At 39.4% G+C, this 72,089-nt stretch overlaps 4 protein-coding genes and 1 non-coding gene across 5 annotated transcripts; all 5 read left to right on the top strand.

The window, feature by feature from the left end:
- Window positions 1-12,423: 12,423 nt before the first annotated feature.
- On the top strand, window positions 12,424-12,588 carry LOC137772776 (U1 spliceosomal RNA). The gene has a single exon (XR_011075578.1). It is a non-coding gene; the product is annotated as a U1 spliceosomal RNA (small nuclear RNA).
- Window positions 12,589-29,343: 16,755 nt separating this feature from the next.
- Window positions 29,344-30,769, top strand: LOC137771451 (hemoglobin subunit epsilon-1). Its single transcript, XM_068554816.1, has 3 exons — window positions 29,344-29,444; window positions 29,561-29,783; window positions 30,641-30,769. The coding sequence occupies exons 1-3, from the start codon at window positions 29,353-29,355 to the stop codon at window positions 30,767-30,769; spliced, it is 444 nt and encodes a 147-aa protein (XP_068410917.1). The 5' UTR covers window positions 29,344-29,352.
- A 6,471-nt stretch (window positions 30,770-37,240) lies between these two features.
- On the top strand, window positions 37,241-38,644 carry LOC137772215 (hemoglobin subunit epsilon-2-like). Its single transcript, XM_068556091.1, is given in 4 exon segments — window positions 37,241-37,332; window positions 37,457-37,673; window positions 38,517-38,544; window positions 38,547-38,644. Coding segments are annotated over 4 exon segments (435 nt in total).
- Window positions 38,645-42,659: 4,015 nt separating this feature from the next.
- On the top strand, window positions 42,660-44,080 carry LOC137771324 (hemoglobin subunit beta-like). Its single transcript, XM_068554560.1, has 3 exons — window positions 42,660-42,862; window positions 42,992-43,214; window positions 43,825-44,080. The coding sequence occupies exons 1-3, from the start codon at window positions 42,771-42,773 to the stop codon at window positions 43,951-43,953; spliced, it is 444 nt and encodes a 147-aa protein (XP_068410661.1). The 5' UTR covers window positions 42,660-42,770; the 3' UTR covers window positions 43,954-44,080.
- A 6,557-nt stretch (window positions 44,081-50,637) lies between these two features.
- Window positions 50,638-52,009, top strand: LOC137771291 (hemoglobin subunit beta). Its single transcript, XM_068554522.1, has 3 exons — window positions 50,638-50,791; window positions 50,921-51,143; window positions 51,754-52,009. The coding sequence occupies exons 1-3, from the start codon at window positions 50,700-50,702 to the stop codon at window positions 51,880-51,882; spliced, it is 444 nt and encodes a 147-aa protein (XP_068410623.1). The 5' UTR covers window positions 50,638-50,699; the 3' UTR covers window positions 51,883-52,009.
- Window positions 52,010-72,089: the final 20,080 nt, after the last annotated feature.

Here is a 72,089-nt window from a genome sequence, read left to right as displayed (position 1 = left end):
AATTCGGTTGAGATGCCAGCTCTGCTACTTTGCAACAATAATAATATTGGGGAAGTTACTTGATCTTGGGCTTTGGTTTCATTATATTTAAATGGTGTGAGTAATTTTTGCATTGCCCAGCCATGCTTTTTACACAGGCTGTGGGGAATGTGTTTTGCAAGGGTTAAGTTATTCTTCACTTTTGAAGTTTTATTATTATTACTGAGAAGAGACTCCTTGGTCTCTGTCTGGTGGGTATACATCTGTATTATTCATTCACCCCGAATTCAAGGATTTAGTCAAAACACCATTCTTTTCATCATCTTCACAAAACCCTGGCTGGTGGGAACATTTACTTTAGAAGCTCCTCTCCAGGGTGCTTTCCTGATTTAGGCCACTCATTGTCCCTCCCTCTCTGTCCTCCTTCTCTCCCTCCTTCCCTTTTATGTTTCTCTCCTTCCGTCTTCTTCATCCTTATTTGCACACTCAACTTTGGAGATCTGGGGCTTTGAACAGCAGTCCCCAAGGTCTCTGTCTTAGCTTTTACTCAAGTCCTGTTGCTAGGAGGGTGATTAGTTATTTATGTCTATTATAATATGGGAGGGGGGCAAGTAGACTAGTTATGGATCTGGAATGAAACAGAGTTCTTAAGGGAACACGTTCCCCCAGCTGTCTGTGAGAATTCCCATACCCTGCCCTTAAAGTGAGGAATGCATACAAATTACAGGAGAGCAGTATATTTGTTTTGGTGAAGTAAAAGAGTTCCCCCATCCCATCCTCTCTCCTCCAGTTTTGATGTCTGGCTGCAGCCAATGGGAACCCAGAGCCCTGTCTCATGGAAGGGAACTCCCCTTTCCAGTCTCTAGTTTCTCGTATCCCTCTGACTATGTCCTTCATACCCACGTTCTCTATAAGGAGACAGGGAAGGATGGATGTCATTTTCAGACAAGTCGTAAGTAAGATACGGAGGACAGAAATCATAATGCTAATTGTCTGGATGCTTGGGGTCTTACTATCTTCCCACAGAGAAATGGAAACACAGTATACATGTGACTAAGAGCATTAATGTTGGGACTTGAGTACCTTGTTTACATTATGACTGTGGCTTTTGTTGTGCCCTTTGGACAAGTTATTTAACCTCACCGTACCTTGCCTTCCTTATCTCTGGAATACATGTAATGATAATTACCATTGCATAAAGTTGTTGTGAGGTTTAGATATAAATCACTTAGCAAGGTACTCAGTGTAATAAGGAGTTAATCAATGTCAGCTCTTATTACCTCTGTCATAATCAATCACACTTATTTTAATTATTTGTAGTTTGGACCATCTTTCCCTATTGAACAGTGAATTGTTTGAGAAATAGACTCCATCTTTTAATGGCATGTAAATATCCAAGTGATTAAACCATAGAATCAATGCCGTAGTCCCCAGTATCTACTACTGGATGTAGATGATGTCATAGGCAATTTAGTCATGTGTCTCTGATTGAGACACATGACTAAAGGTCTGTTTGCCTTTCTATATATGTACTTTAAAAGTTGGTGTACAAATAATTTTATTATTGACTTTATCTATTGAAATATTGGGGCCGTACTGACAAAGGTCTTTCTGTTTTCAGATTTATTTATATATTTTCTTATACTCTTGCATAATTTATTTTCATATATCCTGTTTTATAATAGATTTGTGTTTGGAGGAGGATAAGGGATTTAAATCAGCCCTCATGTGCCTGTTTTCATGGAAGTAACGATAAGAGTCAATCATTTATTTGGCTGATTTTTAAGGAGCAGTATGGGGCAGGCACTTCGCTAAGCAAAAATGATGTGATAGCAACAAACAGGCAAAAACCATTCCCTCTTGGAATTTTTAAATAATTGGAGACTCAAAAGTTTAAATCAATTCAAATTTAAGTTCAATACTGTGATTAATAATAAAACAGAAAGAAGAAACTGCTTTGAAATTGCTGGTCTCAAAAGAGACCACATTCTGGCTTGAGGTAAAGTTTAAGTTTCCCTAAGAAAGTATCCCATTAGCTGAGATCTGAAAAAAAGATTACAAACTAACTGGTGGAATTAGGAGTAAGGATATTCTACGAAGATGATTAGTACATGTGTAGACGTCCATTGCGATGGATTGTGGAACCACCCATGTATACAGAATGGCTACTTGGGGAGGGGCATTACTTTGAGGAGAAGCTGAAGACAGAAGAGGAGGTCAGATCACAAAGCCCCCTGCTGGCCACGGTAAAGGGTTGAATACCCAAAGATTCATGGAAAGCTATTGAAGAAAGTAATATGACTTCACTGAGGTTTTAAAATCATCGTTTCAGCATTATTGATAAAATAAATTTGACAGAGCTGGAGACAAACAGAAGAAATAGTCAGAAGGTGTTGAAGTAGTTTGAAAAAGAGATAATATTAGCCCAGTTTAAGAAAGTGGAGATGGGAGGTAATGGACTGATATGAGACATATTTTGGGTCTAAATTTAATAAGATTTACAGGTTTATTTTTAGAAAAACAGAGGGGCGAAATGTTGGAAAGGAAGCAAAGATAACCCTAAGTTTCTGTTTTACAATATCTGAAGAATGACAGTACCAACTGAAAAGCAATTATTGGTTATGTATTAATTTATAAATAAGAAGAAAAAAATATATATATATATATTTAAATTCTGGGACTTTGAGTCTAAATGATAAAGTTGTGATTTAATAAAGTGACCAAAGGAACTATTCCAGGCTGTAAGACTGGGCTTTTAAAAACAAAACATTAGTGTATTAATTAAATAGTCATTCACTGAAACTATGTGCAATATTGCAGTATTCAGTTCATTTTGCCTGATTGTAAGAATCATAGTAAAAGCAAGGCATGTTTCAGAATATGCTGAAACTTTAGCAGTGCAGGATAATAGAAACAAACTGAAGCTGATGACACCAAAAGAAGCTCATAGAACAAAAGTGTGTTTGGGTTCTTATCCAGGGAGAAAGCATGATAGATCAAGGTTTTTCTTGGTTAACTTTCACCCGAGTGGAGCCAGTTCTAAATCAGCAGTCTAAAAATTACTGCCAGGTATAAGATAATACATAAATTATGATATAACGCAATGGGTTAGAGACAGAGGATCTAATACAAATGTACAAATGAGGATGCGATGGGGAACTAAAACCTGCGTTACTCTCTGAGCAAATAACAATAATATATTGGAAAATGAAATTCTTTCATAATGGCTTACTTAAATTACTATATAGATTTAAGGCATATCTTCATAGAGACTCAGTCGTAGATCTCTGAGAAGAAACACATAGAACTGAAAAAAAAAGTCTATACTTAATTCTCTCCCTCAGGTGAAATTGTTGAATGAATTACCCTTTTCAATTTAGAAAAACAAAATCAACAAATCATCTCTAAGATCTAAGAGATTTTATACTGCTCTGCTCATGTGTATTTGTGTGTGTGTGTGTGTGTGTGTGTGCACACATATGAAACAATGATAAATCTTTCAATGTTTTCTCCTATAAATAATTTCTGATCTCAAAACTTTCATAAGTTTCACAATAAATTTAATGAAGTAGAATGAATGTACTGAATTATTTTTATTGTGTTTTTTTTTAGTTTGGTTTATATGTAGCTTATGTATTATGATATATATGCATATTATATAAAATTTGCCATTTTAACAATTTTTGAGTGTACAATTCCATGAAACTAATTACATTCACGATGTTGTTCCACCATCGCCCCTATTTCCAAAACATTTTCATTATCCCAAGCAGAAACTCTGTATCCATTAATCCACAACTCCCCATTCTACCCTCCTCCCAAGCCTTGCTTACCTCTAATATGCTTTGTGTCTCTATGAATTGGCCTATCTTATATATTTCATATGAATGGGATCATACAATATTCTCTTGTGTCTGGCTTATTTCGCTTAGCATGACGTTTCCAAGTTTCCTCCGTGTTGAAGCGTGTATCACAACTTCATTCCTTTTACGGCTGAATAATATTCTGTCGTATGTACATATTACATTTAAAAATCGATTTATCTGTTATAGGCATACTATTACTTCCAGATTGTTTGTTTGTTTATTTTTGGCAGCTGGCTAGCCAGGTGCCCTCCCCCTCCCTCACCACCCTCCCTCAACTTGCCTCCTCCCCAAACTCCCCAGCTGGGCAGCCCAGGGCCCATATGCTTGCACTGGAGCCACGGGCCACCGGGGAGGCCCACAGGCCCCTCTGTTATCCTCTGGCTGGGAGAACACACGCGGCCCCCCATCTCCCAGACGGTGGGTGAGGTGACGGTGAGGGACAAGGGATGGGAAAAGTAGAGGGCGCTGTTTCTCGCTTGACTCCTGAGAGTAATGTCACAGCCCAACTGGTGGCTGGAGAGATGGACCAGGGGTGGGGAGGGGAGGGAGGAGTGCCAGTCCCCGCCGCAGGAACCCAGTTAGGGTAGGCTTGGCAGCCTGGAAGGCCCCTGGGGCAGGAGGGGTTGGATTATTTCTTTTTTTGCCATTGTGAATAATGCTGCAATGAACACTGGCACGGAAGTATCAGTTTGAGTACTTGCAGTTCAATTATTTCGGATATATACCTAGGAAAGGAGTTGCTAGGTCCTATGGTAACTTTATGTTTAATCTTTTGAGGAACTGCCAAACTGTTTTCCACAGAACCTTCGCCATTTTACATTCCCTCTGACAAAGTACAGCGGTCTAATTTCTCCACATACTGACCAGAACTTGTTGTTTTCTGTTACTTTGATTACAGCTATCCCAGTAGGTGTGAAGTTGTATCTCATGGTTTTGATTTGCTTTTTCTTAATAACTAATGATATTGAACATCTTTTCATGTGCTTATTGGCCATTTGGCCATCTTCTTCTGAGAAATTTGTACTGAATTATATTAAAATTAGAATTTCCAAATGTTCTTTTACATGTTCCTCTTGTCTGAGTCTGAACTCCTCGAGCCCTTAATTTGCATTTCATGTTTTTCTAATAAAGTCATAAATCCCTCATGAAAAAATAAGTTCTTAAAATTATTAATTTCTTTAAATTATTAATTAATTTCTATTAATTAATTATTACATTTTTAAAATTAGCCATGCCTTCCCTTCAATGTACTCAAAATTTACCTAATATATCTCTTCACCTCCTCCCACTTTGAATATCATACTGCTCAAACTGACCCCTTGAAGGGGAAAACTAGACAAATTTCCTGGAAGAAATATGTTTGCAGTTTAGATTATTCAAATAGGCTTTTCACTTGAGTGGGAATGGCACCAGGGAAACATGGAAAAAGAAAATATAATTATTACAAAATTAGAAATATAAGACCTTCCCATTTGCAAGTACATCTTTGTGGAGAAAGATTAGAACTGGTGATTGCTTTGCAACAAATATTTCCCCTGACCTCCTCTGTATAAAGACTTTATTGAGAAGATAGGAAAATATGGAGTGGAAAAGAATCCAATCCTGACAATGCCCAGGAAATAGTTTTTCTGGAGAATTTTTGAGAATTTTGGAAATTTTGGAGAATTTTTCTGCATGGCTGTGTACTAAAACATTTTCAGACTTATTTAGTTGCAAAACTGAATAATTCCTCCACAAATTTCATAGGAAGAACAAAATGCTCCAGAGTGCAGTGCTCAAGCCACTGATGTCAAATATAAACCCAAATCCTAAAATCAAGTATAATGTTTATAAGCGTCTTCCTAGAATATCCCAGTTCAGGTTGTTCCTGTCTTAATTTGCTGACTGTGGTGCAGAGGTTCTTAGGGCTGAGGAAAGACTGGCTTTGGAAGTCATGTTTGAAGAATAGAAGCTGTGGGTCGTGTGATGGTCACCAGTTAGTGCGATATTGTTTAATTTCAGAGATGGGCTACCTCTTTTACAGTATTAAATTTGATGGAAGGAACCCTGGTTAAACTGGCCAAGGCCCTTCAAGTTAAAACTCTATTAGTTCCCTCATGCTAAATGAGAAAGATCTCAGCTACCTGGCAAGGGCCTTCAAGTCACAGTTTATTTAATAACCTGCCACATATGTCTGAGAGGAATGGGAGATCCAGACTCTAGTGGACCGGCATCACGCTTGTTAGGCACACAGTGGGTTGGGAACTTGACAATGTTTGAGTGTTCCTAAAGAAGCACAAGAGGGCCGATCACTGTTGGATAAGCAGGGTCATTTCCAAGATGGAGGAAGCAGACTGTAGGGAGGTGGATTTATTGGTGAAGTTGTCCCCAAACTTACTGTTGGAGATTGATCACTCAAGTGCTACCTGAGTGCTACTATTAATGCTGAAGAACTTTTTCAAAATGGCTGTTGGAGAATACAATTCCCTAGCATTGTGCTTAGTTGACACACATTCTTATTCAACAGAAGTACAAAGTGTCAAATGCTCTATATTATCAACTCTTCCATAGATAATAGGTAGATAGATAGATTGATAGATAGACATCCTGGATTTCATGCCAACGACAGGAGCAGTGGTTAGTCATTTCACCTTCCATAACCTAATTAGATCAGACCTACTATGTCTCCCTCTTTCATCATATTCTCCAGAGAAAAGGCTTTACAAGTTCTCAACACACTAAAATGTCTTCTTTCAAACTTGTCCCTGGACCATTGAGTCTAATTACCCTGCCTGTATATGAGGCTCCACTTAGTGATTTCAATTATGACTTCCTGCTCTACCCATATAGTGACATAGGTGACACAGAGAGGAAGAAAATAAATTTAATTTGTGGTATTATATCCTCTGGGTAGAGTACTTTATTGAAACTAAAACCCTCTTCCTGAGTCCAGTGAGTCAGTAGTCTGAGTAGATTACAGAAACCAGTAGACTTACTGTATTTAAACATCACTAAAACTTTTCAAAGCAGTCTTTCAGTCAGGATGGAGAAATATAAGCTCTATAATTGATGGTTGAAAAATCTTACCTTAATCCTCACCAATCAATAAGAGCACTCAGAAGGAAAAAAGACACATGAATCTTTCTTCTAGAACATGATCCTGTCATGTTATATATTTCTTCTGCAATAAGGTTGATATAAAAGTTGGAGATATGTAAATGATAAACAGTAAGGAAAAGGATATATCATGATTTGACATGCTTGAGCAAGGGGATGAATCTAAAAGTATTAATCTTATTATAAATAAAAGTAAAAAATGTACAATGACTATAAACCCAGTTGCTTGATAACATGATTCAGCATTCATTCACTCAACTAATACTTAATGAGCACCAACCATGGCTAAGCTCTGTACTATGCAATGAAAATGCAATTCCTTTAAAAATCTTTCAGCAGTTTTAGTTTATTATGAGTGCAATGTGAATTAACTTGATAATAAAGTTTTTAAAAAGCTATGACCTATATCTTTTTAATAACTTTAATTAAAACTATAGTTTTTAAAACTGTAATTCTGAAACCAAAGGTTCTGCAAAATTAATTATGAAGTATAGTTCTATTGGCAAAATCTGACATGATCTTAAATCACATCGTGGCAAAATCTGATCTGAACCTATAGGTTAGTCTTTCTTCATTGCCTTAGTATTAACAGGTGATAGTTTATAAGGTGTTACAGGGTGCAACCTGCCGGGGGTGCCATATATAATATAGAATGTACATTTTATTTTGCTTTATTTTATTTTGTTTTATTTTATTTTATTTTTTGGCTGCACCGAGTGGCATGCTTCTTTGAGAAATAGCTTTTGTTTTTGATTTACCTGATAAAATCACATCCGTTTTCAAAGTCTACCTCAAATAAATAAGCACAATATGTTCTCTACTCTTTTATTTTTTTTAATTTTTAAAAATTATTTATATATTTATTTTTATTGGAGTATAATTGCTTTACAATGTTGTGTTAGTTTCTGCTGTACAATGAAGTGAATCAGCTATATACATACATATATCCCCTCCCTCTTGGATCTGCCTCCCACCTCCCCCCGCCCACCTCAATCCCACCCATCTAGGTCATCACAGAGCACGGAGCTGAGCTCCCTGTGCTATATAGCAGGTTCCCACTAGCTATCTATTTTACACTTGGTAGTGTATATATGTCAATCCTAATCTCCCAATTCATCCCACCCTCCCCTTCCCCTGCTGTGTTCACATGTCTGTTCTCTACTCTTTTAAATTTGCACTGAACTTTGTTTCTAAGGAAGAAACTCTGTTCTTCTTTGTAACATATATATACTCCAAATGATCAATACATAAAGTACTTGTCCATGAAAACTAGGACCTGGTCTTCTAAATACTTCTAGAATAAAACCACGTCTTAGCATATGCGAGAAGAGAGGTTTATCTCACACCCACCCATGAGTCAATCAATAGAGCGGTGTGTCTGTCCATTGGCACATGGTTCCCAAAAGCTCGAGTCAGAGTTCTCCTGGGCATTCTGCTACTCACCACATGGATATAGAATGCATGGCTTCTCTTGAATAAATGTTACGTTTGCCATGCTTTTCTGCAGAAGGGACTAACCTTCTCTACCCCTTTTCAGAGAAAGACTGATGTAAACCCTTGATGATATAATTCCATTCTTTTATTTTCACTTCTACCCATACGTGATCCTCATGTCTTTGCTCCAACTCCCCATACACTCAACATACACAAGCAGGATGATTCAAAGATAATACACTACTAGTAATAGTAATAATAATATAATTATTCTGGCTGACTCTATGTACAAAGCACTGCTCATATGTTAACGCATTATTAACTCTGTGAGTCAGGGCCTATTTTAACCTCCTTTCTACAGATGAGAAGCACAGAGACACAGAGTAATATCCCAAGATCAAGCTGCTAGTAAATAGTGGAGGGAAAATATCAATGCACCCGTTTTGCTCCAGAATATATGCTTTTAACTACTGTGCAACAATACACATAAGAAATCTTTTTCAAAGCCTAAATTATTTGTTCTGGAATAAGATCCAGTTTGAGGTGAGAGAAGATAGATTCAGCCTATTTAGTTGTATAATATTTATTATGGAGTTTGGTAATATTTTGGCACTCCAGGTCTTATTCTCACTCCTTAAGCACAATAAATACATGCTTCTTTATGCCTTTGATTTTACAATCAATACTCCTGTTGTTTTTGGACAGAAGGTTTTGAGATAATGCTAAACGCTAGTGACTAGTATGGCAGAGACGGTACAGATCCCTGAAATCTACGTGCTCCTCTATCTGTTCCATCAGCCCTTATGATTAACTTGGCCATGTGACTGGTTCTGGCTAAAGGAATATGAAGGTAATAATGTGTTCCTGGCAAAGCCAGGGGTGCCTTCTCATCACACACTCTCTCTCTCTCTCTCTGTCTCTCCTTCCATGTAAGAGGAAGAAAAGGATTCTGAGGTAGAGAATTCAAATGCTGGAAAGAGTCCGGATTCCTGTGCCTCTGCTTGGAGGTGAGCACCCAGGAGAACTACCTAATAATTATTATCTGCCTGTGACATAAGCAATAAATAAACCCAAATTGTATGAGAAACTGCCTAAAATTAATGAAGCAAATCATGGGTCTGATATCATGCATTTGTATTTGTTTATGCCTTATTTGTTTCCTTTTACTCCAATCCTACTTTCTGTTTACAATGCCATTTAAAATTCTCACCTAGGATAAAGAGACTATTGCTTCCAGACCTCCAAAAATGGGAAAGATTTTCTTAGTTCTTTCCCCACATTTGCCCATTTCCTCAAGGTCACCTAAATTGATCATCATTCATGAACTGTAAGGAATCATTGCGCTTTATCTAAATCCATTGTTGCATCCTTATGCACTAGGCATTTGAACTTTGACCCAGATTTCTGAATAGATTTAAGGCAAAGGCCTCTGCAGTGTTTTACCAGTCACACTCAGAGTGACTAACACCAAGAACCTTCTACTTTAATCTCACAGACATCCTTAGCCCTCGCTGTTTGGATCTCTATCCCATTTTGTTATCTCTACATGTCCCCATAGGCAGTGCTGCCATTCTGGCCAACATCAGGAAGGAACCCTTCCTTGATGAGCCTATGTTCCTTTCCATGTGGATTTAAATGCATCTGGTCTTTACCTTCCCCATCCTCTCCACAGTCGTGGGTCCTGTGTTGGAATGCCTCAGAGCTTATCTTTTAAGCCTATGCCCAATAATGCTTCCTCCTTAGATTATCCTTTATGGAATCCTCTGTACTGACAACCAAATCCTTTGACTACCATGTGGTTATCTGCTACTCCTGAAGTGTTAGTATCAGAATCATGTGTTGTTATGTCCTGCTTATTCTTTTTTACTATCCTAGATCAAATGGCTTTTCATTTCTTGCTCCCACCGACTCTGTCCTCTTGTCTCCATGACATGATCCACTTAGCCTGTGCTTATGTCTGGACTAATAATTGGTGCGGATTTATGCTAGGGTTGCTCATCATAATATAGGGCCCATTGTCCACTATTCTTCCCTATGCACTGATTTGGAGAAGAATTGTTTCTGGAAGACATTTGTAAGCTTTCTAATTCACTCTGCTTAGCAGTTTCAGCTTAAACCTGTCAGCATAAGGATAACTTCTCTGATTTAACGTTCCACAGCCGGTGGGACCTCAGTTAAAACCTGAGTGATCATGTGAAAGACTGAGAATGTCAGTGGGAATCACAATGATAAAAAAGACAAAAAAAATATATATATATAGTCTTTTAATTAGTGTATTATATTCTCCGACACATATCTGGAAGATTTGTTTAGAAAATTAGGCTGCTGCTGTTGCTATGACCATTAGAAGGAAGGAAATACCGATGGAGTTACTAGGCTAAGATGGGTGGAGCCTCCATATGGGGGGAGTGTTGAAGGGGGTCTCTTGATTGAAGGTGGGTGCCCCCACCTTGCAAAGAGAAGGTATCTGGGTACCTCTCCCAGCTTCCCTTTTCCCCAGTAATGTCCCCTGAGATAATGGCTAATAGTAAAGCAAAGGATAGTAAAACATCACCTTGCATTTTCAAAATGTCACAGACCTTCAAAATGATTTTAGATATTAATCTGTCTTTATTTATTCCAGGATTTCAGAAAGGGCAATATTACCTTCAGTTTAACGTAATGGAAAGAGCTTTTTCAAGAGATACACAAATATTGAATCTCTTTCCTCACCCCTCTGTTCCTCTTTCCCTCTCTCCCTCTCCACCACAGCTTCCCTCACCCCATATATCAGAAGTATATTCCGCAAAGATTCACACCAGACTGCTAAGGCTGGTTTCCTTTAGGGAGAGGAATGAGATTAGGAAGGTAGGGTTGCATAAGAACTTTCAATTTTTAATTTTTATGCATTTGTATTGCTAGAGTATTCTATAAATGAAATTATTTTCTAGCTATACAATGTTTAAATATTTTATTGCATATTCTGAGTTATACTTTACTCACTTGGAAAAGGGGGATAAACGCTTGCTGCATAGTTTATTAATGACTCAGTGAGATATTGCATGTAAAGTTCAGATCAGTAAATGATATGCTGAAGGTGCTTAAAATATATATATTAAAAGGTAGGGCTTCCCTGGTGGCGCAGTGGTTGAGAATCTGCCTGCCGATGCAGGGGACACGGGTTCGAGCCCTGGTCTGGGAAGATCCCACATGCCACGGAGCAACTAGGCCCGTGAGCCACAGCTACTGAGCCTGCGCGTCTGGAGCCTGTGCTCCGCAACAAAAGAGGCCGTGATGGTGAGAGGCCCGCGCACCGCGATGAAGAGTGGCCCCTGCTCGCTGCAACTAGAGAAAGCCCTCGCACAGAGACGAAGACCCGACACAGCCAAAAATAAATAAATAAATAAATAAATTAAAAAAAAAAAAAAGGTAATATTTATAAGGTTCTTACTTTATGCTAGTCACTATAATAAGTATGTCGATGCATTAGATAATTAAGGTCTAATTTAAACACTAGATGGGAGACACTATTATACCAATTTCATGCTGAAGATCTCTGGACTTATACAAGTTAATTAAATTTCTCAATGTCATATGTATGTTTCAAAGACTGAACTCAAACTGCAGTTTGTCTAATTTTGGATAATGCCCTCCTACACATTACACTCTTCTGATATTTTGAAAATTATTATTCTGTGGTTATTATGAGGATATTAAAACACAAAGAAGGCAGGGTTTACTCCCCCCAAAGCATCTCAAAATTAAGCTAAGCCATTAACAGAGACTTGCAAGGTAGTCTGGGGACCACAGGGAGGCAGCAGAGTTGTACTTCCACTTTAGTTCAACCCTGAACACACATATCAACACACACACACACACACACACACACACACACACACGGAGACCTGAGCACTTACATACTATTCTACATGCTAAGCTTTTTGCTTACATTTGTGAATGAATGAATATGATAGATGATAGATAGATAGATGAATAGATGAATGGGTGGATGAAGTAAATGCTTCCCTTCCTGATTGTCTCCTTACCCTGTTTAAAAAGCCCAGGTCTCACACTTACCTGGCAAGGGAGATACCATGATCACAAAGGTGGTTTTCTGAGGACAAGGCTTATCCATTGCACTCTGGATGTGCTGACCCTGCAATTTCCCCAAATGTGGGAAACTCGACTGCATAATTTGTGCTAATGGGGGCAGGATCTGAGATACCGGCCTTATTTAATTCATCAGTGCCTAGGTTAAATTCTGATGTCAAAGGAAATCAAAAGATTTCGAAAAAAAAAAACAATTTCTGACTGACAACTCATGCTTCATAGATGATTGAACTAAAAAGTTTCAGGAGCATTTAATAGGTAACGAATGGTATGAGATCACTTGTATGTGGAATCTAAAAAAATAATTCAAATGAGTGTATATGCAAAACAAAAAGAGACTCACAGATATAGAAAACAAACCAGAGGTTACCAAAGGGAAGAGGGAAGGGGGCACAAATTACGAATACAAGATTAAGAGATACAAACTACTATGTATGAAATAGATAAGCAACAAGGACATACAGCACAGCAGAGGGAATTACACCCATTATCTTGTAATAACTTTGAATGTAGTATAATCCATAAAAATACTGAATCACTATGCTGTACATCTGAAACTAATATAATCTTAGAAATCAACTATGGTTCAATAAAAAAATAAAAAGAAAAAAATAGGGCATGAATTCTAACGACTCCTCTTTCCCTGAATCTGAGATCACAGGTTCTCAACACTTTCAGTCTCTCTCCTACTGTGTCAGCCGCGGAAGTAGACAGGAGAGTTGAACTTGGTAGACAAAGAACAGTATGTCAACCCCCAAAGTCACAGTCCTAAACTCTTCAAGTCTTTCCTCACCCTGAAGGTGGACCAGGGTCACTCTCTGCTGACGTTAAAGGACAGGAAAAGGACTTGTTTGCACTTTTTGTATGAGAAAAAATATTACCTCCAGGCAGTGGTTTTTGGGGGACCACTAATTCTTTACAGAGATTCCTACCTGAGGATGGCTAAACAGGAGCTACAGGACCTCAGACTACTCATTCCATCCCGTCCCCACTGTTAGAAAGACCCAAGCTCCTGTTTTTGATTTAAGCTCTTTTTGATTATTAGCAATTAAATTCTGACCTCCATCCCGACCCTGCTCTAGTCACTTTTTTGGGAACATTAACTATGTATTGTCTACTGTTTACTATCCTATAGTCAGGGTCAGGAGGTTGTCACTGGAAAACTCTGCAATGCCTTTCCTTGATTTTTTACCATGTGTCAGGCATTGAACTAGGTGCTATATATACATTATCACATAACTGTGTTCGTTTTATAATATTTATGTTATTGATAAAAAAACTAAGGCCTAGTGACGATAGCTTTTATTTTCTGAACTTGTACGGCTTTCTCTTTTATTCACCATAACGTAACTTTCCCAGACACTAACAATTAAAAGCTATTGTGAATTTACACAAACACAACAAAGTTGTTGTGAAACTAAATCTATTGTCAATTTATGGGGAAAAAATTATGCACTTTCCCCACTAAGTCACTGAAGCAAGAGAAACAAGAAAAAATTGAAATAGTAAATTTTTCAGTGATTCCTTTACTATCATGTAAACACAAGCATGTGGACCTGGGAGGAAAGGTATGGTCCATGTCGGGTGTGGGGTGAGACAAGGGTTTGTATGGTATGGCATATAGTGCAAAGACCTCACCATCGCTCTGAGAGCAGAGAGCTCTTTAAGGGCTAAGGCACACAAAAAGGGATGCAAGGTATATACAGACCTCTGCGTGTCATTCCTTTTCTTAGGGGGAGAAGAGTCATAGCCTGAGTTTGTGGACTATGAGCCCTTTCTCCTCTCTCCCACTTAGCATCCAGGTCAGAATGACCTGTCCTGCCCCTGTGCTAGGCTGACTCACTTCAAGGCCCAGGCACGGGAGGGGCTCTATGAGGTCTCCGATAACACTATCTGTAGGGCCAGGACCCAGGACAGGGCAGCTTCTCCCTCCCAGCCCCTGAGCAGGGTTTGCTTATTTCTGTATTCAAATGCCATATTTATTTTTAAGGAGCTAACCAGGAGCCCACCCAGCCTGGCTGTGGCATGGAAACTACCTAAGATATTTTAGATTCCATCTGTTCATTCTCTCAGAAAGACCACAGTTCAAGGCAAAGGGGCTCAGGGAAAGTGCATTGGAGAGCAAGTCAGGAGCTTCGAGTCCTAGCCTGGGCATTTCTATGACAAATTATATCATACTGAGAAAGTCCTCATCTTTCTCTGTGCTTCAGATTTCTCTTTTGTAAACAACAGGCTAGAGTAAATGGCCCTTCTGCCAGGAGAGAATTTCTGTTGATTAAATTCAGAAGTTCCCTCAACTCTTAAACCAGGACTTCTTTGAACCCAATACTAGCAAGACATCCTCAGGTCCTCTCATTCTTCTTTAACCAGGCCCACTGGTTACTAGCTGTGTGTGTGCTGGCTCACTTGTGCATGTGGAGAAGAGAGAATGCCCTTCTTCCCTCTCTTCTCATACCTTTAGGAAAGAATTTGACACCCTTCCCACTTAACCATCATCACTAACTCATTTCAGAGATTCAACCCTTTACTGGAGGGAAGTCTTAGGCGGTAGAGAGCAGTGGTTAAGAGAACAGACTGTGGAGCCAGATGGCCTGAGTGGCTGAATTCAGCAGCTCTTTGTATCTATATGACTCAGTTCTCTCACCTGTAAAATGGGGTTTTAACATCCTCATAAGATTGTTCTGACATCGAGAGAGTTAATATATGCAAAGTAGTGGCTTATATATGCTAAGTACTCTTAGAGACCTTTGCTATTTTTATTGTGCCGAACGTGCTACAGCAGACCACTATTTTATTCTGCCCTTTACATCAGTTCATTTATAACAGTAATAATAAAATAACTGACATTTATTGAAGGCTTACTAATGTGCCAGACATTGCAGTAAGGATTTTGCATAACTTATATCATTTAACTTATTTCTCTGGGGTCAGGGAAGAGTATACCAAGTAGAGAAAGGGTGGTGATTATGATTATTGTCTTCGTTTAAGTAGTTGGCTTTGTGAAGTCAAGGATGTGACTCTCTGGCTCACTGTTATGTCACCAGCACATGTTGCAAAGCATGCAATTTGGGTTTAACAAATGTATGAATACTCCAATATGGAAGGGTTATCTTCTGAAACAGGGATTTGAGTTATACTATGTGACAAAGGGTTAAAGGATTTTCATTTGCATAAGAACTTTGTAAATATTATGTTGTCTAACAAAAACAGGGGCTCAGTGGAAAAGCCATGAGTGGCTCCTCATGTTAGAAAGTGCTTCACCCATGATAGTATGAAACAGGGGTGTTTCAGAGGGGATTCCTGCCCTAAGCAGAAGGTAGTTCTTGATGAATGCCTAGACCCGCATAGCTCTGTGAAGGCCTATGCCATTACATTTTATTCTCTGTTTCCCCAACATATACACGATGATGGATGCACATGAGAAAAGGCTCTCCCCACGCTTCTTTTTTTTTTCCACAAATTTATTTATTTATTCAGTTATTTAATTTTTGGTTGCATTGGGTCTTCGCTGCTGCACATGGGTTTTCTTTAGTTGCTGAGAGCGGGGGCTACTCTTTGTTGCGATGCGTGGGCTTCTCATTGCGGTGGCTTCTCTTGTTGCGGAGCACAGGCTGTAGGTGCACGAGCTTCAGTAGTTGTGGCACACAGGCTTCAGTAGCTGTGGCTCGTGGGCTCCAGAGCGCAGGCTTAGTAGTTGTGGCACATGGGCTTTGTTGCTCCGCAGCATGTGGGATCTTCCCGGACCAGGGCTGGAACCTGTGTCCCCTGCATTGGCAGGCGGATTCTTAACCACTGAGTCACCAGGGAAGTCCTCCCCACACTTCTTGATTGGATGAATCAAACTATCAAGGGGATGTCTTGAGGCAAATTGGGAACCAGAGTTAGAAAGAGTTCCAAGTGAAGTGAAAACCACAACATTCTCTCCCCCTTCAGGGCTCCAGCAGATGGGAAATTAGGGCTTCGTGAAGCCTGGCTGAAAATCAGGAACCCCATAGGACATGCATAGGAAAGAGACCCAGTGCCCACATGGAGCTGGTTTCCTTCATGTGACAGGGAGCCCCCTGCTCCAAACCTCCAGAGCCCTTCTCTTCAATCTGTCCTATCAGAATGTCCTCACCTCCATCCAGAAACTGTTTTTCCCAGTCTGTGCCCCTCTTAGTTGAAGGAGTTTCCCATGAGGAGACCCTCCCAGCATCCAGAGACTGGTCCTCAGCTTCTTACTCTCAGGTTCCCGAATCCAGTTGCCCAGGGTTCCTTCCTTGGCTCCTGCTGTTGACCTTGATCCTCCCTCCTCCCCCTGAACCCTGCTGAGATGATCCATTGGATGAGTACCGCTCCTTCAAGAAATACTTTGCTTGTTAACGGCTTATCCCCAAATCCCATTCTAAATATCCAACATCATTATAAGTAAGAGAGAATGAAGAGGAATATGGGGGAATAAGGAGAGAGAGAGTGAGTAGGAGAGTGTGGGAGAAGCTGGACAGGATTAATGGATGATAAAATCCACTACTATTTATTAAGAACTTTTCTGAAGTCTAATTAAATAAGCTACTGCTTCACGGACAGTGTGTCGTATTTCTTTCCAACCTCATACTAACTCCATAAGATGGATACAATTTTTATCCCTGTTTTTAGATGGCAAGACTAAGCTCAGAGGAATCAAAGAATTTGCCTAAGGTCAGACATGTAAGAGACAATGCTAGTTCTTGGACCCAAAGTCAGACACTGGATCTACTGCTCACAAGCCCTTTGCTGCACTGTTGAGGAGCATTAGATGGATAGGCCTAGGAAAGCAGGGAACGGGGCTCTGGTTGAAGGAAGCAGGCATGGAGAAGTCCGTGACTATAACTTTGGGAGCAGGAGTTTCTTAGGCCTTGAACTTCAGCGAACTTTGACTCAGCAAACCCAAGGTCCTCATGGGGACACTGGGAGCTGGGGTGCAAGATGTGTCTATCAGAGGTCACAGAGAGGGCAGGGCCAAGGCTAGCTGTCAGCTATCAGAGTCCAGAAGGGCTACAGGTCTGTGGGCTCAGATAGGTGGTTAGGGCAGGTTGGCGGCTCCGGGTGGAGTCCTGAGTCTCAGGGCAGATAGACTGAGTACAGAAGCGAGCACGGGAAAGTGGAGGGAGGCACAGCATAGCAGCAATTTACATTTTACCACCACGTGAGACTCCCCATCCCCTCAACTAGGGGCAAAGAACTTAGTCCTGACATCTGTAAAATAAGAGTAATAATTACATCTATCTTATGGGGTTATGAAGGATCAAAAGAGATACACACTGTCTGGACCAGTAACAGCAATTCAGGCCAGAGCTATGGGTTCCCTAGGGACCAGATGTCTCAAAGCAGCAGGTAAGTTCTAGAAAATAACACCAATCACTCTTAAATATGTAGAGACTCTCAAAGCCCAATATATCATTTAACAATGGCCTGAGACGTCATGTGAGAGGAGCCTTCCCCTCCCTCAGGAGGGCTATCTTCACAGGTACTGTGGTCAAAGTCCAGAGCCTAGCTTTAAGGCTGAAACACCTGAAGCCACAGGTGCAGATGAAGGCAGCTGACAGCAAGTTTGCACTTTAAGAAAACCTCACTTCACATAGAGCATGTACAACCCTAGATTCTGAAGCGTAAGAGATCCACTAAGAATCTGACCAGAAGTTGAACAGGAAACAAGATGATTAAGGAACTAGAGACCACAAGAAAAATATTTGAAAAAACAGAGGAGATTTAGACGAGAGAAAAGTTAAAAGAGGATGAGAATTAATACTTACTGAAATCTTTCTATATGTCAGGTACCATTCTAGGGTATTTAAATAGTCTCATTTAATATGGTAGTTCTGTGAAGTATATATCATGAAACATGTTGTAATTCATGCTAATGATAAGTGATGTTTCTTGAGTATTTAGTATATACTAAGATATAATTTAAATTCATTATATGAATTAGTTTATCCTCATACCAATATTCAGAAGTCCATTAATGTTTCTCAAGTGATGAGGAAACCAAGGTGCAGAAAATGTAAGACAATTTCTTGAATAAGTAGCCAATTTGTAATCTAAACCCAGGTGGTCCAGGCTCTCCTACTGTCTACATTACACTGTCTCTTTTTAAGCGTGGAGGACTTGAGGGTCAAAGAGATGAAATAACCCGTCCAAGCTCATAGAGCTAGTAAGTAGTGAGGTTAAGATGTAGGCCCAGTTCTGCTGCTGCTAAAGACTGTGCTCTTCCTACAACAAAACACCAACACGGACATCTACTGTGGACCCAAGAAATAGAAGCAGATTAAACTGCCCCTATTCCCCACTTTTATACCTTGGATATTGGAGATTAGGGTTCAAGTCGTAATTGCAGACCATACATCCTCAACATGGGTGTGTCTCCATAAGAAAGTCTGAAAGAGAATGAATTAAAGAAAAAAATTGGAAACAAGTTCAGAATAAAAAGAGGCTCTAGCTTGGACTACAGAGATTGTTGGATTGTAGGTTATGTATAGGTCCCCGAGAACACTGGAGGTCTATAGGGGCCCAAATGACCTCTTGACCCTTGGCCAAGCCACAAGTTTGGTTAAGGAAGAGAGAGTATTATATTCTTTAGTTATTCTTCAGACCTAACCCCCTGCTTCTCTCTTTACCCTGCACTGGCTTAGAAACTCACTGCACCTAAAACATATGCGTATCTGTTTATTTAGGTCTGTGTGACATCTTAATTAGTGCCAAGCACTGAGGACACTAAACCATGCCACGGGCAGTGCTGTGGTGATGAGTTAAGAATATAAAAAATGAGAAGAAGGTCTGCAAGTTCCCTGCACCTCCCTTTGCAGAGCTTGACAATGAGAGTCCTCGCAAATGTTACCAGTGCAGGACCCTGCTTTATAAGTTAACTTCTCCAAGATCAGTTTGGGTTTCATGCTGTCTTTCTCCTCTACAAGGAGAATAGAAGACAGATAATTAACTTGGCTATCGTAATCACTTTGCTATGTATATGTATTTCAAATCATCATGTTATACACTTTACACATGTATGATTTTTATTTAAAAAAGAAAAAAAGAAAAAAGAAATGATTCAAAATATCTGTATTTCCAATCATCCTTTGGACATAAGGTGTGACTCTAATAGTTATATGTAAATACTTATTATAATACTATAACAACAGATAATACATAGTGAGCATATATTGTATCTCTATCTCTTTATGCAATAAACTAAATTAATTGTCATGATTTATCCTATGAGCTAAGTCATGTTACCATCCTGTATTTCAGAGACATGGAGACATTAAGAAACTTGCCCAAGGTTACATAAGAAGTAGGTGGTGTTGGGATCACTGAGCCTCTCCCAATTCCTCATGGCAACAATTGGCTAAAGCATTGTCAGCCCTATTTGATCAGGAATGGGCTTGTATTCATTGAAGACCCTGACACCTATTTCTTTCTGTGATTTTCCTGACCTCAATAGACTTACGAAACCTCTGATGTAGAAGAGAGGAGGAAGGGAGAGTTTATTGTGGTGAGTGATGAAGTCTCTTTCTGTGACCATGCACAAGGGGGGCTCCTCTCTGAGGCTAAATCACTTTGTCTCACTGTATTCTAGCTAGTTCTATACACCTTGCCTAAAGAGCATTGGAGAACAGGTATTCTCTATTATGAAAAATCCATTCATCTCTCAAGACCCAGTTTACATTTCTTTAATCCTGTAAGATCTTTTGGTACATTATTTACTCCCTAAAAAGATCCCAGACTTAAGAGAGTCATAAGTTTCCCCTCCTGCATATATCTCTATTAAGTATGGAAAGTATTGTAATATTGTATATAATTAACTATTGTTTTTGACTAGGACTCCTGGAAGGCAAGATACGTGTCTTATTCTTATTTATGATTCAAGCACTGAAATTAGTGTCTAGCACATAGCAGCTACTCCAAAAACATTTACTAGATGACTGTCTTGCCTACAAGTCCAGGCCCCTCTATCCCCTTCAGCCACCTTATCTCCAATTAAATAAGCTCCAATTTCCCCTTAATTCATATTTCATTTTTGTCTAAGCCTCCACTGCTGCCTTCCCACAGTCTAAGCATAGACATTTATGCCCGGGCCCCGTTCTGAGTCAATGCCCTGCTCCCTATCTTCTTGGTCTGCATAGCCTTATAGGCCAGGATCTGGCCCCAACACAACCATGCTGAGTCATGCTGAGTCATGCTGAGGCTTAGGGTGTATGGCCAGATGTTCTCAGCCCTGCGTGATGACTGCTATCTGGGTCCCCAGCAGGAGGCTTACAGGACAGATGACAAGAAAGGAGAAGTTGACTGCCTGACTGTAACTCCAACCAGCATAATGAAGAGAGAGGGATACCGAGGCAGAATGTGACACGTCCTGGAATATATTCCCTTTGGATTTAAAAGTGTATTTCTGGCCATCCCATAAATGCCATAGAATGATCAGTTGTTGTTCATCTAATAATCATCTTGCAGGTAGTCTCTCACACCAAGAAGCAGGAAAAAAAAAACCCTTATAAGTACATGTGTATGGATTTTTAATTCACAAAACATATAGTCATTAATCAAATGCGATCAGAGTAATTAGAAGCATAAGACCTTTGCTTGTGAGATCGCTGACCCTTTCTTATGCACCGTATAACTCAGGACAGAACCTTTATATACAGTTTCCTCATGTATATAAAGATGCGGCAGGGCTGGATGACTAAATAATTTTTCCAGGTCCCACCTTTTTAAGATTCCAGATACTGCACACCTACTTTGCAGTGTCCTGTAGGTAAGGACTGAGATATGAGGATGAAAGAGGGAGGCATGAAACAGAGGAAAAGGAAAACATTGTTCAGCATTTTAGGGCACCCCCAGACATCTGCTGACAAAGGCTCTGTGCTCTTAGCCCATGCTCACATGCAGGTCATGACTAGGGATGCCACTTGGGAACCCTCAACTTAAGGAAGCATCTCAGGCCAGTCTTGGTGCTACCACTGTCATGGGAAAATGTCTTACCTTATAAGCCTCTGCTCAGCACCCAAGAGATGCTCGCAGTCTTCACGTCACTTTGGGTAAAGTTCTGACGTGTGAGATATTTTCTGATTTTCCTACCTACCCTTCCACCATCTTCATTTTAAAGCAAGAATTCTGAGGCAGTTAGTGTGCTGAACAAAGGAACTGACAAAACTCAACATAAAGACTCTCCTTGTTCAGCTTCCAAATCCTCACACTGACATATACTCACATTCAGAAATTAGCATGTACAAGAGCATGGGCATACATGTGTGCACACACACACACAAAAGCACCTTCCAAATTCCACATCCTGTTAGAAAATCCATTTGGTGTTACTTTAAACATTTATTTACAGGCTGACCCCTTGCTACCACCTGCATTGCTACCACCCTGGTGTAAGGCACTATAATCTCTACCTGAACTCTTACTGCAGACTCCTAATTGATCTGTTTACTTCTACAACTGCCACCGGACAGTGTCTTCCCAACACTGAAGCCAAAGCGCACTTGTAAAAGTGTAAATCATGTATGGTAACCTCTTTGTCCAAAGGTCTCTGATAGTTTCCTGCATCAATCATAATAAAGCCAAATTTCCTACCATAACAAGTTCGTACAATAACAACAGTTGCCAATGTTTGTTGGCACATACACACATATATGTGTGTGTATATATGTGCATGTATATATGTGTATCTGTAAATATAGGTGTATATGTGTGTATATATATATAACATATGTGCAGATATAATACGTATACATATGTTTATAAATATATATATATATGCTTTTTCTTACAACTCTATGATACAGGTATTATTATTGTCACAAATTTTATAGATTAGCACCTCCACAACCAGCACTTCTACTCTCCCTCTCAGTCTGCTCCTATATTGGCCTTATTTTCAATCCCTGAAAATTCTAAGCATCCTCCCACTTTAGATACTTATATTTGTAATTCCCTATGTCTTAGACATTTAATCCATATGCAGTGGCTATTTATCACCTGTCGGTGTCTTCTCAAGTGTCCCCTTATAGTGAAGAAATCCCTACCACACATTTTAAAGTAGTAATACCCTTCCACCCTTGTCCCCATCAAACTCTATCCTTCATTCCAGTGTTCTTTTCCTCCATAGCACTTAACATCATTTGGCATATACCATATATTTTATTTGTTTATTTACTTATTGTTTCACTTCCCTTACTATCAACTCCATGAAAATGCTTTGTTTTGTTTTGCTTCTGTATTCTTAGAACTTTTGCAGTATTGAATGAACAACTGAAGAGCCAAACACATACATCTATCATTACAAAGACATATACACATACACCCACCGCTACACACATACCAAGATATACAGTGTAGTAATGCCAAAAGAGGTAATGCCAAGTAGATCTATTTAGACCTCAGCAACCAGGACCTTGATCAAATTACTTAGTTCCAGGATGTGGCCCATTTATTCTGTAGGCTGAGATTGACTCTTGAAGTCTTATTCTTGTTAAAATGAAAGGCACCTAAAAATAGAAACCTGTGTACTTATTTATCCATTTACATTGAGATTTATAACTTGAATACTCATGTCTTTGTGAGCAATACATTCTTTCCTTATATCAATCAAGTAAAAGTAGAGGAAACAAACTGTTCCAAAGCAAGCAGCTGGATGCAATCATGCTAAGTAAGCATCTTGCCAGTAGGGTCAGACATGGCTTGTTCATCCATCTTCATGGGAAGGATAAGTTTGGCCTGGACATAAATGTTATGTGAGGTTCAAAACATCTCTAGATTCTGAGCCAACAGAGCAACATTCCTTTTCCTATACTTTCCTTGTTGGCCAACTCTCTAATGATTAATACACTTCTCTTTATACATCAGAACATTCCATAGATTATAGTTAAGAGCTTCTGGCCTGGGAGTCATTCTGTTTCTTTCAGGTGACTTTGAGTCTCTCTTTTTTATCACTAAATTTATTTTTAATTGCAATTGAAATTAGGGTGAGATTTGTTCCCCTGTCTTTTGAGGTCTTGCATATTATCTAGTCACTGTTGCCTTCATATTTTGATAATACTCACATATTTGTAAACACGCACACACACGCACTCAAATATATTTTACACAGAGCATATTTATCAGGCATTTCTAAACAGTTAACCATGCAAGACCTCCAAACACTAACCCAAAATCTCTTTCACTTGTCTACTTGTATAAAAACCAATAGAGTCTTTGAAGCCAGTAAGAGAAGCACTTTGGCTTTCACTTCTTTAGCTAGTCCTCTTCTTTGCCACAGCTCTGTGTAGTCCTGAGCCCCTATCTAAGCTCACAGTTTCTGACCCCACCCAGCTATCACCAGCCCAAGTCCCCAGAAGGAGAAAAACACTGGATCTGTCTACCTCTGTTAATTAAAGAGAAACCAAAATAAAATAAATGCCCCCCCCAAACCCCAGAAAACAGATGAATACACAGAAGAAGAAGAAGAAGAGGGAAGAGGAGGAGGGAGAGGGGGGGAAGGGAGAGGGAGGGGAAGGAAGAGGAGGAGGAGAAGGAGAAGAGGAGGAGGAAGAAGAAGAAGCGGAAGGGGAAAGGGAAGGGAAAGAAAAACAAACAAACAAACAAAAAACAAAACAGGTGCAGGAAAAAACTGGTGACATTAATGCCTAAATGGGGCTGGAGTAGAGAGAAGGGCTACAGTAGCTTGTTGGTCTAGTAATCTAAGAGGTTTTCCTTTCCCTCAGAGATGCCTCAGACTCAGTAAGATAGGGGTTGTGAAAATTTGGTTTCAGATGGAGCCCTTCTGGGGCTAGAATTAGCAAAGGCTGAAAGGGGTTTGGGAGAGGAGTGATCATTAACTGCCCTCACTAGGTCAAAGGATCCTAGTTTCTCATAATTCCTCATGGTAGATGATCTTGTTAATGGGTGGGATCTAACCATACTGCTTCCATTTAAGGCCTGCATAGTTACCAAACCTCAAATTTATACTGTTTGATAGATGCAGATTTTTTATTCAAGAAACATGCTATGCTATAGCTTCAGTATTGAGTATCCAAAGTACTGAAGATAACGTGACTAGGCAAAAAAAAAAAAAAAAAAAAAGTCATTAACTTTTTGAAATTCAAAGTCATCAAGTCAAGGACTTCCCAATCTTGGGACAGAGAATTCTAAGCCCTATACCTAGAAGAATGTCATTTGAATCAATCGTAGGTAGAAATTTAAATATTGAGTTTATGTGTGCTTCAGAGCTACTACATATGAACAAAGTTTGTAAATTACTACTTGACTAAAGTCTTGAGTAAGATCCATGAGATATGGACCAATGAGCTATAGTAGTGCGGTAGAGGGAAGGAAGATTAGCAAGCACTGGCTCTAATGATAGTGTCATTCCTTCTAACTATTCAGAGCTGTCTTAGTTCATAGAATACACTAGGCAATACTATTTAAACTGAACCTAAAAAACCAGGAGTTTCTCAAAAATTTAATCATAAAAATAAATGAAGACAACTTTGCTTAAGGTCAAAAAGCATCAAGGAAGCCAAGAAAGTGAAGTTATAAAATGGGAATATGGGAAGTTTCTGACTTTTCTAAGTTGCCAGATTCCAGCTTTAACCTTCAAGGTTCATCGTGTAGACAAGTGTACAATAACTGGCTGGTTCTGCCTTTCCATTCCCTCTTCCCAGTGAAGATTCCTCTCGCTTAATTAACACTCACATGCATCTCTGGCTATGCCTTAGTCACAGTGGTCCCAGAGGTCAGTCAAACCATCGATGTCTGTGCTATAAGCCTCCAACAAAAGAAATCCCTCTGAGAATGAGACCCAGCTTGGGTTCACAGTCACCTGCAACCTTTGTGAGACATGATGCAGAGGCCCAGTGATTACAAAGCAGTAGTGTTGCTTGACCAGTGGTCGTGGTCTATTCTCACATTCTTTGCAATCATAACAGAAGATATTCATTGGCTCCCTGCATGGCAGCCATTAGAATTTCCTGCTACTCGTGGTACCCAATTTATTCTAGACTAATGCAACACTTAATAGGACTTTTATCCCATCTATTTCTGCTATAAGAAGATAAATTGAGGCTTCCCTGGTGGCGCAGTGGTTGAGAATCTGCCTGCCAATTCAGGGGACACGGGTTCGAGCCCTGGTCTGGGAAGATCCCACATGCCGCGGAGCAGCTGGGCCCGTGAACCACAACTACTGAGCCTGCGCGTCTGGAGCCTGTGCTCCGCAACAAGAGAGGCCGCAATAGTGAGAGGCCCGCGCACCGCGATGAAGAGTGGCCCCGGCTCGCCGCAACTAGAGAAAGCCCTCGCACAGAAATGAAGACCCAACACAGCCAAAAATTAAATAAATAAATAAATAAAAAAGAAGATAAATTGAGATGCATAATGAAAGCAGACTAACTTATAGCTTCACTAATCAAGAATCCTAAGCAGCTTATTTTGTACCTTCAGTGGTTTATAAACCCAGTGCATAATTTTCCAATTTTAAAATTAAAAATAGAAAAAAACTCATTTGTGGTAAAGAATAACTTTTGAAGTATTTTTTCTCAGCTAATATTATGAAAAAATGTAGTGGGATCAAAGACCTATTTTATCTATTAGCAATTTAATTTATACAATCCTCCATACTAATAGCACCTAAAGATAATACAGTATTTGACTCACAGGATTAGTACATATGTCATAAATTAGCTAGCAAGATTTAAGAAACTATTTTATTTTTCCTTGCTAAAAAGAGGCATCTTACATCTTTCTTAAAATCCTGCACAGAGTTTACCAAAGTACAAATGCCACAGGATACCCTAAGAGGCAGGAGTTAATCTTTAACAAATTTTTAAGTTTCTTTTAAAACTTTTCATTTAAACACCTTAAGATATAACATTTTTATTTTATTAATTTTAGTTTATAGGCAGTAAATGAATAGTCTTAGTTTTTTTTTTTTCTGACCATTTAATCTTTCTGATGTATCATGGATAATCATGTCATTTATCTCTCTAAACTTTGGGTTTTTCATCTAGGAAAAAGAGACAATAATCATGGTATTGCACAGGAGAAATAAATAAAATACTTCAAAATGAGCAGCTGAGATAATTGAGCTTGAATCAACAAGCACCTAAGCAAAAATGAAACTATATTCAGCTTAAGTGACTTCAGAATCAGAATCCATAAGCCTTGAACTGAGCTACAGACATGCTGCCTTTCAACCCTGTAACATTTCTTGAAGCCTTTTTCCACAACCTTTTGTAATAAGAAAGCAAGGGATGGGCCAGATCCTTGGAGGCAAGCCAGTTCTTTTCCCAAAGGCTGTTACTAGAGAAGGATATATGAGCCCTGAAATGGGTATAAGGGAGGAGAAGGGAGATCAACCCCACACTCTGAATTTAAGAGAAGCCTGGTGTCCACACTCTGAATTGGAAGGAGAATGGAACATGCTCATACTGTCTGCTTCAGGTGAGGTTTGTTTCCCAAACTCTTGGTCTTGTGCAGCCTGGTCCTTATTCCCTGGGCTTTGACAATGTCTGATCCTCATACCCAAGGTCTAAGGGAAGGCTCAGTGTACTCACACTGAGGATCTATAGAAATTTGCCTTGGAAACCTAGAGCCCTATCTCTACTGATTGAAAAATCATCCATAATTTAAAAAGACACATGCACCCCTATGTTTGAAGCAGCACTATGTACAATAGCCAAGACATGGAAGCAACCTTCATGCCCATTGACAGATGAATGGATAAAGAGATGTGGTACTTACATACAATGGAATATTACTCAGCCATAAAATAGAATGAAATAATGCCATTTGCAGCAACGTGGATGCACTTAAAGATTATCATATTAAGTGAAGTAAGCCAGACAGAGAAAGACAAATATCATATGACATCGCTTATATGTGGAATCTAAAAAAAAATGATACAAATGAACTTATATACAAAACAGAAATAGACCCACAGACATGGAAAACAAACTTATGGTTACAAGAGTTTGGGATTAACATAAACACACTACTATATGTCAAATAGATAAACAACAAGGACCTACCATATAGCACAGGGAACAATACTCAATATTTTATAATAGCCTATAAGGGAAAAGAATCTGAAAAAATATATATATATATAAAACTGAATCACTTTGCTGTACACCTGAAACTAACACAACATTGTAAATCAACTATACTTAAAAATAAATAAATAAAACTCTTATTCATACAAGGGCTATTCTTCACTGAGTAGCCAGATACTTCTTGTCCTTTCATTGGTCCTCTACTTCAGTGATCAAATGTCTTCTCTCTCATCCTAGAATTCTGTCATCTTAGGTTATATAGTCTAGCCCAGGGAGTCTTTCCTATCTTTCTTAAGGGGGGAATAAGCTAAGAAACCCTTGTGAAGGTCACAGCCCAGGAAAACTGGTCCACTGAAGGCTGATTTTTTTTAAAGTGTATTTATTTTTGGCTGCGTTGGGTCTTCTTTGCTGTGTGTGGGCTTTCTTTTTAGTTGCGGTGAGCAGGGGCTACTCTTCATTGCCGAGCGTGGGCCTCTCATTGTGGTGGCCTCTCTCGTCTTGGAGCACCGGGTCTAGGTGCGCGGGCTCTAGAGTGCAGGCTCAGTAGTTGTGGTGCACGGGCCTAGCTGGTCTGCAGCATGTGGGATCTTCCTGAACCAGGGCTCGAACCCATGTCCCGTGCATTAGCAGGCAGATTCCTAACCACTGCGCCACCAGGGAAACCCCAAGGCTGGTTTTTAATTATACAATTATAGATGGCTTCTCCTCCACCATTCCTTACCACTATATCAACAGGACTCCAGTATAATAACAGAGGATTGCAGCTGGAAAAGTTGCAGTACATAATCTATTTCATGATGATGTGTTCTTAGGGAAGCCCAGAGCCAACAGGGACATCAAAACACAAAAGAAAACCAAAAATAAGGACACTAGAGAAACTTGAAGTCTCCTGCACTGATGGCTTCAACAAACATTAAACATACTCCAACTGCTAGCCTATCATATCAATTCATCTATTCCTCAGTTTGATCACAAGTCCTGGTTTTAAATAATTTCAGACTCCTTAGCAGCCTCGCTGGTATAAATAAGTACAGAAAATCAAGAAGAGCACTCAGGGCAATGTCTCCAGAGTAGACAGTTTCCCTTGTTGTCATAGAGAAATGGACAGAGAGAGAGATCCCTGGAAGCACAGGATGTAAGCTTATTCTACCTGTTCTCTCTATGAAATAATCTTTGGTTATTTTACTTTGGGATTGAGGTCTTAGTTCTATTGTAGATCCCTTGCATCTCTGTTCAGCTTCCTGAAGTAACCATGTATGTGTTTTGTCTCCCTTAGAAAACTAAAATCCAGAGCTTGGCTATAATCCACTCCTCAAGAGAGCTAGAACTAGCTGAGGTTCTGTGTCAACAATTGTATTTTTTTTTCTTGACTGTGTTTTTGTCCCTGTCACCATCTCACCATCCTTAACCCAAATATTAAACCTGGTTTGACTGGAACTCTTTCTTTATCTTGGGCTTAGCTGCACTCTATGGGTCTTTCTGGGATAAGGAGAATGGGAGAGATGGATGTCATCGTGGAGGATGACATGGGGAGAGAAGAGGGCGAAAAGAGAGAATGAATGAAAAATTGTGTTGAGGATGGAGGAGGAGCCAACAAAAGAAGGATGTTTTAGGAACCAACACATTATCACAGACTCAACATACATCTTCCTTGCTGACCATTTCCTGACCTGACTCCACCCCTGAGGGACACAGCTCAGCCTTGACCAATGACTTTAAAGGATTAAGGGGAACAAAGGGCCAGAAGTTCAGCAGTAAAGAATAAAAGGCCACACCTTCCAGCAGCAGCACAGACTTGCTTCTGACACTTCTGTGATCACCAGTAAGCTCCAAGACCTGACATCATGGTGCATTTTACTGCTGAGGAGAAGGCTGCTATCACTAGCCTGTGGGGCAAAGTGAATGTGGAAGAGGCTGGAGGCGAGGCTCTGGGCAGGTAGCAACTGGACTTCATGGGGGAGGATGGTGAATATGAGCCTGGCAAATTGACCAGGAAATTCTTCAAACTTTTCGAGTCACTGATTTTCCATCTGCTATGGTCTCATCTCATAGGCTCCTGGTTGTCTACCCCTGGACCCAGAGGTTCTTTGACAGCTTTGGCAACCTGTCCTCTCCCTCTGCCATAATGGGAAACCCCAAGGTCAAGGCCCATGGCAAGAAGGTGCTGACATCCTTCGGAGATGCTGTTAAGAACATGGACAACCTCAAGGGCGCCTTTGCTAAGCTGAGCGAGCTGCACTGTGACAAACTGCACGTGGATCCTGAGAACTTCAGGGTGAGTTCAGAAATGTTCACGTGTTCTTTTTATGCTTTTTACTTTGGAATAATAATGGAAGTTGAGTCTTTGGTTGCAAAGACTAGCAAAGATCTCAGAAATCATAGATCAAAGTTGGTGTTAAGAGGGCAGAATTCCAGTGGACATACCAAGAGCACCTTGATTCAGGACTCGTGACGGTAAAGGGCTACTAGCCCTTTTAAGCCTGAGTTTGCTTAAAACTTTTCAGGGACTTTTGTTAGAACTGGACTTGTTTACCCTAGAGAATATCAAAGAATAACAGACTTGTTCAAGGAGGACTGGAATCTGGTTTCTGGTAGATGAAAACCTGTCTCAAGGAAAGAGAAATGTCTTATTTTATGTGGCTCCTGATGATTGAAGTTTAGGAAGATATTTGGGAGAATAATTTTTAGGCAGATTGTCTCAAAGAAATATCAATCAATTCTCTAAATATATTAAATTACCCATCAGTATTGGGACTAAGTGGAGGCTTATTCCTGCGTTGGTTGGAGACTTTACTAAACTCACTCTAAGAACTTATGCAGCCCTGAAATCCTATGATGACAAGGATTAGACAATTGGTAAATGTGAGAGGGAGGGAGAGAGGCAAATAAAAATGGTGAAATGGGAGAGAGTGAGGGGATATAGGTAGACAGAATGTTGAATGGAGGGCTCATAGAATTTAAATAAAATTTAAGAACTAGCTTATCAGAGTTTATTGCACAGATACAAACCATGGAGCAGTTTATGATGTGGAGTTGGGAGTGGGTGTAGGTATTAAGCCATTATTTTCTGCAACCCTTTTAGGAAAATTCTACTCAACATATCTAATTGTCATTTTGTCTCTCACCTAACAGCTCCTGGGCAACGTGATGGTGATTATTCTGGCTTCTCACTTCGGCAGAGAATTCACCCCTGAGTTGCAGGCTGCTTGGCAGAAGCTGGTGGCTGGTGTTGCCACTGCTCTGGCCCACAAGTACCACTGAATTCTCTTTTCAGTTCACCATTTTTTGTCCCCAGTGCCTTCCTTCTGCACATGGGGACTGGGGTTTGGCCTTGAGAGCCCAGCTTCTGTTTAATAAAGTACATTCTATTCAGTGATCAAAAATTAATATTGTATCTTCTCCATCATTTACTCTTGTGTTAAAGGAGAAAAGGTTCATTGGCTGAGGGGCGGGGGGAGACATAGGAAGAAGAGCCCTTTGAGAAGTGTGTGTGGACTCATCAACAGAAGATAGACGTCCTGGGAGGATTCAGGATGATTGAGAGGATGCCAAGATGCAGAAAGGAGTTTTCTGGGGTGGGAAATGGTTAGTTAAGTGGGCAGGGACTTACAGGGCAGTGTGGCAAAACTTACTGTAGGGGGAAGAAAGGAGGTAGTAAGCAGTGCCTGAGAAAAGCCAAGGCTAAGACACTTGAAGTCATTGTGCATCATATTCTGATTGAATGTAACATGCACTAAAATAAAGCTAGAATTAGGATAGTATGTGAATGGGGGGCGGGTGATGACCAAGGCTTAGTGTAGGAGATAAGATACTAACAAAGGTGCATAGTCTAAAACTAGCAAGCCTGGGCTTGGTAACGTGCATGAAAATGACTCTCTGGAAGTAAAGGAGAGAGTAAGACGTAGGTAGAGGGTTAGGAAAGACTGGGTAATGCAAGGCCTTGAATATAAAAATAAAAGCTATTACTATGATAGTGGCAAGAGTAAACAATAAATATTCTTAGAACTTTAAATGACCCAAGGGATAGGATTTGGGGGGAGAGTAATCTGCTTAATGCACACAAAATGAATTAAGAATTGCAGAGACTAGACATGGATGTTAATTGAGGAGAACAGACATAATGACCTCCACCCAAGAAGAGCAGGGAGGTCTGCAAAAAGTGAAAGATGAACAAGGGGAGAGTGAGGAGGACATGTTTTCTGATTGGCTGGGGTGGATGAGGAGGAAGGAAGTGATGGGAGATGATTGAAAGCTCTCAGCCTGGATCTATCGAGAAAAGGCCTGCAATGACTTGGGGACTTTCATGTAAGAATGGCATTAACTGAATCATTCTTGAGGGAGTTATTGCCAGGTTGGTCAGGGAATCATGACCTTCAGGCTTTGAGTCAAACTGTCCTATCGAAGGTTAAGACCTTCACACTTTACAAGTTAGAGTATCATTTCTTGGCAAATTTAACTATTAGGCATTTCATTGCTCCCACACATTGATCACTACATGTTCTGTGAATTACCTTCTAATTTGGCCTTTTGTCTCCACAATGGGGATGAGAGACCAGTGATTATATTGTTGCAGGTTGTCAATAGCACTGGTCTCTCTGGGTCCCATAGACTCTCATTTTTCCCCTAAACAGAGTAAACAGAGGCTCTTCATGGCACTAAACCATTTAACCCAGCCAGCCAGTCAGTCAACAAATGAGAGCAATGTACATTCTTAATCAATCAGTTTCTTTCCGTCTTTCTTGCCCCTCAACTATTATTCTGACTATGAATGTCAAAGGGTCAGGGATGGTGATGATGTAATGGTGAGCAGAAGATTCATTCTTTATCCCTTAGGGATATAAATTTAGATCTAGGTTTTGTCAGTTCAAGACAGCTTAATGGAAAACAAATTCATAATTAACACACACACATGCGTACACATATGCATACAGTAGATGGTCAGAAAGGATGTCTAATTGTTGTTGTTAGGCAATAAAAGCCACCTGAGCAAAACAATGTGATAAACAGAATATGCTTGGAATGTTAATTTAGCTAAGAGTCATAGGGTTTACAGAGTATGTCATTACCAGGATTAAAATCCCACAGTGTCTTCTTACACTCTACCACTGAAGAGAAGTTCTAAGTTATTAGGTTTATGCTTTCTCTGCAACAATATTTTTTGCCATTCTCATTTTTACTATTTACATAAGAGCCACACTAGCCCATTTTTCCTATCTCTAGCATACCAAAGGTTTGCTTCCTCAGAGATTTGGATTCACTATTCCATCTTTCAGAATCTCTAACCCAATACTTTCCCATGGCAAATTCCTTCTTTCCATTCTGGCCCCAGCTCAACTACTACCTCCTTAGAGGGACTATCCCTGACGTAATTGTGTTCCTCTCTCATTAATTCCAGATATTAATTTTCTTCATAGCAAATGATAATAAGGGGAATTATTTTGTTGATTGGTTTCCTTATTCATTTTCTGTATCTTCCACCCCCAAATTATAAATCTTAAGAGGAAAGTTTTCTTCTTCTTTGTCTATCTTAAATCCCCAGTACATAGAACAATTATGATCACAGTCATTCAACAAATAGTTACTGAATGAGCATTTGAGAACCCATGGGAATGAATGTTTGACAAAACATTATAGTTAATTTTATTTAATGTAAGAAACATAGTTTTTGGTCAGCTGTACTGAGATGAAATGTGTTTCTCAGAGCACAAGTCAAGGATCCTTGCCTGGCCTTTCCCCAGTGTTGTCGATCATACTAATGGAGAGCCATCCCTAAGACCTAAGAACTCACTGTCTTGGTTTAAATCTGAGCATCCTGCTAGCTCTATGACCTGAGATACATTACTAAATACATTAAACCCTCATTCGCTGATCATGTTTATCAAAGACTGTTTTATGAGAATTAAATAAATTAATAGATCTCACATCTTTAGTTCACTACTTGGAACATAAGCTCTCTTTATCTCTTTCTCTAAAAAAAGATAATTAACTTTCCGTATAATTTCTATCTTTTAGTGGTAGCATTTATGTCCTCTATAAACTCTACTTATCTACATTATATACGTATATGTATTCATAAATACATGTGATCTTTTGTTCTGAATGATAAGGCTTTTTTAAAATTTAGCTATAAAGATAGTTATCATTATTGAAACCAATTGACCTTTGGTGGAAATAAAAGGTTAGTTTGTGAGAAAATGGCAAGTTCAAAGCCTGAATTTGGGGAATCAGCATGACAGGTCTGCATGAAAGAGAATAGATGAGTCCTTTGAAAACAGAGGGGTGATATAATCAAATTTGGAAAGCAACCAAGGATAGCTGTGGGAGGTGAAACACTTGGAAATATTGATGCTGAAAGGAAAGGAACTCCAGAGGACCGGACTAAGACAAAGAGGTAATGTATTTGGGCCTAAAGAGTGCTCTTAGAAGTCTAGAGGGACCTGTTTGGACTCTATTGGCATTTAGAAGAGGCTTGTATAGAGATGAGGAAAGTGTCTATTGGAAAGCATAATTGTATGGAAGGAACTTTGCCTTTACTTGTTATTTTTCACTTTTTCCCCTCCTGGAGGCAGAAAAAAATAGCCAAGGAGAAATGTCTATGCAAGCATATGCTGGCTCTGTATAAGGGAGGAACCTACGGTTCACAAATATATTGCTAAGGCTATTCATACATTGGCTGGACATTTGTACAGAATTGCTTCTAGAGACCCATTTCAAACTTATGTCCTATAAATCCAGAAGTGGGGCAAAGTGTCTCTGAGGGAGGGATACAGCTGGAACATGTGGGCTGGAGTAGAAAGCTAGGAGTTTTTATTTTTAAGCCCACTAAATATGAAGTTGGTGGTGCTAAGAATGTAGAAAGAGTGAAATCATGGTCACGTACTAGTCTATCAAGGAGAACAAACTAGCTGTGTTTAGTGACTAGGCAAGGCCCCAGGCTTTGCGAAAAGTTGACATCGCTGGGTTCTAAGTGGAAGTTGAGAGGCCAGCCTGGAGCTCTCCGTTCACTGTGCGCATCTGTTGTCTCTCTCCACTTCCTCAGCTCCTGGAACGCATGCTAGTGATAGGCTTGGCAAACCATTTTTACATGGGATTCACCCCCCAGGTGCAGGCCGCCTGGAGGAAGACGGTGACTGGACTGGCGAACTCTCTGGCCCACATGTATCACTGAGGGCCCCACCCAATAGTGTAGCATCACCAAGAAATAGCTTTATTTTTCAAATAATAATAATAACAGTAGTAGTAGTAGTAGTAGTAGTAGTAGTAGTAGTAGTAGTAGTAGCAATGCTCTGCTAAGATTTCTTCTGTAATTGTCTTCAGTTCTGCTTTTCGCATGTGCTTTTAAATATGTGAAAACCTTAGGGATTATATGTTGAGGTGTGTGTGTGTGTGTGTGTGTGTGTGTATGTGTGTGAGCTCCCCATTAAATTTTTGTATGAAGTAGAGATTTTAACAAGAAAATAAAAAACAGAGCAATAAAGGGATATGCTTGGGATATACACTTGGCAGAAACATACACTTGTGAGTTTTTCCAGTTAAAGTTAAAGATATGGGAGAGTTCTGGTGAGAGGGGAAGTGTGTCATGAGACAAGAACTCCTCAGGACCAGATGATTAAGTGGGTCTGAGAGAAGACTTCTGTGAAGGAAAAGGATCTGGATGGAGGTAGAGTACCAAAGTGGAGATTCTTTAGAGGAAAATTAAGCCAGGTCTTAAGATGGCAAAGTCCAGGCAAGGATTGTCATTCCATTCTAGTGATAAGAACACATCTTCTAAAAGCAGCTGGTTTGTCACAGACCTCGTGAGGATAGACTAGGGATGGGAGGGGTTGGATATCAGAGCAAGGGATAACTCTTTTTAAAGTCAACTCCAAAGAACTGGTTGTGGGATTTACTGAAGAACTGTCTGGTTAAAGTGATGAAACCTGCCTAAGAATGTTAAATTGATTGCTGTTATCAGGAGAGAAACGTGTGCAGATTGGCTACAGCATTTATGAAGAGAGATCATTGTAAACTGCTCAGAGACAGCGATTGTCTAAAAAGGGTGAGAGAAAAACAGGAGTTAGAGGTAACTTCCAGAATTGTTGCCTGGTTTGCTGGAAAGATGGGTGGTTATTCCGTGACATTCAGAGTTGCAGATGCCCCTGCGTCTGGGGGCTTGCAGGGTGCACGTACTCTGCTGAAGACAGGGGTCAGGGCCACCAAACAGCAAGTACCTGGATCCACCCCGGCAGGCCAAACCCACACCTGAGTGTGGCTGGGATTCCTAGCTGTAGTCATAGGTTCCTCTTCTTTATTTTATTTCATTGACCTCTTATTTTGAAGCAAATTCTTTCAGCATTAATTCAAACTCTTTTCTTCATATCTCTGTAGCAAAGTGCTCACATTAACACAGCTTGGGATGGAGAGCTCACAGATAATCATGTCTGTCATGGTAAACCAGCTTCCAGAAACTTAGTAATTCTTATCCACATTTTACATTTAAGTGTTTTCCAAGCTGAAAAGATAAAAGCCTCTTGCTATATCAAATAGACAGAAAGGATTTATTTTCTAGTAGTAGAAATTCACCTATAATATACTGAATATATTGGGTTGAACTCTTTAAATTTTAGAGTACCTCTGTAAATACACATGGAGATTATTTATTATTATTATTATATGTATATATATTTGTAAGATTGATCTCAGGGAGAAACAAACAAACCAGCTTTCTGGAGGTCAAAATGTAGGAAAACAAATTTTGAAATAAAGAAACAAAATGAACCATTCCCTCTCCCACTACAAGTGTGCCTTTTCTAGTCCTGTAAATGCTTATTTGGATGCATGAGACCAAAGTACCTTAGATCACAGAGGCAGTGGTGTGTGGAGTACTGTCAGTGAAGATTGCCTCTGCCTGATTAGATATGAAAAAAAGTTACACACAGCCAGAGAGTGTGGATTCAGCACACAAGAGACAACTCCATTCTTCCATAGCCATTGCCAAGGAGAATTCTAATACTCTCTTCACTGAACTCAGGAACACCTGTTTCCCCAACAGCCAATTGTGTATTCTCTGATACAAATGCATAGATACATGCATTGGCCAGAGACACTTGTCCATATAATCAGAGTGAAAAAAAATTATTCAGGCAAGTGCATATATTATTGGTAGAACTCAACAACAATGGGGTGATGCTCAATTTTTCTCTAAATTACCCAGTTCTTACCTATCTTATTTCTAAACAGATTCTGGATTGAGGTCTTTTTTCTTGGTTACAAGATCTATAAAATTATGAGCCCCATATAAGCTTTAGAAGCACTGGTAACCAAGAAGAGCTGTGACTTCTTCTATACCCTGGCTGAAGAGAAGAACAATGTCTTGTAAACACCTGATGCAATGCTCAACAGAGTTCTAACTGTTACTCTTCCTAATTCTATTTATGCCTTATGGTCAATTCAGGGATGGTAGCAGGGAGCTTGAGATATGAATTGCATGGTAGATGGTAAGAGAGAGGACAGCAGAATCCCCCTGATAGAGTCACCCAACACTATCAGAGACACAAATGTCCATCTAGCTGACCTTCCCTTGCCCAAGTCCCATCCCTGGTGGTGACAACCCACCTTTGAACAATAGTCTCATTTTATTGGGAGAAGTAAGGGCCTGGGGACAAGAGATGAGGAATAAAAGGCCATGTAGAGAAGCAGCAGCACAGACTTGCTTCTGGCCCATTAGTGATCACCAGTAAGCTCCCAGACACCATGGTGCATTTTACTGCTGAGGAGAAGGAGGTTGTTGCTAGCCTGTGGGCCAAGATGAATGTAGAGGTGGCTGGAGGTGAGAGCTTGGGAAGGTAAGCGCTGGACACAGGTAGGACAGGGGGCAGAAAGGCAGAAATTGTTCCAGAAAGACGGATTGGTCAGGTTTCTTACATACTCTGACTTCCCATCTGCTCTGTGACTATGATCATCCCATAGGTTCCTAGTTGTCTACCCATGGACCCAGAGGTTCTTTTACAATTTTGCTAACTTTGAGTCTGCGATAATGGGCAACCCTAAGGTCAAGGCCCATGGCAGGAAGGTGCTGACCTCCTTTGGAAATGCCATTAAACACATGGACGACCTCAAGGGCACCTTTGCACATTTAAGTGAGCTGCACTTTGACAAGCTGCATGTGGATTCTGAGAACTTCAGGGTGAGTTCTGGGCATGCTTGTGCTTTGTTCTTTCATCCAGGTATCTGTGCTGTGGTTACAGTAGGGAACACAGTCTTATCCTATAGAGGTATTTTTGGGAGGTAATATTTCAGGAAAAAGCTTGATTTTGGTAGTTAGGTTGTTCCTAAGGTCAAAGGTAAGGCCAAGTAGAGTAATTAATTACGCTATGACCAGTGGAGGCCACTGGCCATCTGATATTTCTTAAAAAAAAATGTCGTGAAGAATACTGGCCAAAAGTGAGCTAAATAGTTTGGCCTGGAGAATACAAATTGAGCCAGGGAGAAGAACACCTTGCCTTTGATAACTGAAATTTTCTATAAAAATCGATGAACACATTCCTGCATGGTTCTTGAGCTTTGAACCAGGAGTAAGCAGGGCAAAGTAAGAGCGACGTTTTCACGGTTTGCCCCTTCTCCTCTCAACTCCAGCAATGATGAAATGCTCTTGTATACAAAGCACTGGATACTTTGTCAAATGGGTGTCCAAACAATTTGAATGTATGCAATATCTGAAGACTTAGACTATGCGTATCAAACCCCAGCACTATAATCCTACTTCTAAAAAAGTAGAGAAGCAATCCACATCAATGCTCTGGGGTCAGAAGTTGGCAGGGAAAATGAGAGAAGGATAGAACACAATGGGGGTTCAGGGCTGGGAGTCACTGAAGCCAATGTCAAGCATATAATGATGCACTTTTGTGGGAGCATGACAATGAAAGTTGCTCAACCTCTTATCAAGAAGGAAATGGATGTTGTATCTATTTGCTGTAAGGGCAGCTTGAGACATTCTGTTCACTATGCACTATCTTCTTTTTATCCCCACCTCCTAGGCAACATGATATTGATTGTCTTGCAACCCACTTCAGCGAGGAATTTACCCAAAAGATGCAGGCTGCCTGGCAGAAGCTGACAGAAGCTGTGGCTAATGCTCTGGCCAACAAGCACCAGTAGTTGCCTGGCCAACTATGTTGGTTCCTACCTGAGGACCCTGGGTCCCAACAGTCCATCTCCTGAAGGTGGAGGGAGAGAGCCCTGCCTCCAGACTTAACTCCTATATAATACAAATAAAATAAAAGTCATGCTCTATAAGGAATATCCTTGTATTTTCTCTCTGTCTTTATCTTCTATAAGTTGATTCAGCTAAAAGAATGAGAATTGGAATGAGAATATTGGAGATTGAGAGTTTGGGGATGATAGAGAAGGGACCCTTATAAGATTCTACAGGATAAGAGTGGCTTCAATGGGTAATTACTCTTAGGATGGGAAACTAGACTCTTGAGTTGGAGAAGGTCTTTAGAAAAAGGAAGGAAATGGAGTTACTCTTGAGAGATGCAAAATGATTATTGATAGTGAGTTGTTAGGACACAAAGTAGGGGACCTGTATAGGCTGTTATTTGTATAAACTCAGGATAGAGTTCTTTTTGGACTATAGCTCACTTCTATTTAATATAAGAAACATATTTTTAGCAGCTATAATACAGTGAAGATGGTACTTCTTAGAGACCCAGTTAAGGACTCTGCTCTCAACTTTTTCCTAGCATCTTCAATGGTACTAATGAAGGCAACATCCCTAAAGCATATGAACTGACAGCTTTGGTTTGAATCTGTCATCACCTGGTAGCTCTGTGACCTGAAACACATTTCTAATTCTATTAATCCTTTGGTAGAGATAAAGACCATTTATGAGGGAAAATGACAAATTCAAGAATCAGCATGCCAGGTCTAATTGACAGAGGAGAAACTGGCCCATTAAAAGCAGTGGGGTGGGGCTTCCCTGGTGGCGCAGTGGTTGAGAATCTGCCTGCCAAAGCAGGGAACACGGGTTCGAGCCCTGGTCCGGGAAGATCCCACATGCCGCGGAGCAACTGGGCCCGTGAGCCACAATTACTGAGCCTGCGCGTCTGGAGCCTGTGCTCTGCAACAAGAGAGGCCGCGATAGTGAGAGGCCTGTGCACCGCGATGAATAGTGGCCCCCGCTTGCCACAACTACAGAAAGCCCTCGCACAGAAACGAAGACCCAACACAGCCATAAATAAATAAATAAAAAGTTAAAAAAAAAAAAAAAAGCAGCGGGGTGGTATAAAATTAGAGAATCTGCTGGAGAGACCAGAAAAAGCAGGAAAAGAAGCTATTGTTGCAAACAAAATTACCAGTGAGGTTTCTTGCACACCAGAGTGAAATAATGAATAGGGTATTTTAGGGAAATTGATCCATGTGTGGGCATAGACTTGACAAGGCAGAATCTACCCTGAATCTGGGCATAGGAATTTGCTGTGAGTATAATGAAGTGATAGGTAAAAGACTAAACTTGACAGGAGCAGTGGAACTAAGAAAAAAATCAAATAAAGGACCACTGTGGCCAAGATGCTGCAGGACTTGAAACATAGTGAAATAGAGAGTGGAGAAGTCATGGATGATAGCCAGGTTCCCTGTCTAGTGAATGAAAAGAGGAAATCTATTGACAGAAGAAGAAAAAACCTAGATGTCTCTTACTTAGAGCTGGCAACGGGCGTAGCCACCTTTGTAAAAATCACTTCAAATTTCTGTACTGAAGTCCCTGGCATAAGGTGAAAAGCCAGGGCTTTGGGATTAACAGACAAGGTCAAATTATTGCCCCAATGGCTTGAAACATTTAGTTAACATTTTTCAGAATTAATTTCCTTGTTTGTAAATGGGATAATTATCCCTACCCCACAAATACATTCCAAGGTTTCAAGGAGATATTTGTAAAGTGCATTGTCTGTCATTTTTGAAAAGGTAGTGGTAGTGGTTTATATGATGCATTATGATCTGTTCCTCTGTGCCCTGTTTCATTGTATATTCTTGAACTGATTGCATTATTTCTGAGCTTCAGAACTAGATATCTAACTATTTGCTTAATATCTCATTTTGTTTTTTTTTTTTTTGAAACCCTTTTATAGGAACATATTTGCAAAATCATCAGAGTACACCCAGAACTGTCTGTAAATGACAAAAGACTTAAAAATGACCACGGTTAAAGATTTGACGAAAGTTCATAATAATGCAGTTGACAAGAAAATTAGTTATTTCTGAGATATACATTTTAAAGTAATAACTAGGATTATTACTTATAACATTATACCAGAACATATAAGATTTTTAGAAATTTCATGTAATAATATCTCATTTTGGATTGCTCAAAACTACAACAAACACAGTATGTCCAAGACTGAACTCCTGATCTTTTCCGAATTTACTCCTGCTAACTGAGGCTTCTTTTTGTGTTCCCCTTCTTAATGACTATCACATCATCAATTGCTCAAGCCTGAAAATAGAGATGCTTTTACTTCCCTCCCTAATACAATATCATCCTATTTGTCTCTCATTTATTTTACCCCCATGTCCACTGAAGCCAAAATAATACAAATCAAATCATGCCACTCCAGTCCTTGAATTTTTCAATAGTTTTATTTGACTTTCAGGTTAAAGAAAAAGAAACTGTCACATAGGGTAAAGATCGTTCATAGCAACTTCCTATCATATAACATTCCCCCCTTGTCATCTGAATCACAGTCACACTGTCCGTCTTTCTATATATAAATCATATAATTTGAATTATTGTCCCTGGTAATTTTTAATCAACATTATGTTGTGCAATTAATCTGTATTACAGCATGTGATACAGATTCTTTTCATTGTTGTATAATATTTCATTCTTTTACCATATCATAATTTATCTATTCCACTAAATGAGGAACAATTAAGTTGCTACTGAATTGAGATTCTGAGGCATATTGATGTTACAAGCATTCCTATACATGTCTTTGGATGCACACAAACAAGCATTTCTGTATATCTAGAAGTATAATTGCCAGGTCATAGGTGCTGCATATATTCTGCTTCAGTAGACACCACCAAATATTTTCAAAAGCAATTATACTGTTTTTACACTATCTTTAGCAAAGTATAAAAATTTTCTTTATCTAGAGCCTTGTGAAATTTTGGAATTGTCAATCTCTCCTCTTCTTTATATTCTTTTCCCTCCTCCTTCCCTTCCATTCCCTCCCTTCTTCCCTCCTTCCTTTTTGCCTCCCTCCCTCCCTCCCTCCTTCCTTCCTTCCTTCCTTCTTCCTTCCCTTCCTTCCTTCCTTCCTTCCAGCTATGCTCGTGGGTATATATTTGTATATCATTGTAGTATTATTTTGAATTGAGAAAAGAGTGAAATTCGCTTTGAATCTTCATTCCTGGGTCCAACTCCACATTTTTTCTTGAGGACCCAGCTGTGGAAATTTCTGCACTTGGCGTTTTCCCAGAAACCCTCTCAGACTTTAGCAGGCTGAATAAGATAAATCTTGTTTGCAATTCCTTTGCATTCTCTCTTTAGTCACATCATACATTTAAATACTTACGCAATAGGTATCAGATATTTTTCTTTATTTCTCATTGAATTGTTCCCATTATAATCCATGCTCGCCAAACCTATTTCAGCAGGTGGTAGAGAGACAATATTTATTATTTTTCTTTCACTTAATGGACATTTATTTCAATGAAGGGATGGGAAAAAAAAGAATTTTGTGACCCAAAGTATTATACAAAGGAGAAAGAAAGTTAAATCTATGGCAAAATATTAATCCATTCCAACCACTTATAAACATATCTAGAAACAAAGTGAGGCTCCATGTAGAGTCAACTTGATAAAATTTTTGCTTTCTAGGTCTTAGTTTTCTTATGTATGAATTGAAAGAGTTGGATGGGTTAAACTGTAAGATACATTCCACAATGTTGACTAAAACATTTATCATAAATGAGACTGGCAGTATATTTGTAGAAGCTACTGATGAAGAAAATGAAGCTGGGAGGTAAGTACAGGGAGAGCAGGGTTTCTGAGTCCTGACACACTGGATCAGCCAATCACAGATGAAGGGAACTGAGGAACAAGAGTGCATCTCACTTTCCCCCAAACCAATGAACTTGTGTTGTGCCATGGGCCAATCTGCTCTCAGAAGCAAGGAGGGCAGGAAGCTGGGTGGGGCTTACAAGGAAGAGCAGGGCTAGCTGCTGCTTACACTTGCTTCTGACACAACCGTGTTCACTAGCAACTACACGAACAGACACCATGGTGCATCTGACTGCTGAGGAGAAGTCTGCCATCACTGCCCTATGGGCCAAGGTGAACGTGGAGGAAGTTGGTGGTGAGGCCCTGGGCAGGTAGGTATCCAGCTTACAAGGCAGGCTTAAGGAGAGTGAATGGCAGCTGGGCACGTGGGGACAGAGCAATCCCCTGAGATTCTGACAGGTGCTGACTCCCTCTGTCCTTTTGCTGTTTTCACCCCTTAGGCTGCTGGTTGTCTACCCCTGGACTCAGAGGTTCTTTGAGGCCTTTGGGGACCTGTCCACCGCTGATGCTGTTATGAAAAACCCTAAGGTGAAGGCCCATGGCAAGAAGGTGCTAGTCTCCTTTAGTGACGGCCTGAAGCATCTCGACGACCTCAAGGGCACGTTTGCTACGCTGAGCGAGCTGCACTGTGACAAGCTGCACGTGGATCCTGAGAACTTCAGGGTGAGTCTATGGGACCCTCAATGTTCTCCTTCTTTTCTATGGTCAAGCTCGCGTCATGGGGAGAGGGTTCAATGGCAGGATGCAGTTTAGAATGGAGAAGAGGTATTCTGGTTACAGCACTATGGACTCCTCGGGACCATTTTGTTTACTTTAGTTTATTTTACCCTGTTTGCTCACAGGCATCGTCTCCTCTTATTCATTCTTGTTCTCTCCTGTTTGTTCTCTGCAATGCCTTCTCCTTTTTTAATCAAACTTTATTTTGAGTGTCTAATTAAAAAAAAAAACTTTCTTCTTTTATCCACTTAAAAAAATGTTACCTAATATTTTCCCCTTATCTCTTCCTTTCGAAGCAAGGAGGATAAAATGTTGTATTGCTTCTTGAAATGGTTCTAAAGAATAAAAATGAAAACACGTTCTGGATTAAGGCAGAAAGAGAGAAACACTTCTAAATATAAATTCAGGCTGATATGGATGGATTCACATCAGTAGTAACACCTACACTTCAGCTACCTTTCTGCTTATACCCTAGGGGCACAGTTTGGGGTGAGACTTTACTCTAAGCTGGGTCCCTCTACTAACCATGCTCTTGCTTTTTATCTCTTCCACACAGCTCCTAGGCAACGTGCTGGTGATTGTGCTGGCTCGCCACTTTGGCAAGGAATTCACCCCGGAGCTTCAGGCTGCCTATCAGAAGGTCGTGGCTGGTGTGGCTAGTGCCTTGGCCCACAAGTACCATTGAGATCCTGGCCTATTTCTTGGTGACCATTGGAAGACCATATTTCCCTAGATTCTATTTTCTGAACTTGGGGAAATAATGTCTACCCTCAAAGGTATGGCTTCTGCCTAATAAAGAACTTTCAGCACAATTTCCTGATTCCTTTTACTCATTTTTTTCCCTAAGGACATGGGAAAGTCCCTGAAGGTCTACAGAGAGGGTACCTTTGTGTCTTATACGAAGAGGTCAAGGGAAATGAGAAAAAAAAGGGGGCCGTACGCAGTCAGTAATGGATGAAACTTCTATCTTAAAGCGTAAAAACTGTCAAGAAGGTTTGAAATATAGAGAGGATACCGGCACGACAGGGGCTGTATGGGAGACCTCAAACCTAAGACAGAAACTTCAGGTTAATGCTCTGATCCATTTCCAGTAATTACTCAAAATGTAATGTGCTCAGTCAGAGACATAATCATTGCTCAAGGTAATATTATGTCTCCTTTTTTCCTACTTCCCCTGCTTGCATGCTGTAGGCAGCAATGCTATACTACCTCAGATGTTCCCGTTCTAAGGCCTAACCTCCCTCTCTCACTTGCCCCAAAAGACCTCAAAATTAACCCTACCCTCCCTTTTGAGGTAAAGTTCAGTGCTCACATACCACCTGCTCACATATCTTTTGACCGTAGTCTCAATGAACTCTCCAGTATTGCCTAAGAAAATCTTTCCATACAACCCCCACCTTCACCCACTTTTCACATTTCTTCCTATCAAGCACACCCACCCTCCATGCTGTGTAAGCGTTTCTGCGTGTTTTGTACTATCCTACGTGACTACTGTGCCTTTTATAGTAGGTCCTCCATAGACAGCAAATGTATATTTATTAAATGAAATAATCAATGAATGAATAATTATTTCTTGTCTTAGAATTCCTGGGAGTAGAGGACAATCCAAACAATAGACCATTGCGTAGAGTTTCTTTGTGTTAATGCACAAAGAAAGTAAACCACTGAGGAAGCATATAGGAAAATAAACCACTGATCAGACATTTGCTGTGTCATCATAGGTAGTGAAATATCTTTGAGCATTATTTTTGTCAAATGTAACATTAGAAGGATTTCGAGAACCTTCTAATTCATATGTATTTCTTTAAATCTATATCATTTCCTGTTGATTAATTTTAGGCTTACTTGACTACCTGAAACAGAATATGTTGCTTCCGTCTATAAAAAGTGTTTTTATAATAATTCTGTTTTACTACCAGGTTATAGACAATGCATTACAGTTTACTGTTTCACCACTATATTGTGAATTAACTGAAGGCAGAAGATTTTTTAAGTATATTTGTTCCTTCTCAGGTCATTGTACACAGTAGGCACTGAGAATGTTTTACATCCCAACAGTATGTTTAAGAACCACCTGGTCACATCCCAGAAGCAGAGGAGCCTCAGGAAAATTTTAGGAAGTTTCCTTTCACACTCCTGAGCACAGAAAAGTCATCATAAGAATCAGACATTAGGAGACAAAGAGATTTTCACAGGATTAGAAAGAGGGTGGGCTTCCCTGGTGGCGCAGTGGTTAAGAATCCGCCTGCCAATGCAGGGGACACGGGTTCGAGCCCTGGTCTGGGAAGATCCCACATGCCGCGGAGCAACTAAGCCCGTGAGCCACAACTACTGAGCCTGCGCGTCTGGAGCCTGTGCTCCGCAGCGGGAGAGGCTGCGACAGTGATAGGCCCGCGCACAGCCGCAGCTGGAGAAAGCCCTCGCACAGAAACGAAGACCCAACACAGCCAAAAATAAATAAATAAATAAATAAATAAATAAATAAATAAGAAAAGAAAAGAAAGAGGGTAAGAGAGGCTGTGGGTTTCACAATCTGGAAATGAGGAAACAAAGTACCTTTCTTCCCTCTAAATGGTCATAAAAAATAAAAAATAAATAAAAACTTACTACTCTCTTTTGTTCCTTCACCTGTGAAACTGGCCAATGAATCTAGACAAGAAGTTGGGCCTGAAAATCTCCAATACTGGAGAATTCAAGAGAACATCACTGGGATAAGACTTGGATCAAGCTCAAACTATTACTATATACTAGGTGTTGGTGTCTCCACATCGGGAGTGAGGAGGTCAAGGGATGGGAGGAGACTTTGGCAGCTTCTTATATGGTTTCATTCCGTGTTAAAGTGGAGCTTCCGTAAAAGTCTAAAAGTAAAATTAGTTCCGTAATATTTGATTTCAATTTTATTTGATAATTTACCCAACGGTTATTTCTATTTTCTGCTACCATGTTGTTTTATAGCCTATGTTCAGTACGTGTTAATGAAGATGGGGTATGTGTGTGGAAGAAAGAGAGATGGAAAGAGAGAGGAGGCAAGGAGAGAGAGACAGAGACAGAGAGTCAGGGAGAGAGGGAAAGGGAGGGGAGAAGAGGGAAGGGAGAAGAAAGGAGATGAGCGAGAAAGGGTAGTAACTAATACTGTGCATTATGTTCCATAATCATTTTAAAATAAACTAATTTAATGTCAAGGGAATTCAGCATAATATTCTAGATTATCCATCTCTTGAGCCTCAGAGAAGGGCCCTGAAGGTTTAGCTTTAGGATTTAATGCCTTACATATTTGTAAACGGTTTCCAGACTGAAGCCAAGATTCTGCCTCTAAAGATGTACAGTTCCAAATTTAACTTGGGAAAGTGTCCCTTTGCTCTTGATATGTCAGTACCATAGCCCACTTATGAGGTAAACAAAGCTAATTCTGAATGAAAATCTGAGCCCAATAGAGGAAATATTAATAAGGAAGTTATTAACTGAGACATTACCTGTTCTGTAATAGTTAGAGTATAATTCCTTTATCAAAGTTATGGTTATACTGAATTTATTGTTTTATAGACAGAAATATGACTTTTTTTTCTTTTTAAATGAGTTAAACCATACTATTCTTAAACTATTCTGTGTGTAGGACCTCTGTTTCTATGAGTGCTGCTCTTCATGGAGCATTTTTGTTTTATTTAATTGTATTTATTTAATTTAGTTTTAATTTATTTTGTTATATTTTATTTTACTTTATTATTTTTGGAAGAATGCCAAAACTGAGGTAACTAAGATACTGTGTATCTGGGAGAGAAGAGTAAATAATAACTGCTTTACCCAGAAAAATATAGATTAGATTGCTGAAATGGTCTACTCGGGGAATTAAAATTGAACACTAGAGCATGTACAAAAGAGTTCTAACTGAAAAGTATTTTTTGAAACAAATGATAAAACCACATATCTCTGGATGAATGTCATGATCCTCTTGAAGAAAGTTAATAATCATCCTCTTAAGTGTATTCAGACTAGGCCCATCCTGGTATAGAACATTTGGAATTAGTTAAACTTGACCGACTGGAGTAAAGGAAAAAGAAAAAAAAACCTCTCTCTCGGGGACTTGTAGCATGTGTGTGTGTGTGGAGGGGCATGCATGTGTGTGTTTAGTGCTCACTGCGGCTGGAATCAAAGTAGAGAAAACATGCTGTGGATCCCTTCACAGAGTACAAATTAGCTCACGGTGATGAAGGCGTCAGTGGGCCTAAGAAGTGTTCCAGAACCTTTGAGTGCTGACCTGGATTTGAGCTTGAGGCTCTGCACATACACCATTTATCACACTATTCACTCTTCCTTATATTTGCCTGGTATGTCTGAGCTTTTGATGCCTTATTACAACTTGAAGCCTTATCCCTGCAGGGTTATGGTAATAGAAGGAGAAACCTGTTTCACTCTTTAATCATACCAAGCAGCAACGGTGAAACAAAGCAGCAACTCTTGCCCTGAGACTTGGATGGTGGTGGATGCCACAGCTGTCCATACAAAAGAGTGGCTCATAGGCCATCCATGGCAGAGGACGGCATAAGAAAGAAGACACGACTCCAATAAAGATGTTAAAAAAAAAAAAAAAGAAAAAGAAGACACAATTGAAGAATTTAGGTGTATATGTATACAATGGAATATTACCCAGCCATAAGAACAACATGGATTGACTTGGAGGGTATTATGTTTGGTTAAATAAGTCAGACAGAGAGAGGCAAATACTGTCTGTTGTCACTTTTATGTGGAATCTGAAAAACAAAACAAACAAATTAATATAAAAAAAGAAAAAGAGACTCACAGATATAAAGAGCAAACTATTGGTTAGCAGTGGGAAGAGAGGAGAGGGGAGGGTCAGGAAAGGGGTAGGGAATTAAGAGGTACAAACTACCATGTATAAAATAGATAAGCAACAATGATATATTGTATAGCACTGGAATTATAGCCATTATCTTGTAATAGCTTTTAATGGAGTATAATCTATAAAAGTACTAAATAAATCACTATGCTGTACACCTGAAACTAATATAATAGTGTAGATCAACTATACTTCAATTAAAATTAATTAATTAAGTTAAAATTAGAATCAAAAGAATTTAAGGAAACCACCTCTGAGAACAGGAAAAGGTAGGGGAAGTCTTTAAGTAGGTGCTATTTCTGTCAGTCAAGATGGCAAAATTGTAGCCTTGACAATTTGGCTCTTTACAGGAAAATATAGGCATATTCTATACTCTTATTTAGTAAGTTCCATGAGTTTTCCATGACACAGGTTTCCTGAAAAGATATGTCCAAACTTCCCCAGAAGTGGTCCTTTCACGTACATATGCCTGACCTCTGATATCAGAAGTCTGAAATAGGGTCTTGAAAAGAGTACAAATGTAAAACAATGATAAAGCTAACAGAGGTTTCAGTTGAATAAAATGAAACTCAAAACCTAAAGGTCAAACCAAATGTGGGGTTGGTTTTTTTGGTTGTTTTTTTTTTTAACATTTAAGACATTTGAAAGACATCTTTCCCCAGAAGTCAACATGTAAAATTTTTTTTCCAAGGATAGGACAATAGTAAGATCCTCTTTGCTTCAAGGTTTTAGAAAAGAATGAATATAAATTGAAAATGTTGAAATTCTATCTTTTTTACCCCTATAATCTTTTTTTTTTGGGCATATAATTCTGCCCTAACCTCCAGGTAGCAAAACAAGAACCAAGATTTTCTTACATGTCTGAGAATAATCAGAGTGAATTTGTTCACAAGTGCTTGATGGGGCTTGGGACAGGTCGAAGGGTTGAGGAATCTTTATTTATCTAGAAATGATGGAGAAAATATTTTGGAAAATGGAGCAATGAAAGTGGGAATTTTATGTATTTCTTTGGAACAATTAGAAATAGAGACGTCCTTTTCTTCTAGTTCACTTAAAATTATTTTAGTTGGAGTTTCAGAGCCTTAGAGCTGAAAGGATGAGAGATTTTTGTTAAATATGTGTTGCCAGTGATGACAAAGGAGAGAGAAAGGTGATTCTAGACATCAAGGTACCCGAATCAGGAGATTCTAAGGTAGGAGAAACATGGTGAGTAAAAATTGTATGGCCCTTTCCTTACTGAAAGCAAATGAGAATTCAGGAAGCAGGTAAGATGCAGAAGGTAGAGATGAGGAAAAGTAGGGAAAATAACTAATAGGCACTTGAGATCATATGCTGAGCTCAGAAATGCTTGCTGCTTTTGCTTTTTTCATTGAATTTTTTAATAGTAAGAAGCAAAACTCTATACTTATAGAGAAGTTTTTCCTGCCTAAGAAGTTAACAGGATTTATTACATGGAGAAAAAAGAGGAAGAAGGAATATTGGAAGAGCTGTACATATAGAGGAATAAATTTTAGTAAAAGAAGGAGCAAACAAACAAAAATATATAGAGAAAATAGAATAATGGGTGATGAATTTAAATAAGAGAAATTGTTAGAAACACAGCATTCTTAGTGGCCTAGGGGAGGAAAAGAAATAATCTGAGCCAAGGTTAGAATGCCTTTCCACATTTTTACCCCTCCTTTTAAATCACGGAGAAGCTTCTCTGTTCTCCCAAACCCTTTCCCACGTCAGTCCAGGAAGAAACAAGTTATATGCCTCTCTTTAGTCTTTGAAAACATTGCTTCCCTCAGGGTTACTAAAACCTTGGAGTTGTGATCAATTTTTTCCTTATTTGTGTTTCTTACTACACTGAGAGATCTCTGTTTTCATCTATGGATTCCCAAACCCTAATAGAGGAACTATCTCACAGGACCTCTCGATTCATATTTCTATTTTTCTATCATTATTTATTTGGTCATAAATAAGAAAAAAATGAATGAGTAGATGAATGAATGAATGAATATTTGTTTTCTTACCAGAAGGATTTAATCCCAATCAAGAGAAGAAAAGAGATACATACTTAGAACTAGGGCAGAGGTTTTATCCATGCTGTCCTTGTAATAATTTTGCATATTCTGAAGGCACAGGATATAATCCATCCATAGAGTCTTAAGTTGAATCACAGTGGGCAAATCCCTTCCACATTCTGGACCTCAGATTCTTCATTTGTGTACTAAGAAAATAGAGGAGGCAGTCTCTAAGAGATTACTACATTGTGATTCTAAAAATTGTACAAGTAAACTTGCCAAGGATGATGATTTTAGTAGCAATTTGTATTGCTGGAATGAGTGGGACCTGGAGACACCCAGAGAGAAGACTGAAGGCCTGGAGTCAGTGCCAGGAATGCCAAGGAGAGGTATGGCTGTCATCATTCAAGCCTCACCCTGTGGAACCACACCCCAGCCTGGGCCAATCTGGTCACAGAAGCAGGGAGGGCAGGAGGCAGGGTTGGGCATAAAAGGAAGAGCAAGGCCAGCGGCTGCTTACACTTGCTTCTGACACAACCGTGTTCACTAGCAACTACACGAACAGACACCATGGTGCATCTGACTGCTGAGGAGAAGTCTGCCGTCACTACCCTATGGGCCAAGGTGAACGTGGAGGAAGTTGGTGGTGAGGCACTGGGCAGGTAGGTATCCAGCTTACAAGGCAGGCTTAAGGAGAGTGAATGGCAGCTGGGCACGTGGGGACAGAGCAATCCCCTGAGATTCTGACAGGTGCTGACTCCCTCTGTCCTTTTGCTGTTTTCACCCCTTAGGCTGCTGGTTGTTTACCCCTGGACTCAGAGGTTCTTTGAGGCCTTTGGGGACCTGTCCACCGCTGATGCTGTTATGAAAAACCCTAAGGTGAAGGCCCATGGCAAGAAGGTGCTAGCCTCCTTTAGTGACGGCCTGAAGCATCTCGACGACCTCAAGGGCACGTTTGCTACGCTGAGCGAGCTGCACTGTGACAAGCTGCACGTGGATCCTGAGAACTTCAGGGTGAGTCTATGGGACCCTCAATGTTCTCCTTCTTTTCTATGGTCAAGCTCGCGTCATGGGGAGAGGGTTCAATGGCAGGATGCAGTTTAGAATGGAGAAGAGGTATTCTGGTTACAGCACTATGGACTCCTCGGGACCATTTTGTTTACTTTAGTTTATTTTACCCTGTTTGCTCACAGGCATCGTCTCCTCTTATTCATTCTTGTTCTCTCCTGTTTGTTCTCTGCAATGCCTTCTCCTTTTTTAATCAAACTTTATTTTGAGTGTCTAATTAAAAAAAAAAACTTTCTTCTTTTATCCACTTAAAAAAATGTTACCTAATATTTTCCCCTTATCTCTTCCTTTCGAAGCAAGGAGGATAAAATGTTGTATTGCTTCTTGAAATGGTTCTAAAGAATAAAAATGAAAACACGTTCTGGATTAAGGCAGAAAGAGAGAAACACTTCTAAATATAAATTCAGGCTGATATGGATGGATTCACATCAGTAGTAACACCTACACTTCAGCTACCTTTCTGCTTATACCCTAGGGGCACAGTTTGGGATGAGACTTTACTCTAAGCTGGGTCCCTCTACTAACCATGCTCTTGCTTTTTATCTCTTCCACACAGCTCCTAGGCAACGTGCTGGTGATTGTGCTGGCTCGCCACTTTGGCAAGGAATTCACCCCGGAGCTTCAGGCTGCCTATCAGAAGGTCGTGGCTGGTGTGGCTAATGCCTTGGCCCACAAGTACCATTGAGATCCTGGCCTATTTCTTGGTGACCATTGGAAGACCATATTTCCCTAGATTCTATTTTCTGAACTTGGGGAAATAATGTCTACCCTCAAAGGTATGGCTTCTGCCTAATAAAGAACTTTCAGCACAATTTCCTGATTCCTTTTACTCATTTTTTTCCCTAAGGATATGGGAAAGTCCCTGAAGGTCTACAGAGAGGGTACCTTTGTGTCTTATACGAAGAGGTCAAGGGAAATGAGAAAAAAAAGGGGGCCGTACGCAGTCAGTAATGGATGAAACTTCTATCTTAAAGCGTAAAAACTGTCAAGAAGGTTTGAAATATAGAGAGGATACCGGCACGACAGGGGCTGTATGGGAGACCTCAAACCTAAGACAGAAACTTCAGGTTAATGCTCTGATCCATTTCCAGTAATTACTCAAAGAATAATGTGCTCAGTCAGAGACATAATCATTGCTCAAAGTACTGTTATGTCTCCTTTTTTCCTACTTCCGTTGCTTGCATGCTGTAGGCAGCAATGCTATACTACCTCAGATGTTCCCATTCTAAGGCCTAACCTCCCTCTCTCACTTGCCCCAAAAGACCTCAAAATTAACCCTACCCTCCCTTTTGAGGTAAAGTTCAGTGCTCACATACCACCTGCTCACATATCTTTTGACCCTGGCCTCAATGAACTTTCCAGTATTGCCTGAGGAAATCTTTCCATACAACCCCCACCTTCACCCACTTTTCACATTTCTTCCTATCAAGCACACCCACCCTCCATGCTGTGTAAGCGTTTCTGCGTGTTTTGTACTATCCTACGTGACTACTGTGCCTTTTATAGTAGGTCCTCCATAGACAGCAAATGTATATTTATTAAATGAAATAATCAATGAATGAATAATTATTTCTTGTCTTAGAATTCCTGGGAGTAGAGGACAATCCAAACAATAGACCATTGCGTAGAGTTTCTTTGTGTTAATGCACAAAGAAAGTCAACCACTGAGGAAGTATATACGAAAATAAACCACTGATCAGACATTTGCTGCGTCATCATAGGTAGTAAAATATCTTTGAGCATTATTTTTGTCAAATGTAACATTAGAAGGATTTCGAGAACTTTCTAATTCATATGCATTTCTTTAAATCTATATCATGTTCCTGTTGATTAATTTTAGGTTTACTTGACTACCTGAAACAGAACATGTTGCTTCCGTCTATAAAAAGTGTTTTTATAATAATTCTGTTTTACTACCAGGTTATAGACAATGCATTACAGTTTACTGTTTCACCACTATATTGTGAATTAACTGAAGACAGAAGATTTTTTAAGTACTATTTGTTTCTTCTCAGGTCATTGTACACAGTAGGCACTGAGAATGCTTTACATCCCAACAGTATGTTTAAGAACCACCTGGTCACATCCCAGAAGCAGAGGAGCCTCAGGAAAATTTTAGGAAGTTTCCTTTCACACTCCTGAGCACAGAAAAGTCATCATAAGAATCAGACATTAGGAGACAAAGAGATTTTCACAGGATTAGAAAGAGGGTAAGAGAGGCTGTGGGTTTCACAATCTGGAAATGAGGAAACAAAGTACCATTCTTCCCTCTAAATGGTCATAAAAATATATATATATATAAAGACTTCCTACACTCCCTTTTGTTCCTTCACCTCTGAAACTGGCCAATGAATCTAGACAAGAAGTTGGGCCTGAAAATCTCCAATACTGGAGAATTCAAGAGAACATCACTGGGATAAGACTTGGATCAAGCTCAAACTATTACTATATACTAGGTGTTGGTGTCTCCACGTCGGGAGTGAGGAGGTCAAGGGATGGAAGGAGACTTTGGCAGCTTCTTATATGCTTTCATTCCTTGTTAAAGTGGAGCTTCCGTAAAAGTCTAGGAGTAAAATTAGTTCCTTAATATTTGATTTCAATTTTATTTGATAATTTACCCAACGGTTATTTCTATTTTCTGCTACCATGTTGCTTTATAGCCTATGTTCAGTACGTGTTAATGAAGATGGGGTATGTGTGTGGAAGAAAGAGAGATGGAAAGAGAGAGGAGGCAAGGAGAGAGAGACAGAGACAGAGAGTCAGGGAGAGAGGGAAAGGGAGGGGAGAAGAGGGAAGGGAGAAGAAAGGAGATGAGCGAGAAAGGGTAGTAACTAATACTGTGCATTATGTTCCATAATCATTTTAAAATAAACTAATTTAATGTCAAGGGAATTCAGCATAATATTCTAGATTATCCATCTCTTGAGCCTCAGAGAAGGGCCATGAAGGTTTAGCTTTAGAATTTAATGCCTTACATATTTGTAAACGGTTTCCAGACTGAAGCCAAGATTCTGCCTCTAAAGATGTACAGTTCCAAATTTAACTTGGGAAAGTGTCCCTTTGCTCTTGATATGTCAGTACCATAGCCCACTTATGAGGTAAACAAAGCTAATTCTGAATGAAAATCTGAGCCCAATAGAGGAAATATTAATAAGGAAGTTATTAACTGAGACATTACCTGTTCTGTAATAGTTAGAGTATAATTCCTTTATCAAAGTTATGGTTATACTGAATTTATTGTTTTATAGACAGAAATATGACTTTTTTCTTTTTAAATGAGTTAAACCATACTATTCTTAAACTATTCTGTGTGTATGACCTCTGTTTTTATGAGTTCTGCTCTTCATGGAGCATTTTTGCTTTATTTAATTGTATTTATTTAATTTACTTTTAATTTATTTTGTTATATTTTATTTTACTTTATTATTTTTGGAAGAATGTCAAAACTGTGGTAACTAAGATATTGTGTATCTGGGAGAGAAGAGTAAATAATAACTGCTTTACCCAGAAAAATATAGATTAGATTGCTGAAATGGTCTACTCGGGGAATTAAAATTGAACACTAGAGCATGTACAAAAGAGTTCTAACTGAAAAGTAATTTTTGAAACAGATGATAATACCACACATGTCTGGATGAATGTCATGATTATATTATATTCTAGGGGCACAGTTTGGGATGAGAGTGAAATATGCTGAGTCCAAGCTGGGTGCCTCTATAACCATGCCCTTGTTTCTCGACTCTTCCACACAGCTCCTGGGCAATGTACTGGTGGTTGAGCTGGCTGAGAACCTTAAAAATGAATTCACCCCGGCGTTGCAGGCTGCCTATCAGAAGGTGGCGCCTGGTGTGGCCAACGCCCTGTCCCACAAATGCCACTAAGCCCCCTTTCCTGATTTCCAGGAAAGACCTTTTTGTCCTCAGAGCCCCAAACCTGGATATAGAAAAATAAAGAAGAGTTTTGAGCATCTGGCCTCTGCCTAATAAAAACATTTCTTTTCATTGCACTGGTGTATTTAAATTATTTCACGTCTCTCACTCAGATGTCTCTCACATGGGAGGGCAGGCATTTAAGTCATAAAGAAATAAGGGGCTAGTTGAGACCTCAGGAAAATATATCTGTATCTTGGAGTCCATGACTGGAGTTGTTGTAAACAGCTAATATAAGTGGAAAACAGACTCTGCTGCTTATTCTTACTTTCCCTTAAAGAATTCAAGTTGCAGTTTGATTTGGGAGTTAGATCATTGCTATGTTTTATTTAAATCAATTATTTTATTTAGCCTTCCTTGTAAATGTCTTCTCTCTCTTTAATTGTCCAGAACCTAACAGCCATAATTCCACTAAGTTCTTCTGCCTAAAGACACCACTGTTCTTCTAAGATTTTCCTTATGTATTTTACTGCCCTTATTGCTCCTCCTCCTTTGACCGCTCTTATCCTAGTTTCCTCTGTCGTCTTATAAAGATCCGCATGAAGGACAGAAACCAGGGGGAGGTAGATTTGCTACCTCTTCCCTTGTATTATAATACTGTGATAAATATAGGACTGAAGACAATGTAAAAAGGGGCTTTTGTGGCTTGATATTCACTGCTGTCTTGTAATTCTTTCATGGGCTTACACCAAATGGAATTCCATTGTCCTCAGGATGGTTTAACATCTACATCCAGGAAGTGATTGGAGGCCTGCTCTCTTCCTTATCCTGTCTCTGATGGTTTCTCTGCCTTTGTAGTTATTAACATAGTGTTACCAGCAGCAACACATGCCAATTTAATTTTATTATTCAATACCCACTTATGTGGATGTTTGATTCTGGAAATAATATATGAATTTCAAGTAATCCTTGTCCCCTGCTGCATCCCAATTCTGAATCTAGTTGGGAAGATTCTGAAGGTAATGCATCTAACACGTGACTATAAATGAGTGTGTACAAGGCTTTATGAGATCAGAGGGTTAAGCTCTTGGTATGAAATGGGTGATAAAGATAAGTAGATACTTGTCCGAAGGAGAAGAGGAAAAAAACCAGAATAGAAAGGGAGGATAACATATGCCAAATCATCGATGAATAATGTGTTTGTGTATTCTGAGAATTTCAAGTAAATAGGAAAGAGAATTGAAGCAAAACTGCCTGGAATGGAATAGAATAGAATAGAATAGAATGGAATAGAATAGAATAGAATAGTATAGAATAGAATAGACTATGAATATGAATTTGAATATAAGAGTATATGAATTTTGGTGAACACTGTGGGGGATATATTTAAAATTAAAAATTCACCAACAAGGGCTTCCCTGGTGGCGCAGTGGTTGAGAATCCGCCTGCCAATGCAGGGGACACGCGTTCGAGCCCTGGTCTGGGAAGATCCCACATGCCGTGGAGCAACTGGGCCTGTGAGCCACAACTACTGAGCCTGCGTGTCTGGAGCCTGTGCTCCGCAACAAGAGAAGACGTGATAGCGAGAGGCCCGTGCACCGCGATGAAGAGTGGCCTCCGCTTGCCACAACTAGAGAAAGCCCTTGCACAGAAACGAAGACCCAACACAGCCAAAAATAAATAAATTAATAAATTAATTTAAAAAAAATTCACCAACAAGAGGATACAGTCTCATTATTCATGAGATGCTTGCACTGCTAATTGACAAGTAAAGTAAGATAGTATAACAGTTCAGAACATAATTTTGAAATCAGACAGCCTGGATTGAAAAAAATCTCTACTACTTGTTAGCTCTGACCTTGTGAAAAATTAGCTAATTTTGCTGAACTTCATTTTTCTTACCTGTAAAATACTCAAAATGATATCATTCTTAGGGTGTGATTGTAAGGATTAAATGAGATAAAGTGCACAAAAATGTTCATTGCAACATCTGGCACTTCACATTGCCTGACACACAGCTCAGCAAATGTAAACTAAATAGTATTTTTGTTATAATTATTATGAATAATATGGGTAGAAGTGGCATCATTGATATCAATGATGATGCCTGAAAGAATTGTCTCATTAAAGAGAAAAAACATAACCAGAAATATTATTTTTTTTTAATATTTGTTTATTTATTTTTGGCTGCGTTGGGTCTTCGTTGCTGCGCACGGGCTTTCTCTAGTTGCAGCGAGCGGGGGCTGCTCTTCGTTGTGGTGCACGGGCTTCTCACTCCGGTGGCTTCTCTTGTTGTGGAGCACGGGCTCTAGGTGCATGGGCTTCAGTAGTTGTGGCTTGTGGGCTCTAGAGTGCAGGCTCAGTAGTTGTGGCGCACGGGCTTTGTTGCTCCCGGGCATGTGGGATCCTCCCGGACCAGGGCTCGAGCCCGTGTCCCCTGCACTGGCAGGCGGATTCTTAACCACTGCACCACCAGGGAAGACTAGAAATATTATTTCTTGTCTGGTACAAGCTATGCCCCACTCCCCAACCTCTTACATTCAGGGATGTGTGTTGATTTGTTCATTCCTGAATAGCCACAGCTGAATGTACCAGTTGGGGTCCAGCTGGGAGAAAGAAACAACATTGTTAATTATAACAAGAGATTGGAGAACTGGAAGACTGATTACTGAGGAGTAAAGAGGACTCTAAATCGCTAAGAATAGAAGATATAGGAAGCAGGCACTGTTCCTAGTGCTGAGATAGAGCATTCAAGTAAGGAACAGTGTGAGAGAGGTCTTTTCCCCGGACCTCTTGAGAGAGAGCATGCCCAAGGCTCAATGCATGGTTGAAAAAAAATTTGAGGCTTCAAAGCTACCTGAAGTGAGGTACATAGGCATCCATCCATTGGGAAGTGCCATGTCAGCAGCATTTATTGAAAATCTATTCCCTGGGGTGCCGGGGCGGCCACCATATGGAGGAACTGCACCTCAGATGTTCCTATGAAACTGCCTGGGGGTATAACGGGAGAAATGATTCATGAGAAAATTCCAGAAAAGCAACACTGGATTACAAAGTTACTCCTGGGGTATCAGAGGGAGCCATTCACCAGAGATCCTGCCTTGGCAGTCCACCGCTGCAACGCCATGTGTGTTGCTGGAAGCTGGCCCTGGAGAAGCTGAGCACCTTGCCGAAGCCTGGAGCTGTAGAGACAGAGATGGTTGCAGGATCCTGCCTAGAGAATCACAGCAGAACTAGGAAGAGAGTCCCCTTCCTCCTCCAGTGCCTCTCCAGAACACCTTACTGACAAAACTTAACATTGTGCCAACTTGAAAAGGAGCGCTTCTATCAGAGTCTACATCCATCATCACAGAATGGGCAATTAAGAGTGGATTAAGAATCAAGACACAATTGATAACTGACCCCCTCCACCCCAGGCCTACACTAAGTGCTTGTGTCACTTAGAGTACATAGGGCAATATGTGAGAAAAATGCAATTAGGACTAGCAAATGATAAAGCAGTGCTTAGAGGATTATGAAATTAGTAAAAGAAGTAGGGCAGACTTTATCATTGTTTGGATTAACAATTTCTCCTCTGTATAAATTTGATATATTTTTCAACTTGTTCAGATGCTGGGAAAACAAAAGGAGTATGTATTCTGTACTCCCATATCCAACAGAAAGATTGTATACATTACTTCCACTGTTCTGTTTTTGTTTCAGTGACGAGCATAAAGATGATAATTTTGAAATTCAAGCAGAGTCTTACTTTATAGCAGATTTTCAACACCACTCTGTAAAAGGTTTAATTTTATTTTTTCTATACATCCTTCATCCTTACACTGTTATCACTTCTAATGTAATTAGAAACTGTTCTTGTATTCTTGTAAAATGCACAATGATTTTATGTAATTTATACAAATTGCATTTTCCTATAAAATATATTTTTGCTTGTTTCACTCAATATATTACATGAAAATTCAGTTGAATTGTTTTGGAAGTTTTAGCCACAGCAATCAGACAAGAAAAAGAAATAAAAGGAATCCAAATCAGAAAAGAAGAAGTAAATCTGTCACTGTTTGAAGATGACATGATACTATACATAGAGAATCCTAAAGATGCTACCAGAAAACTACTAGAACTAATCAATGAATTTGGTAAAGTAGCAGGATACAAAATTAATGCACAGAAATCTCTTGCATTCCTATTATTATGAACTTTCATCAAATTTTTAACTGTGGTCATTTTTAAGTCTTTTGTCATTTACAGACAGTTCTGTGTGTACTCTGATGCTTTTGCAAATATGTTCCTATAAAAGGGTTTCATCTTAAAGAAATTCATGGAAAAGACTCTGACAAGGACAGGTTTCTGGTAACTGACTGTACTGCTGAACTGAATGAATAAGCATTTTCAGCACTCTAATGAAAAACTGATGAACTCATAAAAGTGCTAACAAAAGATCAAGATGAAAAAAAAATTAATTACATGGGACTGAGTGAACTGATGAGGATGAGTATAATTTTTGTGACTTTCTGTCTGAATTAAAAAAAAAAAAATCCAACAAGGACTCAGAGGCAAAGAATATACAAATCAATTTTCACTGCAAAGTAAAGGAGCTGTTACAGTGGAGGATTACTGGACTGAATGTCAATATTATGACATAGTATGAGTGTGTTTCATGTTTGGTAATTGCAATCATTGTTGCTTTTGCTGTGGTCATCCATGTACAATGCTTGGTGTCAGTCTATTTATCTCTTGTAAAAATAAAATACAGTGTGTGTGTGTGAAAAAGAAAAACATACAAGGGATGTATTTCAGTATATAGAAATAAGCAATAGTGACTGTAACAGTTGGCTGTATCCGCATGTTTGTAAGTTGCTTAAGGAAGTGATATTAACTTTTTGTAATTAATAAATCTGTCTTCTGTCTGGGTCTCTTTAAACTATTATACTCTGAACTTCTACACTATTTTAATATTATGATATTTGACTAAAGATTTTAATTTAGGTACATAGATTTATGAGTGATAAGACTATGCATTGTGAAAATATTTATGTACACTCTGTGGCCTATTTAATGATAATTTCTACTTTGCTCATCATGTCAGTTGATATAACGAAAAGCAGCTTGAATCAGAATGTTTTCTCTTAGGGTTAGAAATTTAATTACGCAATTAATTGGAAAATAAGTTACAGTGGAAATAACCTTGTGTTATACCCAGTGTTCTATTATTTTTTTATATAAAGGTTCACATTGTGTTTGTAATCTGACATCACAATGATGGTATATTGACCTTCAATAAGTATGTGTCATTAGACAAAACATTGAAAATATATACATCTAGTATTGCACTATTTTCTAAAAATGATATTCCTCTTGAAAATAATAATGCATAAACAAGTATAGGATGACCCCACAATGTGAAAGTGTTTGGGCATTTCCCATAATATAACAGATCAGCTTTAAACAACAGATATAGATGAGCTGGCTTAATTCTAACTCTGTAAATTTGATTAATTCTGGGCACGATTGCAAAGAAAGTACGTGATCATCATTACTAGAACCTGAACATGGGCTTGGAAGGCCTCTTGAGTTCCTCCTAATCTGATCTTCCACTTAGACTAATAGCCCTTCTACAATATCCCTAACAAATATTCACCAGATTGCGGTGAAATTCTTTAGGGATGAGGAACTTCATCAACTAGCTTTGATTGGATCAATCAAATCAACTAGCTTTGATTGGATAACTCTTAATAAAAATATCCTTTCTTATATTGACCCCCCCCAAAAAAAAGAAATCTCTTGCATTCCTAAACACTAATGATAAAAAATCTGAAAGTGAAATTAAGGAAACACTCCCATTTACCATTGCAACAAAAAGAATAAAATACCTAGGAATAAACCTACCTAAGGAGACAAAAAACCTGTATGCAGAAAACTAGAAGACACTAATGAAAGAAATTAAAGATGATACCAACAGATGGAGAGATATACCATGTTCTTGGATTGGAAGAATCAACATTGTGAAAATGACTATACTACCCAAAGCAATCTACAGATTCAGTGCAATCCCTATCAAACTACCACTGGCATTTTTCACAGAACTAGAACAAAAAATTTCACAATTTGTATGGAAACACAAAAGACCCCGAATAGCCAAAGCAATCTTGAGAAAGAAAAACAAAGCTGGAGGAATCAGGCTCCTGGACTTCAGACTATACTACAAAGCTACAGTCATCAAGACAGTATGGTACTGGCACAAAAACAGAAATATAGATCAATGGAACAGGATAGGAAGCCCAGAGATAAACCCACACACTTATGGTCACCTTATCTTTGACAAAGGAGGCAAGAATATACAATGGGGAAAAGAAAGCCTCTTCAGTAAGTGGTGCTGGGAAAACTGGACAGCTACATGTAAAAGAATGAAATTAGAACACTCCCTAACACCATACACAAAAATAAACTCAAAATGGATTAAAGACCTAAATGTAAGGCCAGACACTATCAAACTCTTAGAGGAAAACAGAGGCAGAACACTCTATGACATAAAACACAGCAAGATCCTTTTGACCCACCTCCTAGTGAAATGGAAATAAAACAAAAATAAACAAATGGGACCTAATGAAATTTCAAAGCTTTTGCACAGCAAAGGAAGCCATAAACAAGAATAAAAGACAACTGTCAGAATGGGAGAAAATATTTGCCAATGAAGCAACTGACGAAGGATTAATCTGCAAAATATACAAGCAGCTCATGCAGCTCAATATCAAAAAAACAAACAACCCAATCCAAAAATGGGCAGAAGACTGAGATAGACATTTCTCCAAAGAAGATATACAGATTGCCAAAAAACACATGAAAGGATGCTCAACATCATTAATCATTAGAAAAATGAAAATCAAAACCACAATGAGGTATCACCTCACACCAGTCAGAATGGCTATCATCAAAAAATCTAGAAACAATAAATGCTGGAGAGGGTGTGGAGAAAAGGGAACCCTCTTGCACTGTTGGTGGGAATGTAAATTGATACAGTCACTATGGAGAACCGTATGGAGGTTCCTTAAAAAACTTTTTAGAACTACCATATGACCCAGCAATCCCACTACTGGGCACATACCCTGAGAAAACCATAATTCAAGAAGAGTCATGTACCACAATGTTCACTGCAGCACTATTTACAATAGCCAGGGCATGGAAGCAACCTAAGTGTCCATCGCCAGATGAATGTATAAAGAATATGTGGTGCATATATAAAATGGAATATTACTCAGCCATAAAAAGAAACGAAACTGAGTTATTCGTAGTGAGGTAATTAGAGTGAAGTAAGTCAGAAAGAGAAAAACAAATACCGTATGCTAACACATATATATGGTACCTACAAAAAAAAAAAAAAAGGTTCAGAAGAACCTAGTGGCAGGACAAGAATAAAGACACAGACGTAGAGAACGGACTTGAGGACATGGAGATGGGGAAGAGTAAGCTGGAACGAAGTGAGAGAGTGTCATGGACATATATACACTACCAAATGTAAAATAGATAACTAGCGGGAAGCAGCCACATAGCACAGGGAGATCACCTCGGTGCTCTGTGACCCCCTAGATGGGTGGGATAGGGAGGGTGGGAGGGAGATGTAGGAGGGAGGGGATATGGGGATATATGTATATGTATTTTTGATTCACTTTGTTATAAAGCAGAAACTAACACAGCAATGTAAAGCAATTATACTCCAATAAAGATGTTAAAAAATAAAAAACTAAAAAACAAGGACCTACTTTATAGAACAAGGAACTGTATTCGATATCTTGTAATAACGTATAATGGAAAAGAATCTGAATAACTATATATATATATATATATATATATATATATATACACTTATTATCTGATACCTGACAGAAGAAATGGAAGTATTATGTCTCACCTATATATTAGAAAGTTGTGTGGGTAATGGTAAAAAAAAAAAAAAAGATTCCTAGAGAACAGGAAGATTACTTGTGTAGGAGTTAATAGGTAAAAATCAACATGAAAAAACTTCGAAGCATGTCCCAAAGTATGTAGTTTCAGATATTTTCAAAATGCCACTGAACTGTGAGCTATAATATGTGAAAGGGTAGTATTTAAAGATAACAGTGATCCAGTATGGAATTATCTTATCACCATCAAGGGGGTAAGGAATGTGGATTTTTTTCTAAACACTAAGAAAAGAAATGAATATATAGAACTCTTTTTGTACTATGAAATAATCCCAATAATTTTCCTTCTTTCTTTTTGAAATTTGCATTCTCTTTCATTTGTAGCATTACCACAGTCTGTAAATATTCCAGTTTCTTCCTCAACCTAAACAATTTGTTGAAAAACAAGAGGGAGGAATAAAGGAAGGAATGAAGGAAGGAAGAAAGGAAAGAAGAAAAAACGAAAGAAAAAGAAACCTTTTCTTATCAACTCTGCCTCCCTGTTGCATGCTTCTCCTTCTCCTCACGAACCACTTATTGAATGTTTGTTTGTCTGTCCTCACATTTCTCTTTAAGGGTTTACACCGCTTTAATGGTTCACACTTACAGCAGAAGTCTGGTTTCTTTTTGAGGTTTCAGCCAGCCCTGTCTTCTCATCTGGAGCTCAGGGTCCTCTTCCAGACTCATTCATGTTTTTGGCAGAAGTGAGTTGCTTGTGGTGTAGGGTTCCGGTCTCCATTTTCTTGCTGGCTGGGGTCTGGGATTGCTCTTAACTCCCAGAGACTACTCTCAGTTTCAGCCAGGTGGACTTCTCACAACATCACATCTTGCTTCTTCTAATCCAGCAGAAGAATATCTCTGCTGCATTCTCTTCTAAAGGCATACATGATTAAGTTAGGCCCACCCAGCATAATCTTTATTTATTTATTTATTTAAATTAATTAATTGATTGATTAATTAATATTTGGCTGCGTTGGGTCTTTGTTGCTACGCGTGGGCTTTCTCTAGATGTGGCGAGCAGCGGCTACTCTTCGTTGCGATGTGCAGGCTTCTCTTGTTGCAGAGCACAGGCTCTATGTACGTGAACTTCAGTAGTTGTGGCATATGGGCTCAGTAGTTGTGGCTCGTGGGCTCTAGAGTGCAGGCTCAGTAGTTGTGGTGCACGGGTTTAGTTGCTCCGTGACATGTGAGATCTTCCCGGACCAGGCCTCAAACCCATGTCCCCTGCATTGGCAGGTGGATTCTTAACCACTGTGCCACCAGGGAAGTCCCTAATCTTGCTTTTGATTAACTCAAAGTAAAGTAATCATGGACCTTATTAATATCTGTAAACTCCCTTTGCCATATAATGTAGTATAATAAGTGATATCCCATCACATTCATAGCTCCACTCAGACTCAAAGGATGGGTTTTATACTGAACAAGTGCATAAGAGGCAGGAATCTTGAGAGTCCTTTTAGAATTCTGCCTTCCATAACTCTCTAGGCCATCTAATTTCCAAACTTTCATAGGTGCAACTTCCACATTATTCTTTGATTGACTATCCTTATCCTCCAGTTCCACCACCAATACTTTACATAACACTCTCATTAGTTTTGCAGGAACTTAGCAATATTCTCATAAGTAATTTCCCTGCCCTGAGTTTCAAGTGTTTCCAAACTTTCTCCATATTGATGCCAAAGTGATCTCTCAAAAATACATCTCCACATGACCCTTCATACAGAGCTCTTCATTGCCTTCAGCATGAAGTCAAAACTCTATCTCTTTATTACAGCAGCTGAGATCTCCTCAACCTACTTTAACTGCCACCAATCCTCTTCGCTACCCCAGGAACCTTTTGATATAGTCAACCTGGGCTTTTTCTAATTCACCCAACTACCAAATACAGCAAGTTCTTTCACATGGATATGCTTTGCTTAATTCATGTACCTCCCACTCTTCTCTGAATTAGCCTACATTCTTTAGACTCATCATTTGCTCCATTGAACCATTTATAAATTCAACATCTCATTTATTTACATTTAAACATTAAATAGTTACATTAGAAAACATTTGGTGGCATCACCTTCTCCAAGTCAAGTCAGAAGAAAGGACTTCCTCTAGAGTCACATCCTTTTTAATTTTAACATCTAGAACAGTGGTTATTCCATTGTGAGTTATTTGAAAATGTCTCTCTGACAGAAATTAGCTACTGGCAGGTGGATTATTGCTTATTCATCATTATATTCCCAGTACTTTGTACTATATTTTGCAGTGCAGGAAGAAAATATATGCTTCTTGATATAAATTAAATCCAAGAGTTGTAAACTGACTAAGGGATCTCACTGAACTCTCTTTCATTCCCACAAAACAAGTGTCTCTGTGTGTGTGTGTGTGTGTGCACATTGGGTTTTTTGATGGAAGACTCTCTCCTAGTACTGTAGGGTAAACTTTTATGTACCTCCTTCCATTTGTTGATAGCAATTCTTGCCTTATATGAAGATAATATTCCAGCCTCACTGTAAGAGCATGCTGCAGGTTCTGGGCTGGAATACCTTGACTCCTCTCTCTCCTCGAATTACAGAAAGTTACTGATATGGTTGTTGGGTCAGGCAAACCTAGGGTCAATTGCTGGCACTAGCAACAACTAGATGAGGTGCCCCAAGTGAGCATTTTACATTAGATTCTTCTCCCGTGAAATTGGTAGCATATCAATAGCATTAAATTGTAAGGATTAAATAACATAACATTTGTAAAGCATTTAATCTGATAACTAGTACTTGGGAGACATTTAATAATGGTAAATGAGGATGAGGATGAGGATGGTGGTGAGTGGTAGTAGTAGCGCCAGCTGGCCTCGGAGATGGTTTTGAAATGTGGTACAACTAACCAGAAAACTCACAATTGCAAAAACGTACTTACAAATCATTCTAAGCAGCATGACATATGGCCCATAGACCAATGGAACCCCACCAGTTAGAATATTATGTCCCCAGAAATACAAATTTCCTTAGGCACCATGAGAGCTTTTTGCAGTTAACAAAAATCTTCCTCACTCTTAAAAAAACCAGTGTGGGTAAAATATGATATTTTTCTCTGAATGTAGCAGTTTTATTACACAGTATGGAGGTGTGTTCGTTCCTGCCCTATTTGCCAGAAAGGGGCCTCAGGAGCTGGGGAGGTTTACTACTCAGGGATTGGCAGCATATATAAGGAGTTATGATGCAGATTGTGTGAAACATCTTAATCAGAAAACTCCTGGTGGACTTTCTGTGGCCCCCAGAGTATGAAGCTTCTCAAGGGTTCATTCTACCTCAGGGCCGCCTTCCCCTCGTACTTCATTACAGTTATTTTTGTCATTTCTATGCAGGGATTGGTATGGTACTTCCTTGACTTTGTATCTAGGTAAAAGTTTGTTAAAAGTAAATTTGTCAGTAAAAAACCCAAAACAAACCACCTGCTCTATGCACAGGCTCACTCCTAATCCCCATACTACCCCACACCCAGCTGACAAATATATCAGCCTCCAATAACACTTGCATGAATTTTTTACATTTCTAAGAAAAGTTTCCGTTTCTTTTTTTAAAATGTCATTAATTCTTTCTTAAAGCACTTTATCTATCACATTCCAGGGTTTTGCACTGGTAATGTACAGAATAGAACCGAGTCACGTCCCTCTAAATGCTCAAAGCCCATTGAAGAAACAGACATAAAACTTGATGATTACAACAGGACATATTTATGATGAGAGCATCAAAGGGCATATATTTATCCTGCAGGAAGGTCAGCACCAAGTTTGTCAGGAGACAAGGGAGAACAGAGTATGGGAAAAACAGAAGTGACTAATACCATATTCAGCATGCCTGGAGCTCTGGGTGCAAGTGGGACAGCAAGTGGCAACTGAAACTGAACATGCAGGCAGGATGCATGTTGCAAAAAACCTTACAGGCATTCTAAAGCATTTGAATTTAAATAATGTAACAGAAACTGCTCAGTATGAAATTGAATCTTTCTCCTTTCCTAGAAAAGCACATTTCTACAGATCCTTGCGAAGCAACTGAAGAATTCAGGCACCTTATTTGAGGCTCCATAATATACAGCAGTTCCCTGCTTGGTGAAGTATCAACCTGAATGATAAGAAAATAACGTTTTTCCTCTAGGCCACAATCTATCAGTTATATAGAAATATCAGTTTAGGAAACATTCTCAAACAGAACCTCAGTGACTCATAGGGTCTCAGCAGAACACTTCGTCACTTACTCTTCCAAATTCTGCATCCGATTAACCAGGCAATTATTTTCAGCATGACTCAGACAATCTTGAACAAGCATTGTTTCATAAGGTCTATAAATAAAAACAAAAGCTGTAAAAATGTGTAGACCTCTCTCTATTTGATGACAGTGAGTTCACAGGAAAACATAGCTAATAGAAAAGTGAAAAGTATTGCCTGTAAGAATAAAGAAAAGAGAGTATACTTAGGTAGTCTTCTGTGAATTGTATTACATTATAGAGAAAGAAAAGTAATATACTTTAAAATGGATTGTGCTAATGTATGCATGACTATACTATACAAAATTATATGTAACTCACACTTCTTCAGTCACCTTTGTTATTACAGTGTACATTACTGGTGTAGCTTTCTTGAGAACATTCTCTAACACATTTATTTTAAAACACAAGAAGAGATATGGTTGTCCTACCTTTAAATTCTCCATTTTCAAAACTTTTACTGAGCATCCATGAAATTTGAATCATGATATTTGTGCTTTTATTGCTTAGATTTGAATGTGCATTCTGTCTCTTCTGTTAAACAGTATATTTCTAGGAGCTAATTTTTCTCATTGGGCTAAGAGTTTCCTGGGTTGATGATATTCCCTTTATTTCATGCTCTTCCTATAGAAAGAGACCACCAACTATGACTACTCTTAATATCTGGTACAATGATGTATACACAGTATCATGAATAAGAAACAACTAGTTAAAATATCATTTCAATTTAGATATGTATAGTCAGATAGTTACTCCTTAAGAATGGAGACCATGTCTTTGTTGTTCACTGTTTCACCCCAGTGCTTCCCACAGTTTTGCCAAAATGAAGATGTTCAAAATATGTTACAAGAATATATACAAAGTTATACAAAAATAAATTTAATAAGCATATATTAAGTTAGCTATTATTAATAAAGCATTGAGTTTGGGTCTGTGCAAGATGTATCAGTCCCCAAAGTATAAAGTATAATGCCTGTTTTCAAAAAGTTTCAAATCAGGTATAGCCAAGATGGAGGAATAGGAAGACCTTGAGCTCACCTCCTATCCCCCCAACACCCCCTCCCACCCACGCCAAAATCACAAAAATTTACAAAGTAATTATCAATGAGAACTACCCGAAGACTAGCAGAAAAGATCTTCTACAACTAAAGATATAAAGAAGGAACCATAGGAGTATAGGAGGGGTGGAGATGTGGTATAGTCAAGACCCATACCCCTAGGTAGGTGACCCACAAACAGGAGGAGAATTACAATTGCAGAGATTCTCCCCAAGGAGCAAGGGGTCTGAGCCCCACATCAGGCTCCCCAGGCCAAGGGTCTTACACTGGGAAGATGAGCCCCCAAAATGTTTAGCTTTGAAGGCCAGTGGGGCTTACTTGGAGTTCCAGAGGGCTGTGGGAAATAGAGACTCCACTCTTAAAGGGCACACACAAAACCTCACAAGTTCCAAGGGCCAGGGTAGAAGCAGTGATTTGAAAGTCAGATCCTCTTGGAGAATCTCCCAGAGAGACAGGAGGCAATTGGGACTCACCCTGGGGACACAGACCCTGGCAGCAGCCATTTTGGGGAGCTCATCCCACCATGAGGACACCGGTTTTGGCAAGAGCCATTTTGGAATCCTCCATCTTAGCTTGTTAATACTGGGACCCAGCCCTGGCCACTAGACCTGGGACACCTCAGGTCAAGCAGCTAGCTGGGAGGGAAACAGCCTCAACAACCAGCAGGCCCCCAGAACCCCCAGCCACCACAGGACCCAGCCCCACAGACCAGTGGGCCAGCACTAGCCCCAGGATCCCTGGGCCCCATAGCCAGCCATCAGATCCCACCTCACCCACCAGGATGCAGGCACCAGCCCCAGGACCATCTGGGCCTCTATCCTGCCCACTGCAGGCCAACACCAACTCCAGGACCTCCAGGGCCCTGCTTCCCAAGACACTGAGACCCAGCTACACTCAGCAGTGAGCCAGCAGTAGCCCTGAGACCCAGCCTCACCCACCAGTAGGCAGACACCAGCCCTGGGACCACCTGGTCCACAGCCCCACCCACTAGCAGGTAGACAGCAACCTCAAGATTACCAAGGATCTGCAGCCAGCTGTGTATCCAGCCCACTCACCAGTGGAAAGACACCAGCTCCAGGAACCCTAAGCCCCACAGCCTGAGACCCCTGGACCTGGTTCCTCTCACCAGTAGGCTGACACTATCGCCAGGACCCAGCATCATCCACCAGTGGGTGGACACCAGCCCCAGGATGCCCTGAGCCCCAGCCCCACCCACCAGATGGTGGACACCAACTCCAGCTTGAGAAAAAAGGACAAAACTGGAATTATCATGCTCCCTGATTTCAAACTACACTACAAATCTACAGTAATCAAAATGGCACGGTAGTGGCACAAAACAGACACATAGATCAATGGAACAGAATAGAGAGCTCAGAAATGAACCCACACTTATGTGGGTAATTAATCTATGACAAAGGAGGCAAGAATACACAATGGGGAAAAGACAGTATTTTCAATAAGTGGTGCTGAGAAAACTGGACAGCTACATGCAAAAGAAACAAACTGGACTACTTTCTCACACCCTATACAAAAACAAATTCACAATGAATTAAAGACTTAAATGGAAGACCTGAAGCCATTAAATTTCTACACAAATCATAGGTAGTATACTCTTTGGTGTCAGTCTTAGCAATATTCTTTTGGATAAGGCTCCTCAGGCAATAGAAATATAAGGACAAAATAAACAATTGGTACCACATCAAAATACAGGCTTTTGCACTGTGAAAAAAAAACTACCAATACAGAAAAACCTCCTACTGAATGGTAGAAGATATTTGCACACTATATTCAACAAGGGTTTACTATCCAAAAAAAATATAATTTATACAACTCACCACCAAAAAACCAAACAACCCAATTAAAAAAATGGGCTGAGGTCCTGTATAGACATTTTTCCAAAGAAGACATACAGACGAACAGTCAAATGAAAAGATGCTCAACATGTCTAATCATCAGGGAAATTCAAATAAAAACCACAGTGAGATATCACCTCAAACTTGTCAAAATGACTATTATCAAAAAGACAACAAATAACAAGTGTTGGAGAGGATGTGGAAAAAAGGAACCCTCATGCAGTGTTGTTGGAATGTGAATCGGTGCAGCCACTATGGAAAAAAATATAGAGATTCATTTTTAAAAATTAAAAATAGAACCAACATATGATCTAGCAATTCCACTCCTGGGCATTTATACAAAGAAAACAAAACACTAATTTGAAAAGATACATGCACTCCTATATTCATTGCAGCATTATTAATAATAGCCAAGATGTGGAAGCAACTTAAATGTCCATCAATGTTTGAGGGGATAAAGATGTAATATATATAATTGAATGTTATTCAGCCATAAAAAAGAATAAAATCTTACCATTTGCCACACACGGATGGACCCAGAGAATATTATGCTAAGTAAAATAAGTCAGATAGAGAAAGACAAATACAGTATGATTTCATTTACATGTGGATCTAAGAAACAAAGCAAATGAACAAACATAATGAAACAGAAACAGACTCATAGATACAGAACAAACAGGTGGTTGCCAGAGGAAAGCTGTTTGAGGGCTGAGGGGAGGAGAGAAATAGATGAGGGAGATTTCAGGTATAAAATAAATGAGTCACATCTGTGAAATATATAGTGCAAGGAATATAGTCAATAATTATGCAATATCTTTGTATGGTGACAGATGGTAACTAGACTTATCATAGTGATTACTTTGAAATCTATGGAAATATCAAATCACTATGCTGTGTAACAGGAACTAACATAGTGTTATAGGTCAATCCTACTTCAAAAACAAACACTCTCATAGGAAAAGAAATCATATTTGTGGTTACCAGATGTGGGGATGGGGAGAGGGGGAATTGGATGAAGATAGTCAAAAGTATAAACTTCTAGTTATAAGATAAATAAGTACTAGGGTTGTAATATACATCATGATAAATATGTTATCTATGAAAGTTGTTAAGAGTAAATTCTGAGTTCTCATCACAAGGGAAACATTTTTTTTCTATTTCTTTAATGCTGTATCTATATGAGATGATGTTGTTCACTAAGCTTATTGTGGTCATCCTTTCATGATGTATGTGATTATTGTGATGTAACCATTAAACTTACACAGTGCTGTGTGTCAACTATCTCCCAGTAAAACTGGGAGAAAAATAAAATAATTTCAAATCAGTCAGGGAAGAAAGACCTGACTACCTATAACAAAAAGGAGTCTTAATGGCACCTGGAAGAATGAAAAAAAGAAGCAATATCAGCAAAAAATAATAAAATAAAAATATATTTTTAAAAGTTCAAATATAAATGAAAGCAGGTGGATATTTCAGTAGGAAAGAGCAAAAATGATTGAAGACTATGGACAAGGGTTAGGGTTATTCATGGCATTATTCAGAAGTGAAAACATCTTATAAGAGTGTTACTCTAATATGCATGATAACCTCTAGGTAGCTTGTGAAAATGCAAATTCTTGTGCTCCATCTGAAGAGTGCCTAAGTAGTTCTCAGGTGGAGTTGAGGAATCTGCACTTTATAAAAGAATTTCAAGTGGTTTTGATGCCCCGGTGCTGGACCACACCGAGAACAGTGAAGGATGCAAAAGGAAAGTGGAAGTCATATTATAAATGTATCCAGTGGGTAGTATGAAGACAGATTGTGAGGACCCATGGGAACAAAGAGCCTATGGAAGATGAAGAACAAACAAGTTGTGTTTTTAGGTAGTTGTTAAGCAGAAATTATTCTCTTATCTGAAGTTAAAACACAGCAACAACAAAAACCTCAT

The sequence above is a fragment of the Eschrichtius robustus genome, chromosome 11 (assembly GCF_028021215.1).
Source record: "Eschrichtius robustus isolate mEscRob2 chromosome 11, mEscRob2.pri, whole genome shotgun sequence".
NCBI classification, from domain to species: Eukaryota; Metazoa; Chordata; class Mammalia; order Artiodactyla; family Eschrichtiidae; genus Eschrichtius; species Eschrichtius robustus.
The sequence above is the reverse complement of the archived record's forward strand: the minus strand, read 5'-3'. Positions and strand labels throughout refer to the sequence as shown.

Bases quoted from the DNA above. Each gene is read 5' to 3' on its own strand.
- LOC137771324 (XM_068554560.1), top strand. From the start codon at position 42,771: ATGGTGCATCTGACTGCTGAGGAGAAGTCTGCCATCACTGCCCTATGG. The intron at 42,863-42,991 runs GTAGGTATCCAG...TTCACCCCTTAG, and splicing joins GGTGGTGAGGCCCTGGGCAG to GCTGCTGGTTGTCTACCCCT. The intron at 43,215-43,824 runs GTGAGTCTATGG...TCTTCCACACAG, and splicing joins TGGATCCTGAGAACTTCAGG to CTCCTAGGCAACGTGCTGGT.
- LOC137771291 (XM_068554522.1), top strand. From the start codon at position 50,700: ATGGTGCATCTGACTGCTGAGGAGAAGTCTGCCGTCACTACCCTATGG. The intron at 50,792-50,920 runs GTAGGTATCCAG...TTCACCCCTTAG, and splicing joins GGTGGTGAGGCACTGGGCAG to GCTGCTGGTTGTTTACCCCT. The intron at 51,144-51,753 runs GTGAGTCTATGG...TCTTCCACACAG, and splicing joins TGGATCCTGAGAACTTCAGG to CTCCTAGGCAACGTGCTGGT.
- LOC137771451 (XM_068554816.1), top strand. From the start codon at position 29,353: ATGGTGCATTTTACTGCTGAGGAGAAGGCTGCTATCACTAGCCTGTGG. The intron at 29,445-29,560 runs GTAGCAACTGGA...CTCATCTCATAG, and splicing joins GGAGGCGAGGCTCTGGGCAG to GCTCCTGGTTGTCTACCCCT. The intron at 29,784-30,640 runs GTGAGTTCAGAA...CTCACCTAACAG, and splicing joins TGGATCCTGAGAACTTCAGG to CTCCTGGGCAACGTGATGGT.